The sequence below is a fragment of the Nilaparvata lugens genome, chromosome 1 (genome assembly GCF_014356525.2).
Source record: "Nilaparvata lugens isolate BPH chromosome 1, ASM1435652v1, whole genome shotgun sequence".
NCBI classification, from domain to species: domain Eukaryota; kingdom Metazoa; phylum Arthropoda; class Insecta; order Hemiptera; family Delphacidae; genus Nilaparvata; species Nilaparvata lugens.
The window spans coordinates 73,693,130-73,754,077 of NC_052504.1; the positions used below are offsets into that span (position 1 = coordinate 73,693,130).

Consider the following 60,948-nt stretch of genomic DNA (forward strand, 5'->3'; position numbering starts at 1 on the left):
TACAAGATTCTCACACGGATTATAATATGTGATCGTAATTTACATCACAATCAGCCAGTGTGGCAGCAGATATTTGCGCAGAGGGGTAGTAAAAATGGCATGGCAAGTTGCAAGGAGAACCTTATTGCAGATAGGTGCATCATGCAGGATGTTGACCAATACAAGCGGAACCTGTCTATGGCCTGGATAGATTATAACAAGGCATTTGATAGCATTTGATATCAACTCATAGTGCACTTACTTCAATGCCTTGCTCTACCACCAGATAGTGTGAGGTGCCTTCAAGATCTACTCCCACTCTGGAAGACCCGTTTTTTGATCACAGCACAGCGGAGAACGGTGTCAACTGGTTTGGTTGCATGTAGGAGAGGTGTTTTTCAAGGTCAATCATTGAGCCCTCACCTGTTCTGAATCATCGTAACCTACTGCTTAGGCAGATTTCCTTAATGTTATTAGTTGAAAGGAATGAACTTTCATCAAGACCAGTTATTGCAGTTGAATCACCATTCAAATTTACGCTCCTTGACAATCTTGATTTGACAGCTTGTAGCCATTTTTCAAAATTAAAAAAATAATAATAATACTGAGGGTGATGCCCACATAAGCTCTTTGGCTTGTGCGTGGGTAATGAGTGAGAGAGATGATGATGAGAGATGAATACTACTATTTAGGTAGTCGGGACCGACGACTTATCGTCTCTTCCGAAGGACAGGGTGGCCGTATCTATGTGATTGTGCTGTGGTTGAAAACCTTTTGCCCCGGTCGAGATTCGAACTCTGGTTCTCTTGACCGGCGCATTATCACTTACTCCAACGAGCCACCCAATAGAATGAAACACCCTACATGAAATAATTTAAAATCTCCAAATATTATATCGTATATCATCTTAAAAAACATTTACAAAAAGGTGGATCATAAATTCTTATTGGAAAATTGTGACTATTAATAAGAGCCTTAAATTTTCTAGAACAAGAACCATTTCATACATATACAGTATCTCATGAGAATAAAAAAAAGGTAAAGGCTAGAATATGATCAGAGCATGAGAAGAGGTACAAGAGTCGGGATAATCTCTTGCAATATTGTTGGTTCTGTTATCAAATTATTTTGGTACTACTCACTTAACCATTTGTCTCTTTTTCGCCTGGCCATCCTCCCTTTCCATTTCTATCTTCCTTTTTTCTAAAAAAGAAACACTTTTTTGCTATTAAAAAGAACGACTAGCAAAGAAGTTTATTAAAAACTTATTGATAGCAAAAAAGTTATTATTTGATAATAAGCAGTTCGTGATGGAAACAACATTGAAGAAAAGAAAAACATTCAGTCTATTATCTTATGACCTGAATTTTTAAATTTGTCAAGAAACATACCTTCCACTGACTAAGATTCTCTAGTTGGTCACAGATTCATCTCTGTTTTTGGTTTTACAAGATAATACAAAATATATGTAGCTATTTCATTGACCTCAAATCTTGAAAAAAAATATTTTCACAATTATTTAAATAAAACTGAATATTGGAACTCATGCTGTTTGCATAAAGACTTGCCTAATATGGTTTAGTTATTGTAGTAAAAAAAGCTTAGAATTGTTAAAAAGGTACCTCATTTTCAAATAAAAATTTAGGATGGACCAAACAAAATTTAGAAGAAAATTATTTCAAATATTTGAATAACATTCAAAATGAATATATGTATTATTTGGTTGTAAGTTGTGGTGTACTTACGAGTAGGCCGTGGCGTTGGTGGAGGTGGAGGCGGCCGCGGTGGCAAGGGTGGTGGGAGCGGGGGTTGTGGTCTGCAGCACAAAATAAATAAATAAATCAATCAATATTTGCACAGTTGCTATTTAGGTAAATACATAATAGGTACAGACATGTATCTTGTCATAACATACTATAGATCTAGTGCTTCTGGACTCCCTACCCATAAAATTCTAGAGCATTGTTTCTGGGTAAGAAATATATATAAAATCCATTTTAAAACTCCGAGTCATTATAGTTACTCATACAACCGCCATTCTATTTTTTCACTTACTATTCTTTTTCAGAATACTGGCTAAACATGCAGAAGTGGAACTTTGCACAAACATTTACATCAACTAGACACAGCTAAAATAATTATGACAATTGCTCAAATTCATAAAACAAAATAGTGGCCGTTTAAAATGTAAAGATTGCAAATCTGAAGAATTTACCCCCAAAACTAAAGCTGCTATAAAAATTGGAGAAAGGCATTAAATAATACATAAAATTGAGGAGAATTAAATTCTCTAATAAGGTATATTATTAATTTTTGCGATGCATTGTTAGAGAGAGTTAATAGTTGGGTTAATCATTGAAAAGTTGATAGTTTCAAGAGCATATAACGCAAGAACTGTTGATCACAAAACTCTACTAGAAAAAACTTGTAGGAAATTCATACATGTTAGTCATGTCAGTTGAGCACATTGTTCCCAGGATACGAGTATAAGCGTGTAAGCAAAAATGAGGAAATTCAACTTTTAAAGCACCCTCATCTAGCACCAGATGTGAGGATAGGGACTCTACAATCACCTCCTGTAGTCCCAACAAAACTGCAAAGTCAACAAGTAAGGTAAAAATTACAGTTTCAAATCATACCCCAAATCCTACCTCGAAAATCGTGAGAAAATGACAATCCTCAATCATACCCCGAAAATAGAGTGAAAATGAGAGTTAAATCATAAACCCCCCCCCCCATGACGAAATCGTGAGTTCATTCTCAAAAAAGGATGAAAATCCTCCAATCAATCTCACTTGTGACAATGATGGTCGAAGCTAAACACTAACCTGGGTCAACCAGTAAAACATCTAGTTTATGCTAACGAATAACCCATGCGCTAACAGTTCTCAAATTCAGCACTGAAGCCATATGAATTACCCCCTGCATACATACCTTGATATACATAGTGTTTCTAAACTCCCTACCAGTATTCTTGTGCCAGTTTTCCTGGGTACGAAACGCATCTAGATATCATTTTCAAACTGTTCGAATGTCCTTAGTCACGCACACAGCTGCAATTTTGTTTTTTCACTTATTTTTTGGTAAATCCAATTACAAATCGATTGCCACCTCATTTTTTCAAACTGGACGAATAAATATGGTGAGATATGGCAGCTTTAGTGATAGGTGACCTACCTTCAAAGGTTTTATTTAATGGTATATTATTGTTTGAAATAATCTAAAATCGCTTACCAATAACATGCAATGCAAATGGAGATTGTTGCATTATTGAGGTTACTTCATCAGCATGCCTTGGTGTGTACTGCAACAAACCTTCAGTGGTCAACTATCACTTAAGCTGACATCTCACTTAATATTCACTCAATCTTGACAAATAAGGTGTCAATCGATTTTTAATCAAATTTACTTGATAAAGTTATTCTTGTATTTTTTCAAATCGAACGTTTTTTGTTTATTCAAGAAATAAATTTTCAAACTGCCACCATTTTGTTTTATGAATTTTAAAAATTGTCATAATTTTCTTGTCTAGTTGTCATAGCTCTGTCTAGTTGTATTTTCTTGTAGCTCTGTCTAGTTGTCATAGCTCTGTCTAGTTTTATAGTTTCACTCCCATGTTCAGCCATTATTTAGAAAAAAATTGTGAGTGAAAAAAATGGTAGTTTTGTGAGTAACTGAGGATTTTCGGATGGTTTAAAAATGATATTCATGTTTTTTCTTTCCAGGAACAATCCCAAGAATATTGATAAGGGAGCTTGGAAACACTGTTGTGTAAATGCTCTCTGTGTAAGTACTCCTCTCACCATATGACTGGAAGGTGCTGAGGGAGGGGTGATTGTCACCTTTTTTGAGGATGAGCTCATAATTTTTTGGAGGGTATGGGTTGAGGTATGATTGAAGGATTTACTCTTATTTCCAATCTTTTTTGGGGAGTATGATTTTTAAGATGAATTGTCATTTTCTCAAGATTTGAGGTGGAATTTGGGGTATGGTTTGAGGTATATAATTTGGGGTATGATCCGACGATTTACTGTCATTTTTAACCCTACTGTCAAAAATCAGGTTCTAAACATTCCCTCCAAATTTATTTATCAATTGTGAAGATTTAATAGAATTCAACAATAAAACTGCTGCATGTGGCGTGGAAAAATGCATGGAATAGAGAAAATATACATAAGTTAAAATTAAAGTGAATTTTTGCTCCATAATCTCAAAATCAGCATTTTTGAATCAATCATTGAAAAGGTATGAGGCCAAGAAGAGCAAAACATATTTTTTAAAAAACGCACAATTTAAGGCTCGGATACCGCGAAAACTATGAGAGCTATGAGGAAAGTTCAGAGATGAATGCTAGAAAATGTATGCTAGAAAAATATGTATGCTTTAATTTTGAAAAGAAAATTAATGTCTTGACGCATAGTTATCGAGATTATATGCAAAAATGGTACCTTTGAACCACCCCACCTCCTTAGCATAGGAGGTAGGGGTGAGTTCTTTTGATATATTTACCTCCTCACTACTCCAAATAGAACTGCGGGGTCAAAAATTGTTTTCCACTTTTCATTCTATACAACCACTTATTGACCGGACAAGTTGAATGAAAGTTAATGTTCATAGTGAGGTGATAGAAATGCGACTAATTCAACCAGTTTCTCTTTATTTGTACACAGACATGAATAATATGATATCCTAAGGCCCATTTCTCACCAAAGCTGGGCCGGGCCGAGCCGAGCGGAATCGGCCGGAGGCGTATCGGCCAAGCGGAATCTGCCTGCATTCGCACTGAAGCCGATTCACTCAGTAGGTTTTCTAGCCTTGTAGTGAGAACTCAATATGTGGGAAGATCGAACTAAACTGAAAAAAGGCAGAATCCGCTTGGCTGAAAACGATCGAGTTGGGCGTCAAGTCGACTGCACAAATCCGCTCGGCTCGGCCCAGCACCGCTCGGCTCAACCCAGAGTTGATTTGAATGCTCCCGACTAAATCCTGCATAGTTAGCACGCATGCAGGATCGGCTCGTCTCGGCTCGGCCCAGCTTTGGTGTGAAACCCCACTTAGATACTAATATTTTCATATTTCAAAATCGTCAGCTTGAAACTAAATTAAGAAAAACATAGAATTTCATTAGCTGCTCCTATTTACTTTCCAATAATACTCATGATGCCTTCTCATTAGGCCTTCACAAAACAAGCCTGAAATGATATCGATAATTCACAAGTAAATAATACTCAATTCAGATGAAAATTAAATTGAGTAAAGCCAGTTACATTAAAACAAATTTTTGTACGTACTACTTTTGTCGTTCTTGGATAAATTTTACCAGACTGAATGAAACTTGACAAATACTTGATCACTTCATACAGTATATGTTGTCAAGTTATGTTTAATCTTATTAAAATTATAGAATATTCTACAACAATGTGCCAATAATATCAGTATTTGTTAATTGTAAACATATTTTACAGGGTAAAAAGTAAAATTTTGTCCCCAAAAAATCATAAAGAGTTTTCAAGTTATATTACCATATTATATTTAATATAGTTATTCGACTATTTTTGACATTGGAAAAATAATTTCAATTATTTCTGAGAAACGTTTTATTCCACTGCCAACTTGTATTTAGGAACAAAAAAGTTTTTAACATATCAAAAATGTCATGTTTTCTGCTCGAAATGTCTCAATATTGACGAACATTATCATTTATAGAAAAATAATCATAGGTCGGATAAAAATGATCCAGACACCAATAGGAAGAAGACATTCTCTCCATTCTTTTGATATAAAATTCTTACGCATTACGACGCCCAATGATTTTGAGAGAAGTGATAGCCTATTCAAATTTTTGTTTCCAATTTCATCAAAAAAGGTGAATTTTCTTTTAATCCTTCAACCCTGAAACTTTTTTAGCACTACTAGGTTATTGCGGATGACATTCTACATCCAATTCTGACGTTAAATTAGTAATTTGAGAATGTTGCAATTTTCGATTCGGCAACCCTGTAATTTCTTTGAATGGAGGGCAAAGTCTCAACTTATTTTATACAGACTGTAATTTCTGGAGACCTTTTAAGGAAGGTAAGGTGAAGGAAAAGTCTATATTCTCACTTATAGTTTCAATGATTCAATAAAAGGAAATAAAAGGAATAGTCTGATCTGAAGTTTGCGCATACTCGTAGATTCCACCATCCACGATCAAACAGATCGTTAAGCAAGTCTGAAAGTTTAGAACCATAACTCGAACCGATTGCGCAATCATCAAACAGTCCTATCCATGATAAAACAATCTGCGCAAACTCCAAGTTGGAGCAAACTTTTTTGTTCGACTGTGGACGGCGGCCTTTAGGGTTCCTGATTATTATTTTAGAAAACTTGGAATAATGCCAATAGTACTCACCCATTCCGCCGCATCCTCTTTTTTGGGACATTGTTCTTGAAGAACAATGTCCTCTTACGCAAGTTCATGTCTGAAAATAGAAATACGTTAATCAGTATACTGAGGTCTTATTTGAATTGACAGTAAAGAAAGAATAGTTGAATAGGAAGAAAAGCTGATTATATCATATTCTATAGTGTAGGAATCTTATAGAGCCTTATTACCGCGTGAGCTTCAAGCTTGCAGCTGTGTTAACTTTGAGAACTTATAGATAGCTCACGGTCAGGTACCGTATGACTTTATCCTTTGATAAACTGATGTCAGATAAGTCATAGGTTACAATATATAGGCTACTAATATGATCAAATTCCTAAATCATATAGACTGTAATATCATCTATCATACCATATTTTTCAAGCACAATAGCCTCTTATAGAATATGCATGAGTGTGGGCATCTTCCGGCAAAAATAAACATTGAATCAAGCGTGAAAAACTAAATATACTTGCAATAAGAATTTATTCTGATCATTTAGTACCTATAAGACTATTATTTTCATTATCAGGCCTATTCGTCAGTAAAAAATACTATGAGAAAAAACTTAAATTTTTTTTTTCCAATCCAAAGCTTTTTCAATAACTTATCTCTTTTACAGATAAAAATTATATGAATATATTCAATAAATTTAATGAATCATACAAGCAGACTCGAACAACAATAGATATAGACGTACCCCTATATTATTTATAGGCTACCGTATCTTAAAATAAAAATCAAAGTACAATTTTTTGAAACTTTTATTCACTACATGTTGCGACATGTTAATGCAATTTTCGAGTGCTTTTTAAAGCATTCGAAAATGGAATTAATAGTCTATGTCGTAACATGTAGTAAAGTTTCAAAAAAGGTAGGCCTACGGTACTTAATTTTTCATATTCCAGATGAATAAGATCAGCATTCATCAAAATTAAATTATATAACATTTATAGCGTTTGTTTGTTTGAATCTGCTTGTATGTTTCGTCAAAGATGAGTTACGGTACCGGTACCCTTTTTCAAAAACCAATAACTATTGAATCATAATAAACACACATTAAAAATAAGTTACTGTTTGTACTTAGTAAGTTACGGAATAGTAAATAGTAATAAGCTAAATATCAGAATTAAACAACTACTTTATATGATACAGTATATATAATATTTTGAAAATATTTAGTTTTACTTACACATATCACCGTTTTCCATATTCTGAATCTGGAACACAACAAGATTTATTCAAGAATAATTGATCTTTGGTACTAAAATTTTTTATAGCCTATCATAGAGTAGGCCTACAAACTTTCTTCAAGATATAGGCTAATATTGTATCTTTCTGTAATAATGCTAGTAACGTTAATTGATTAACGAGATTTATTTGGAAATATGCAACATGCAGTAGGCCTATATTGAACTAGGCTACTACATTGAAGTAGGTAAGCTACCTACATTATACCTTCAAAAGTCACAGATTTGAGAGGTGAGTAGATTTTATGAAATGAAATAATAGTTCAGTAGAGAAGCGTGATAGATAAATCTTCACAAGCAACAAAATTATTGCACAATTTGAAATTATCAAGATATAATTTTATTCTAGCCTAAAATGCATAATAGCTGTACGGTACTGATATTTTTTACGAATAAAAATGAAATAGTGATAAGCCTCATCCATAATTATTTTTCAATTCCTTGAACCTTTTAAATATTTAAGAGAGAATTAATTTGTTAATTAGAAACATAACAGACCCCTCTGAGAGTTATAATTAACTGATACAGCCTACCATAATCATATCGGGCTAAGGTCCACGTAATGCCATTATATCTGACATCAAATTTTTGATTGGAAGTATGTTATTTTTATTACAAAAATTAAACCGCGGCCACTCATAAATTTGAAAAAAAATAGTTTTACTAAACTCACTTTGTTCAAGACTCTTCACACACCTCTGGACCTAGAATTACGTCGATTAGGGATCAGGTTGAGTTGTGTTTAAAAGGTTAGGTTAGGTTAGGGGGTTGGGTTTTGGTTAGGGATTACAATATGCTTGAAGGAGTTGGGGTCCAGGTTGATTATGTTTATTGATGTTTCAAAGGTTGGAAGTAGGTTAGGAGGTTAGATATATTTTTTAAATGACAAATAACAATAATATTCTGGAAGGATTTAGGGATCAAATCAGTACATCGATAAGTATCTACTGTATCGACCTACATGCAAACATGGCTGACACGGTATAGTATAGATTATACAAAATGACACTGTATACAAATTTGTGCTGCTTTAAATTTAAAAACAATTGTGACCGACGTTTAATTTGTGTAAATTTGATGACAGGTAGACTGGACCTAGAGTTACGCCTTTGATTAGGCCTACCTAGTGGAAATATAATGGAATGTGCTATTCAAGTTTGGGAAAATGTCTAGTCGGTGAGTGACTGCTGACATCAATTTTTTTTTCAATGAAGGATGATAAAAAATAATACGCGCTTGCCTATTTTAATAAAATTCAATTCAATTTTAATGTTAAAAATAGCTGTTTGAAAACTAACCTTATTTTGAAGAAACATATAAGCTAATGGTTTTAAATAATATCAATCTCAGTAAATCTTATTAGGTACCTATTATTACAATTTATGTTAAATTAATTAGTATTTTGATGTAAAAATACAAATAATTTTTATCCAATTGCAGTTTTAATGATCAAATTATGAATTTTAGTTCAGAAAATAATAGTATAATCACATACGGTAGTTATAGCTATCAAAACAACAATAATTGTTGGATCAGAGCTTTTTAGGATTTCTAGCTTAGGAAATTTCAAGTTGTAAAGTAAGATAATTGACTTTTCACTTGAGAAAGATTATTGCGGTATAGACCAATGCTGTATGCATTCAATATAAAAATGATTATTTGAAACTTGAAATTGTAATGAATTAGCTCATTTCCTATTATATGAAATTAATATGCAAAACGTGAAACTCACCTAATGCAGTAGAAGTCTGGAACAGAATGAAATAAAATAATTTTATATTTTATGTAGAATTCAAAGCATGCAGCTGATGAAATAATAAGAATATGAATAATTAAAGCAATAAGGTCAAACTTTGTAGTAAGTATAGATTGACCATTTTTTCAATATTTAAAGGCCTATACAATTTTAAATGTTAATAATATCAGGTTTGTAAAAACAAATTTTATAAAGGAAAAATACTAGCCTATACTATGTATTTAATAATTTATTGGTCGTTCAAAATGTTATGCACATCACAATAAAACTGATTATAAAAAGTGAGGTTTCTATATTTGGTGTGTGCCTGGTGCCGGTTGCACAAAAGCCGGTTAAATTTTAATCGTGATTAATCACTACTTTTTTCCGTGTTTGGAGGTAGTAGATTACCGCTAGGTTGCCGTTGACCAGTTGTCGCTGGATAGGCTGTGTCAATGTTGCTTAGGCCTTATTTTTAATCAGTGGATGACATCAGTCCCCTCGTCAAGGATGAACTCTTCCACAGAGTATAGTGGCTTGGATGCCAGCCTACATCTCATCCTTATGGAAGTTCTGTTGCCAATTTGTCGATTAGAATCAGTAGAGTCAGTGCTTGCAGAGAAGAAACTTCGTAATTTTAACATGAACGCTTTTTTCTTCGTTTCCTCACATTTTGCATGTACTAATTGAGAGAAAATGTTCAAATTTGGTACACAGGAGGTATAAAAATGTTTTATTAGGAGGGTCTTGAAATAGCGCTCAATTTCCATGGTTTTGAGCGTTTTCTACGCCTTCTCAAGAACTAATTGATAGATCATGTTCAGATTTGGTACAGAAGTTTAGCAAGGGTCTACAAATTTTGTTTTGAGAGGATCTCTCTAACGAGACCAATTTCGCTCTACTGAGACATTAGCTGACTGAATGGCGTTCACATTAAAAAAGGAAGTTTTGCTGCCGCATCCGGTATCATTGTGCGAAATCTCAATGTGATGACAATGGAGTTGATGATGATGATGATAATTGAAGCTAAGACTTGGGTGTTTTTCAAAATACAATGAGCATTGTTGACAGGTATACCTGGAAATGTATATGAGATAAAGCGCTCTACCTGGCAGTTGTGTAAATACAACATACATGATGAAAAGAAGTTTTGGACTGTAGTCTGTTTCTTTGTCCTTGAGTTGATTGTAAATGATGAATAAATAAATATTCAACAAATTTAACACTTTTAACAGAGATATTGTGGAACTTCTCCATATTAAGATAAAGAAAGGAAAAAAGATGTAGTGGAATTCGACAACATCTTTTTTCCTTTCTTTATCCTAAATATTCAACAGTTGAAACTACAATTTTGGCTTTTTTTGGTTGAAGTTGTATGGGCTTCAACAAAACCTAAAACTCTGAACTGACTACACCAAAGGTATTTTCGATTACCCTGCGTGCCCTGAACAATCTATAATTGAAAATTCGTTCAATTGAACCTGCATGTGGAGTTCCTCTAAATTATGTCATAGTGTATTCATTAAGTTCTAAAGCTTGATCCCCCAAGATGAAGTATTGAACTTCAATTCTGTAAGGAATTTGTAATGGTTTTGGACTGGGGATATTAAGTGTCCTATTTTCTAGTTTTCTATACAGCTTAGTATTTTTAAAAACACCACCATCTGAGAATCTTCCAGGACTGCCAACATTTACATACAGAAAATTTTAATTGGCATCAACCAAGGCAAATAGTACAATATTAAAAAAATGTTTGTATCCTAATTGTAGTATTCAGTGCCACTGTTCCATGGTGCTTGTAGCTGGACATGTTTCCCATCCATTGCCCCCAGTATATGGGGGAAATTCCATTTTTCTTCAAATTCCTTTGATATCGATCCCCATTCTTCACTTGAAGATGATATATATATATATATATATATATATATATATATATATATATATATATATATATATATATATTAATAAATTACTGTAATATTTTTTCTACAGGATGGCAATCCAGAAGAGGGAGCTGCATCTCAGCAACTGGGTGTGGAAGAGCCAGCTCCTGAAATTAGGCCTACTGAAGAGTCTCATTCTTTGGCTGAAGAACCAGCACAAAAAAGAGAAAGAAAACGTTCATCAGACCCACCAGAATGAAATGTTTTTGGTGGCATTTGAAATATTAGAAAAATCTAGCAGTAATGTTCCAATTGAAGATTCTTTCAATTCATTTGCGCTGCACGTTGCCAATGAGATTCTTCCTTATGTGAAAAGAGATATATTGGATGTGCTATTCAAAGCTGACACTGGGGGGTTCAACCATCTTATAAGCTCCTCACCTGCAATGCCCTCAACTTCCTCGGCAATCAATCATCCTTCAACATCCCACAATCCCTCTCCGTCAACTACAACCCTACATTACAATTACCGTAGAACATCTACGATGCCTGCTCCTCCTCCTCCCACAACACATCATACAATTACATTTAATCTTGATGAGGCAATGCACATGATCGACCACCAGGAGGAGTTGTAGCTGTAATAGGCTAGGATAGGTATGTTTTATTGTATCATAGTTATATATGTATAAGGTCTTTGAATATGTATATATTATTTTCATGTTTTATATTAATATTGTTGATTCAGTACCATTGTGCATTATGTCCACATGACTAAGTTTGCAGGTTTAATAATGAAAAATTCTCAATCTGATATCGCAATAGGATTATAATAATATAATGTTGTTTATCCAAGTCAATAAACAATATTTTGAAAAATATTTTGGGCTGTGACATGATGCAAACCTGAAAACAAACTATTCATTTTTTTAAATTTCTATGATATTATTATTACTGTATTTTCGTTTTGTTATTTCAATTAATTTTTATAATGAAACTTCTGAATGTTTTCAATTTTTTGTATTTCAGCAAATGATTGTAAATTTCACTACTTTATCAATTCATTAGAAGTTAATGATGACATTAGAGAATATAAACATTTTATCTGATTACATTTTTTTAAGAAAAAATGAATATTTATTATTCTAAATCTAATTTTATAACATTGACTTATTCTTGAAAATAAAATAAACATTTATTATGCTGAATAAGGTAATATTTTGTAGCTCATGATCTTGGTACCTGATCTGATTTCATAATAATAAAGCATTCCTAAACTCCTTTTCCAAATTACAGTTCCAAAATCTATTAAGTCCAAACTATTTTTCTATTTTCTCAAATAACTGCTGTCACTTGATCTACTATGTAAAAGTAACATGAATCTTTACAAATTTAGCATAGCCTTTATATTTTATTTTATTACAACAAACCTACTTTCTACTCTCCAAGAGTTGTGTTGTGATAGAATAAAATGTATATAGGTACTTGATATTTTTTTTGTTTTTCAATAATCAGTAACCATAGAATGAAAAGTGAATGTTGCAATGTATATTTAGGTTAACTTTTTTAATAACAGAGCACCTCTCAGAACATGCACTTTGCACTCTGTAGCGACTGCTCTACTACTGGAGCCCAGTCAATACTTATTATTATCAAGTATGGTACTCACCTTTATAAAGTCCTTTCTTTAGTGCTTTGATAAGAGCGTCACAAACTTCTGGGATTATATAAGAAATAATCAATTTTGAAATTAGGAATACATATTGCAAGCCAACAAATAAATCGCCCGATGCTAAGAACCTCAAAGTTAGGGCCAATCGCTCTTGTGAGTAATTGCTTCCCTCATTACGGTATCATTTTTTTCTATAACTGGTTGATTTTAATTCAGTAGATTATCAAAGTTGACATCCTAATAAAGTTTAGATCGTCGATTTCATATCTGATTTCACGTTGCAATTTATTTCCGTACTGAAAACGTACTGATAATGTCCAGGCAATGAATGCTCGAAAGAAGGTATAGAGGCAAAAGTTTATAAGACAATTTTCGACCCCGCAGCTCTGTTTAGGGTAGTAGGGAGGTAAACACATCCCAACGCCTACCACTTGTGCTAAGAAGGTGGGGTTGGTTCAAAGGTACCATTTTATGGTTTCTCGCATATAACTCGAAAACTATATATCTTACGGACATAACTGTTATATGCAAAATTGAAGCTTACATAATTTCCTACAATATTCATCTCACAACTTTTTCTTAATCTTCTCTAGCTTTCGAGATATCCGCTCTTAAAAGTGCGACTTTTTTTTAAACACGTTTACCTCCAATTTATTTATAATTTTGCTCTTATAACTTTTTAAAAATCCATGGGAAAAATCCATTTCCACACTTTTACGCATTTTCCTACAACTGTTGCAGCAGCTTTAGTGTTGAGTATGAAAACTCTAATTTTGCAACAATAGACCAATTGACAAAGGAATTTGGGGGGAATGTTTTGAACACAATTTTTGACTTTGCAGCTTTTTTGAGACTAGTTTGGAGGAGAACATATCGAAAGTCCCAATTCCTAACTCATGTGCTAAGGGGATAAGGGTGGTAAAAAAGTTGCATTTTTTAGCTTTTTGCTTCCACGCTCATATCTTGAGAACAATGCGTTGAACCCACATAACTAACTATTCCAAAATGAAGCCTAATAAATTCTCTACACGTTTTGTTTTGTGGAATTTTGTAATATTCCCAACAGTTCCTGAGATATTCGCTCTTGAACGTGTGTAATTGTTAAAATAACAGTTTTTTATCCCATTTTTTGCTCTTTCAGGGCTTATAATTCTCCAACAATGTATCATAATAACTGATGCTTATCGTAGGTTTGTAGAGCATTAAATTTTCTTTGAAATGATGTACTATTTCACTATTCAAAGTTTTCGATCCATTGTTATAGCAACTTTAATGTAGTGGGTGAAATTTTGAATTCTGCAACAATTGATCATTTGACAATGAAATTTGACAGGTGGTGTCTGTGACAAAATTTTTGACTTCGCTGCTTAATTTGGACTAGTTAGTAGGTAGATATAGCAAAAGTGAATATCTTTATCCTCTCTGTCGAAAGTGTGGAACCTTTCGAAGTTGCTATAGCAATTAAACGAGTACTCGGAATAGTGAAATAATACATTATTTCAAAGAGAATTTAATGCTATACAAACCTACAATAAGCATTGATTTATACGATACATTGTTGAAGAGTTATAAGCCCTGAAAGAGCAAAAAATGATTTAAAAAACTGTTATTTTAACAATTACACACCTTCAAGAGCGAATATCTTAGGAACTGTTGGGAATATCACAAAATTCCACAAAACAAAACGTGTAGAGAATTTATTATCCTCTTCAGTCCCACAACCTTACTTCTTGTTAAATTCCAATATTTATGGTCAGATATGAACTTATAGAGTATATTTACCATGAAATCTTTTTTTCCATTTTCAGTATTCCAGGAAAATGTGGTACACATATGTGTACCTTCGGTTACGACACCAAAACCTTTTGAGTCATATGCATCTCATACTGATCTATATAATTTGTCAACTAAAGAGTGAATAGCTGAACTGCAAATTCTAGACTGATGAAAAAGATAGAAATATAGGATTTAATAATATTTAAATTATTCAATAACAAATAATCCAAATTAAATATTAATTTTATTACTTGAATCAATAGTTTTTTGAACAAACTTATACGCTAGTTCTATTCTAAAATCAGATAAAATAACTTAATTCTAGAGTTGGAAAAATGATTATAATTATTATACAAAATCAAAGCAATAAATGAGAATTAGAATAATGGAAAATTTTATTTCGTGTGATATTTCTTGAAGCAATTGTTCCCCATGATACACAAATACAATTTGCATTTTACACACTGTACCCTGCACCTTGATTTGCAACCAGTAAATTTTTGCTTTCGCTTTCTTAGACCATCTTTTGCAGGTGGTAGCTGGTTCAGATCCAACACAAGTGGAAAGAAATGTTACAGCTTTGTTGTCTTTCCAAGACACTACACCTACTTTGCCATCTTCCCTAGCCAGCTCACACCACTCTCCTCTTTTAAGAGATTTATCCTCTTTTAATTTTATTTGAGCTCCAGCTAATCTGTTTCTCATGACTGTACCAGTTATGGAAATATTTTTTGGAGCATGCATTCTGCGAGTTTTACACTGGTAAAAAATCGGTTTGTGTACAGGACATGTGAACCAGTATTTGGTATGGTTTCTGCTAGCATTTTGACCACTGATGCACCCAAGCCTAATTCTTTGAGGTCAGCATCACATACAGTACAGTCCCTTCCCAACATAAATTACAAAATCCAAAAGCAACCCATCTGGCTGGAGCTGCTAAGACAAAGTTTTTAAGCCCTAGAGGGTTTGGCTTTGATGGGACATATTGTCTAAAAGGACATATTCTTTCAAAGGGGATCATTTGTTCATCGACAGCCAGATAATAAGGTAATTCTAAGCACTTTTTTTTACTGACTCAATAAGGGGTCTCACTTTCCAGAGCTTATCATCTGGTTTTGGAAAGGTATTGTCAGCAAAATGGATATTCTGCCTCGATTGAAAATACCTGTCTCGGGGTAGAGCATCTGCAATAACATCTATTTTCCCATCCCTACTCCAATACATTCTAGCCTGAGCCTAGCTTGAAAGTACCCATGATTATTTCAATTCCAGTATATTTTAACAATTCAGCGACAGAAGTATTTACAGAATTATGATTGTTTTGTTGCACAGAGTAAAGATTTGTTTGCTCAGCAAAAAAAGTCAAAATTGATTTATTAAAAAAATCTTTCAAAGTCTATTTGGCTCCTCTGAGCTCGCTGGTAAATCTGTGATTTCTGGCTCCTTGTTATCCATCCTGCAAAGTTATTACCTATTACCGCTAGGTTGCCGTTGACCAGTTGTCGCTGGATAGGCTGTGTCAATGTTGCTTAGGCCTTATTTTTAATCAGTGGACAGCCTCAGTCCCCTCGTCATGTATGAACTCTTCCACAGAGTACAGTGGCTTGGATGTCAGCCTCCATCTCATCCTTCTCTTGAAGTCAGAAGACCCCAGCCTTCTTATCTCCTCAGGCAGAAGATTGAAGAGCTTCAGCGCCAACATTGGAAATGATCCCTGAGTCCTTGAAAGTCTACATCTCGGGATGTCAAGGTTCCTTGCTGATCTGGTGTGGTGATGGTGAGTCGCACATCTTTGTTCGTATCGTCCAATGTTATCCTTCACATGCAAAAGGGAGTAATATAAGTGTTGTGTGATTGAAATGTGCATGCATTGAATCAGACAACACTAAAAAAGGAATTGGACAACTACTTACAATGCCACCTTTCATTTCATAGGCCGAGTTTGTTGTTGTGGTTGTAGTTGGTTGCCTCCATCATCTACAGCAGTATCATTCTCATTATCACGTTCCAGGTCCGAAGCCTCAACCTCATCTAGAATCTCATTCTGAAGTCACTATCATCTAGAATCCGCAGCAACTCTTCATCTGTCAGGGCTGTGGAAAAACCAGTTCACTATGTAATAGAAGTGAAAAAAAACATATTACATTGTAATACATTTCAATCTGTATTGAATAACACTAATAAAATAGGTTCATTAGCAAAATAATATGCCTCTTAATAAGTTTTTGGTAATCCTGTAGGCTAATGTTTGTAATAGCCTACTGTACCGTACAAGTTGAGTAAAAAAGGCTAATTTCTAAAGTATTGAAGCCTATTATGTGTAATTTGTGTAAATAAATAGGTCCATATAATATATTTATGTCCTCAATATATTATCAAATATCTCCCCTAGTGAGTCCACAGACTGCATTTTAGGTGTTTTCAAATTATCATATTCAATGGTCGAATTTAAATTCTTTTATAAAATTTGGGCTTTCCAGCTTCAACTTTTTGTCCTCTTTCAAGTAAAAAAAATTGTGTCGATATCTCCAAAAATAGCTGAGATACAGAGTTCGCTCGCGCGGTCAAATGTAGCCGACAGATGAATGACTTACTAAACATTTCGTAGAAATGACGATTGAATGCAAAGTTTTATGAAAAAAAGCAATCCTAACCTATAATAGAATGATTTACTATTGCAGCCTGAAGTACACACATGTGTATCAAACCGTCAAAAGAGCGAAAAAATGAAATTGTATACAGTATTGTAAACATTTTGCTGTAGTTCACTTACTTGATCTATTTTACAGATAATAATCATGAAATGACTGTGAAAATCACGAAATGACAATTATTACAAGCACTTACCTTGATCCATGTCTGTTATTTTGTAGCATTCGGTCACAGTATGATTCGGTTAACCAGTAACCTCTGCAGTCTGCACTCTGCAGTCTGCACCGATGTTTACATAGTACTACAATACGAACTCGAGTTGCAACGGAATTTGAACGGAATAACAAACTTGACAGTGTAGAGTTGTAGAGGGACTCAAGAGTGTGAAATGTGCAGCAACGGCGCATGTGCTTTGTATTCAGCAACGGCGCAGGCGCTTTGAATTCAATCGTATATATAGTGAGGTCCACGTTATAATGGCAGAGTGGAAGATATAGTAAGGTCCACGTTATAATGGTAGTGGATAAAGATAAGAGAATAGCGATGCCGATTCTTTGCATTAATTAATTATATTTCTACACTGGCAAAAGCATAATTGGCATCGTTGTGAACCTAGAAAAGGATAGTACCACCGGCTTTGTCGAATGATAGATAAGGATAGCAAAACCAAAGTCGATCAAATACTGTCATTATAACATGGACCTCACTATAGGAGAAAAACGTTGCCAAGTCTTTATAGTGGTCCATGTTATAATGGCAGTGGATAAAGATAGAAGAATAGCGATGCCGATTCTCTGCATTAATTAATTATATTTCTACACTGTCAAAAACACAATTGTCATCGTTGTGGACCAAGAAAAGGATAGTACCACCGGCTTTGTCGAATGATAGAAAAGGATAGCAAAACCAAAGTTGATCAAATACTGTCATTATAACGTGGACCTCACTATATCCATTTTGCCACTGACAAAGCTTGTTGTACACAGCTATTACTCAATTCATCCCATTAAATTTAATCTAATAATAATTATCATTCCCTTGATAAAATAATCAATTTATTGTCAAATTAATCAATGAAATATATTTTTTCATAATTTAATTCAAAAATTTGCTTTCATAACTGAGATAAGATTTTTATTTCTAAACAAATCTGAAATGGCGGCTAATTTAAAAAGCTGTGATACACCAATCTGAACTTCAAAACAACAGAAATTAAGTTATTTGGTAGATATTCTACTCAAATTTCTTTTTAAAATAATAGAAAAATAGGAATCCTATTCAAAAATAAGTAATTTCAATGGATTAATTCTGAAATAACTTTTCAATATTATTTATACCGGTACGAGTAGGTCTAACCTATACGGGTAGGCTAACTGAAGCATGGATGAAGACTAGGATTATTAGTTAACAACTTTTAAAATGTCATTTCAGGTATTTTAATTTGTGTTTCTCATACGGTAATGTTTAAAAATAATTTCATTCTTTCAAAAATACATTTTAAATCAATTACACGACTTGTGTACTCAAGTATTTGGATAGAATGAAGAAAAAAATGGTGGCTGAGAATTGTTTAGTCAGTTTTGTACAGTCACTGTCAAAAGTGAATGTAAAATATTTCTGGCAAATAGACAACATTGCAAAGCGAGAGAGAGATAGTGCTATCTGTTTTGTTGTATGATAGAAAAGGACAGCAACAATATTGTCAATCGTACACTGCCATTATAATGTGGACCTCACTATAGTACAATGCGCTATAGTGAGGTCCACGTTATAATGGCAGTTTTTGATCAACTTTGGTTTTGCTATCATTCGACAAAGCCGGTGGTACTATCTTTTTCTAGGTCCACAACGATGCCAATTATTTTTTTGACAGTGTTGAAATATAATTAATTGATGCAGAGAATCGGCATCGCTATTCTCCTATCTTTATTCACTGCCATTATAACGTCTACCTCACCATACATACTTCATCCACTCTTTCATGAGCTGTCTCATGGTTTCATAGATACAGTGTGAATTCAAGCGTGACTACTACACCTCAGAATTTTGAATCATTCGTTCATTCTGCATTCATAAACTGATGCTCTAATGTGTGTATATTGCATTCCTATTGCTTTCTCTCTTAAATAAATGAGTCTTACACAATTTGAATAGGCTAATAATTATTATTGTACCTGATAAACTGAAAATTCAGTCAAAAAATAACTAAAATAATAACTGATGATTCAGAATAAAAGAACAGTCTTTAGTCTACATTTAAAAATAGTTGTTGATTCATTTTTATGATGATAGATATTGTCTCAACTATAATAGTTGAGTTACCGTTACCAGTATGTGTAACATGGGAAGTAATTTTTTTTAGTATTCTTTTTTGAGGCGTGTACACGCCTCGGTGTACACAAGGAGGATCGGGTGTACAGCGTATTGACGGGCGAACGCACGACCACGGCCGCATGCCTCGGACTAGGCAAATGCTCGTGACGTAAGTACATCTTTTATTTCATTCTATGGCATAACCATCACTCGAGTTCATGGGAGGCTGCGGTGCATGTACGGCTTCGAGTAAGTGCAGTAACCAGAAACCACGTGACTGGTGCACCACTACTTGCTCCCACGGGAACGCCCCAACTAGTCTCCCCGACAGTAAATCTCCTTTTAAAACCACATTCGAGGGGATTTACTGATGGCATCAACTGAGCTCCTGAGAGGGGAGACTGACGGGGAGACTAGTTGCTGTCAGCGTCCGAGGAGCTTAGTGGTCCCGACAACTAGACCCCTCTGAACCAGTAGGGGATTTACTGTCTGGGAGAGTAGTTGACGCTAGTGTGCAAGGAGCTTGATTGTTGTCACCAAACCCGACAACCAAGCTCCTCGCACGAAACTATTTTGTGAAAAATCACTATAAGGAAATTATGATTGATGTTAAAAATTAGAAATTGATTTCCTGAAAAATTCACATTGGACTTAGTGGATTCTCCTTGTATGCCCATAATCATATGATTCCACTTGCCAGCTGATTGATTATGAATAATTCGATAGCAATGGTTCACAAAACATCCCATGGCATGGGTTGCTTTTTGTGGATAAGCGTGGGTCTACTTTGTGGCAGGCCTTAGGACTCGCTGCCACACAACCCTTTACATTTTGGTTTGTCATGTCAGCCCGTTGTCTTGTTGCAAGACCAAATTTGTATTTTGTAATGTATTTCGATCGGAAATTTCTTGTAAATGATTGTTTAAGTGTCGTGTGTGTGAATTATGAATATAACAGCGTAAATAATGTTGAATTGAATTAATTTGAATCGGATTTGAATTTATAAAGAATCAATTTGAGCTTTGTTCGAACATTGACCTGCAATTGGAACACAGAATCAACGCGAAAAGGCAGCCCGGAAGCAAACCTTTCTTTTCCCAGATTTCTTCCCACCTTGAATCTGACCAAAACACCTAATAAAGGCTTCGAAGGGCAAGTAGACAAAATTGGATTAAATCTGGTGAGTTTTTGCTCTTTTTTATTGTTCATTAATGCAGAGTTTAACTGTACAAATAACCTGGCTCAAATTGAAGATTAAATTTTGCTCCTTGTTTGTATTTGATTATATAAATAGTAAATTACAGTCCTCTAGTAGCTCTAGCCTGAGCTTTGTTCAGAACATTTCTGGGCCTCCGAACCGTGATGAATTTAAATTTGTAATTTGTTGATTAATTCACACACATTGGATTTAAGCAGTTTCGTATTTGTCCAATGTTGGCATGTTGAGAATGGTCTGATCTATGCTCAACTTAGTTTGTTGTAGCCTTGTTCTAAGAGCAAGGTTTCTTGTCAATTTGTATTTGTCTGAAATTAAATTTATTCCAGTTAAAATTGTAATTTTCCTGAAACTAGGCTCATTGTGCTCTTTTTCGGGAATTTGTTTGTTGGAATTTTGTATTGTCCATTTTGTTATACATGTTAGTGAAGGTTAATCACAGCATGATTTTGTTTGTTCAATTCAACAAGTTATCGTTTGTTTGTGAGTTGTTGGAAGAACATTATCTAATCATATAGTTTTGTTCTCAGCAGTAACTTATCTTGTGAATTGATAATCAAAGTTTAACTTTGATAACTTACTAGTCGTGATTCTTCCTTTCATCTAGTTTTTGAACTCATTCTTGTTTTATTGTCTGTTGTTTTGTATTGTCGGGGCTGAATTGTTTTGTGTATGAGTTCAAGATGGAGAAAATTACAGAAACAATCAGGGTGCATCGCGCTAAACTGGAACAATTGTATGCCCAATTGCAAAGAATTTATGAACTGTCTAAAAATGTCTCTGATCTAATAGTTGCTGAGCAATTTTTAGTCTTGTATCCTCGGGTGTCTCAGACCATTTCAGATTATGAAAAGACAGAATTAGTGGTTAATGAGTTGGAACTTGAGTTGAATATAGACTATGTTGTAGCATTCAACGACTCACATCTAGATCTGTTTCAGTATATTGAAGTAGCGGCTAACACTCTCAAACAGAGAGAGGCGACTGATGCTATTGCTCAATCTTCGGCAGCTTCAGCAGCTAGTGCACAGCTGGTCGTGTCCGAGTCGGTGTTGCCTAAAATCCACCTTCCAAAATTTGATGGGAACCAGACTCAATGGTCGGTGTTTTATGAACTATTTAAGGCATTGGTACATGACAACAAGAGTTTGAACGATCAGCAGAAGGTCCAATATCTTGTAAGTAGACTTACTGGACAAGCAGCAAATATTTGTCGTCATTTGCCACCATTGACTAACAATTATCAAATGATTTGGCAGGCATTATTGACCCGCTATAACGATCCACGGGCGCAAGTTGATGCCTATTTTAAACAAATTTTTGAATTTCGTCCAATAAAATCAGAATCAAGGGCAGGTTGTATTGCGATTTTGGATGGGTTTTGCAGTTCAATCAATGCAGTGAAGAGATTGCAACACACTGATTCGTCAGACTCGATATTCCTCTATCATGGCTTGAGATTGCTGGATCCAAGTTCTCGTAGAAATTTTGAATCAGCCGTCTGTGACAAGGCTATGCCAACCTATACCGATTATGTCAAATTCATTGAAAAGCAAATTAAGACTCTTCCTTCTGATGAGAAACAGACTGAATCGTTTAATATGAGGCACAAAAAGGATAATAAATCATAGGTGTTCGTGGTTCAATCTAATGATCAATCTAATGATTCATCTAACGATGCATCTAGTAAAAAGCCCATTGTCTGAAGTGCTCAAAACTGGGTCATCGGTTAGTAGATTGTGCTAGTTTCTTGAAAATGACTCCTTGGGATCGTTATTGTTTGATTAAGGAAAGTTTCGTTGTTTTCGTTGTCTTGATGTGGATCATTTGAGTAGAGATTGTTGTAGTAAAACTCAGTGTGCTCAATGTCGAGAATCTCATCATTCGTTATTGCACTTTTCCAGATCAAGTTCCAATGAAGGTGTTGCGTCCTCGTCGAACTCCAAGGCAGGTGGCACATCACCTATTAGTTGTTGTTCTACATCCAACGATGTAGAAAATTCGACCGTTGTGTTGTCGACCGTCACTGCACATGTTCGAGACTGTAATGATCAGCTTTGTGATGTTCGTTTCTTGATTGACACCGGGAGTCAGTGTCATTTTGTTACAGCCAAATTGTGTCGGCGTTTGAGACTACCATTCCAGCCCATGAAAACCGTTGTTCGTGGATTCGGTGGTGGTACTAGTGAAGTTCGAGGTCGTACTTGTGTGTCGATTCAGTCGAAGTTGGATCCTACCATCAAGTTTTCGATGGATGCCATAGTGGTAGATAGAATCATCGACAAGTTGCCTTCTTGTGAAATCGACAGATCCAAACTTCATCATCTTGAACATCTCACACTGGCTGACGACAAATTCTACCTTCCTAGTAGAATAGATGGCATCATTGGTGCAGAGTTAGTTCCTCACTTGCTACGTGGGAGTCCTAGTATAGGTGAATCGCACGAATTGATGACTGTTAATAGTGTCTTTGGTCACATTCTGATGGGGAGAGCGCCGATTCTCACTTCAACAACGAATGTGTCGAATTGTTTTACAGCCATCTGTAGTCCATTCGTTAGTAGTCCATCGTTGGATAGTTTTGTGGAACGTTTTTGGGAGTTGGAATCGTGCCCTGTACCAAGCTTGACTTACTTTGACTTAGTTCCTGTCGCTCCTTGAGGAGCATAGGGCTTCCGAGAATGTCCTCCATCCAACTCTGTCGCGTGCTAACGCCTTCACCTCCAACCACGATTTGCCGGCTTTCCCAATTTCTGTCTGGATGGTACGCTTCCACGTGATTTTTGGGCGTCCTCTTGCACGGTGTCCTTGAGGATTCCAGTCCAATGCGTCTTTTTCAATGGCACCTTCTTCCTTGCGCAACGTGTGCCAATTCATCTCCATTTCCTTCTTTTTATCTGCATTTGGATTGGATCCTGACAGGTAGACTCCCATAGTGCTTCGTTGCTGATAACCTCTGGCCATCTGATGCCCATTATGCGACGCAAACATCTATTTACAAATACTTGTAACATTTTTGAGGTCACTGTAGTCACCTTCCAGGTTTCACATCCATATAAGAGGACTGATTTTACATTGCTATTAAAGAGTCGAATCTTTGTGGCTTTGGATATATTTTTATTTGCCCAAATTGGCCTCAATTGTATAAAAGCTCCGTTTGCTTTCTTGATTCGACTCTTTACATCTTGATCAGCTCCTCCTTCTACAGTGACCATACTACCCAAGTATAAAAAGGACTCTACCAGCTCGATATTGGAGTCGCCCATTTTCAAAGGCATGTCTGTTCTTGCATTTACTCTCATTTCCTTTGTCTTTCTAGCATTTATCTGCAAGCCGGCCTTTATTGCCTCATTTGAAATATTTCTCAGCTTTTCTTGCATGTCAGTAAAGCGCTGTGCCAGTAGACATATATCATCAGCAAAGTCCAGATCCTCTAGCCGCCCTCTTAGGCCCCAAGGTATCCCTCTTCTCCTACCTCCACCAGCTCTTCTCATCACACTGTCCAAAACCAGCAAGAATAACGTGGGAGACAACACACATCCTTGACGGACTCCAGAAGTGACAGGTAGGGGTTCACTCAAACTTCCTGCATGGAGGACACGGCACTCACAATCCTCATACATATTTCTCAGAATGCTCACCATCTTCTGTGGGATGCCATAATTAATCAGTGTACTCCACATCACTCTTCTGTTAACTGAGTCAAAAGCTCTTTCGAAATCGATGAAAGCCAGGTAAACAGTGCTCTGCCATTCAACACTTTGCTCTAAAATTATCCTCAGTGTGTTTATTAAATCTACACAGCTACGGTGCTTCCTAAAACCAGCTTGTTCTCTCCGTATTTTCCTTTCAACAGAATCCTTTATCCTGTTTAGGATTACTCTTGCTAGCACTTTACTAGGCACTGAGAGCAGTGTTACCCCTCTCCAGTTTACACAATCTGTAGAGCAACCTTTCTTGGGTATCTTCATTATAGTACCTGTCTTCCATTCTGCAGGAACTCTTTCTTCTTCCCAAATTTTGGTGATTAGGGGATACAAGATATCAGCACTCGTCTCTACATCAACTTTTAAAACATCTGGTGAGATATTGTCTGAGCCAGGAGCTTTTCCATTTTTCATCTCACTTATAGCCTTCTTCACCTCATCTTTTGTTGGCACTTCCCATTCTATGTCTGTGACCACTGGCCCATCTCTGTGCTCTATTTCTTCATGATCCTCTATCTCATTTTGCCTATTGAAGATTTCCATGAAGTGTTCTCTCCATCTTTCAAGTTGCTCATCCTTACTAGTCAGCAATTGCCCTTCCTTACTCTTTACTGGGCCATCATTTCGATAGGATCTCTTGGATAAAGCTCTTGTGATTCTGTACAACTCTTTGCTGTCACCTATCCTTGCTGCTTGCTCTGCCCTAGCTGCCATATCATCTACATACTTTCGGTGATCCCTTCTGACACACTTTTTCACCTCCTTCTCTGTTCTTGAGTACTCATCCTGGGCCTGTTTTTTCTGCAACCTAGTTTTGCTCGTATTGATGTTGGCTTTCTTAACTTTTCTGAGCTGTATAAGATCCCATGTTTGTTCAGACATCCAGTCCTTCTTCTGGTGATCTCTCTTACCTAGAACAGATTTGCTTGTTTCTAGGTAAGCTTCTCTAACATTCATCCATAGACTGTCAACACTTCTCTCATCATTCTCCTGCATCAAAACATCAAAGCGGTTTTTGACTTCAAGAGCAAACTGGGTTTTCACATGCTCATTCCTCAGCTTTGCTTCATCAAATCGCATTCTGGGACTCACAAATTTCTCCCTGCAGCCATTATCTTCATAGCAAACGTAGCTACCATTAAATGATGATCACTATTTGCATCTGCCCCTCTCTTATTTCGTACATCAGTGAGACACCTTCTGAATTTTCTACTAACAGCAAAGTGGTCAATCTGATTTTCAGTGAGATGGTCTGGAGATACCCAGGATACTTTGTGGCATTTCTTATGAGGAAATAGAGTTCCGCCAATTACAAGATCACGGTCTGCACAAAAGTCAATAAACATTTCTCCAGCTGTACCAAGCTGTCAACTGAAACCGGAAGAGTTGGAGTGTGAGGTAAATTTTCGGAAGTCTGTACATCGTGTGAATTCTGGTCGTTTTGTTGTTGCCTTGTCATTTGCGGAGCCGCCCAGCAGCTTGGGAGATTCGTATGCTGTCGCCGAACGCAGACTGCTGACTTTGGAGGGACGACTAGAGCTTGACAGCAATACTCGTATTTCATATCATGAAATATTGATCGATTACCTACGTCAGGGTCACATGTCGTTTGTAGCAGATCAGACAGACCGAGGTGGCTACTACATACCGCATCACGCCATCGTGAAAGCAAGCAGCACTACCACGCCCATCCGAATTGTATTTGATGCCGGTTCCAGAACATCATCAGGTTTGTCATTGAACCAGGTTCTTCATGCTGGTCCCAAATTGCAGACTGACATTTTTGTTTTGTTAGTTAATTTTCATTTGTTCCCAATCGCACTAACTGCCGACATTAAACAAATGTATTGACAGATATTAGTGGAGGATTCCTGCTGTCGTTATCAGCGTGTATTGTGGAGATTTTCGCCGGAGGATCCGATCGAAATTTATCAGCTAAATTGTGTTGTTTTTGGTGTTTCAAGCTCTCCATATTTGGCGCTTTGCACCAAACAACAGCTTGTAGAGGAGGATGGAAATCGTTTTCCAGCAGCCAAGGCGAGAATACCAAGAGACATGTTCATGGACGACTCAGTCACATCTGTCACCACAGAGTCAGAGGCCGCGGAGCTGTATCGTCAGTCCAAGCAGCTGTTGAGGGAGGAGGTTTCTCGCTCACAAAGTGAACTTCAAATTCACCATCAATGTTGGAGAAATTCTCGGAGGAAGAGAAATCGTTTTCGTACAAGGATTTCGAAGCAGACAACTCCTTGGCTATCTTGGGATTGAATTGGCAACCTAGTACTGATCTGTTTCAGTTTTCTGTCAAGTGTGGTGAGGTCGTCGCTACTAAGCGTTCTATTCTGTCAGTGATGGCTCGTATCTATGATCCACTTGGTCTCTTGTCACCATTTACATTATTTCTAAAATGTCTTGTCCAGAAACTGTGGAAATTAGGAGTGGATTGGGACAAGAAGCCGCCTGAGTCTATCTGCACTCTTTGGGAGAATTGTCAAAAAGAGTTGCCTCTATTATTGAAATTTGCTGTTCCACGTCACATTGGTTTGTTTCAGGATTCTCACATCAGTTTGATTGGTTTTTGTGACGCATCATTGTCTGGTTATGGTGCAGTTATCTATGTGAAGTCGCAGAAGGAGAGCGAGGAGCCAAGAGTTGTATTATTGTGTTCAAAGTCCAAGGTAGCACCATCTAAAGTTGTTTCAATACCTCGTTTGGAGTTGTGTGTGGCACTCTTGTTGGCCTCTTGTTGAACTCATGAATTCAGTAGTCACTATTATTAGTGAACGTTGTCATGTGTCTCGTATTGTTGCACTCTCTGATTCGACAGTCACCTTGTGTTGGATTGATGCTCCATCTGCGAAATGGCAAACTTTTGTTGGTAATCGCGTCGCAAAAATACAGGATTCTTGTATACAGGAGTGGATGCATGTTGCCGGAATTGAAAATCCCGCGGACTGTTTGTCTAGAGGTTTATCACCAGTTGAGCTTGTGAACTTTCCGTTGTGACTCTCAGGTCCATCATGGATAGCAGAGGACGAATGCGATTGGCCCGTCTGAACTCAAATGGAAGAGATTGTGGATCCACCGGAGGCAAAAAAACCGTCAGTGTTGACAGTCACAAAATCTCCTGATTGTAACAGCAATGCAATATATTCATTGATTGGTCGTTGTTCGGATTATGGTCGTCTTTTGAGAATTGTAATTCTTGTTCTCAAATTCTTACGAATCTTACCCCAATCAGAAGAATCAGACTTCGATGTTGCTGAGAGGTATCTATGTAAAGTGGTACAGAAGATACATTTTTCATCTGAATTTGTGCAATTGGAGAAGGGAGAAGATTGTTCTATGCGCCTCGTCGCCTGTCTCCATTCATTGATAAAGGTGTGATTCGCGTCGGCGGTCGTTTGTCTCATGCTGGACTGGAATTTGAGACTTGTCATCAGATGATCTTACCAAAATCTGATGCTTTCGTATCGATGTTGATTGATTATCATCACAAGAAGAACTGTCATGCTGGACCTTCGTTATTGTTGTCCTTGATCAGACAGAAATTCTGGATACTGTCTGCTCGCTCTATTATTCGTATTTGTGTTTTTAAGTGTAATCGTTGTTTCCGTGTTCGACCTAGTAATAATCCAATTATAAAAATGGGTGACCTGCCTGCTTGTCGAGTGTCAAAATGCAAACCATTTGAAAATTGTGGTGTGGATTACGCTGGTCCTTTGCGTATTACTATGACGAGACGTCGTAATCCTTGTATTTTGAAAGCCTACATTTGTCTGTTTGTGTGTATGGCAACAAAGGCAGTACATATTGAGTTGGTATCGGATCTATCAACGCCCATGTTTTTAGCTGCGTTTTGTCGTTTTTTGTCACGTCGTGGACCCCGTCGAGGTGCCAAGGAACAGTTGCGAAAAATATCTCAACTTTTGAACTCGTCCGAGTTTCAAACCACATTGACTAGTCAACTCGCCGAACACAAAATTGAATGGAAATTCATTCCCCCTGGTTCACCGCATTTTGGAGGTCTGTGGGAGGCAAATGTCAAATCTGTAAAGTTGCATCTGTTCCGAGTAATTGGCAATCAACTTCTCACCTATGAGGAACTGAACACTGTATTGGTGCAGATTGAAGGTGTCCTGAATTCCCGCCCACTGTGTGTACTGAGTGAGGATCCGTGTGAACCGCTGGCTTTAACCCCAGCGCACTTTTTGACTCTAACACCATTGAAATCGTTTCCCATGCGGGATGAGGAAAGTGTCCCTGTGAATCGTCTCACCAGGTATGAATTGATTGGTCAACTTATTCAATCGTTCTGTAACCGATGGAGAAGAGAGTACCTGCACGAACTTCAAAGTCGTAAAAAATGGTTGAAATCACCCACTTCTATCAGTGTGGGAATGGTTGTGGTAGTAGACCAACCAAACACACCTCTCTTGCAGTGGCCACTGGGTGTCATTGAGCAAGTGTTTCCGGGAAGTGACAGCGAGGTTCGAGTGGCGAGTGTTCGCCTAAAAACTGGTATTTATAAAAGACCAGTAACAAAATTGTATCCACTCCCAACTCAATAGTTGTTGTGCTTGTTGCATTTTTCTTTGTGTTGTTTTTTGGTGTTGGTGTTTTTTGTTCTTTTTGGCATGTCTGGATTTTTTCCTTTCTTTGGTTTTTTCAGTTTTGTAACTTGGCTGAAAAATAGTTTTTCAGAGGCGGGGGTATGGTTTGGCCAGAGCATTCGAATTGTAGCGCCAAATCCCTGACTACAGTTCTGCCAATAGCAGGCTTGTTGGCACCAGTGTCGATCGTCCAGCTGTTTGCCTTGTCATCCTAACTTTCAGTTTTTTGTTTCGTCAGTCGTTCAGTTGTTCTTGTTTCGTCCATTTTGGTTTGTCTTGTCAGCCTGTTGTCTTGTTGCAAGACCGAATTTGTATTTTGAATGTAATTTCGATCGAAAATTTCTTGTAAATGATTGTTTAAGTGTCGTGTGTGTGAATTATGAATATAACAGCGTAAATAGTGTTGAATTGAATTAATTTGAATCGGATTTGAATTCATAAAGAATCAGTTTGAGCTTTGTTCGAACATTGACCTGCAAGTTGAACACAGAATCAACGCGAAAAGGCAGCCCGAAGCAAACCTTTCTTTTCCCAGATTTCTTCCCACCTTGAATCTGACCAAAACACCTAATAAAGGCTTCGAAGGGCAAGTAGACAAAATTGGATTAAATCTGGTGAGTTTTTGCTCTTTTTTATTGTTCATTAATGCAGAGTTTAACTGTACAAATAACCTGGCTCAAATTGAAGATTAAATTTTGCTCCTTGTTTGTATTTGATTATATAAATAGTAAATTACAGTCCTCTAGTAGCTCTAGCCTGAGCTTTGTTCAGAACATAGAATGTGTGAAACAGTAAGTTTATATATATATATATATATGATTGTACTAAGGTAGCTGTCGGGAAGCGAGTACGATCACGACAACCAAACCCCTCATAGGCCTATCGAGCAGGGGATTTACTGTCGGGGAGACTAGTTGTCCTGAGCGTGTGAGGAGCTTAGTTGTCGCCGACAGCTAGGCTCCTTCATTCTAGTAGGGGATTTACTGTCGGGGAGACTAGTTGACGGCAATGGTATATTTTGCCAGGGGATTTACTGATGCCTGTGATCAAAATTGCGAGGAGACTAGTTGTCGGGTAGACAGGTTGGCGGTGACCCGCTCCCATTGAATGAATATCGAATCTGGTTCACAGTTTTTGGCACACACTTTTGAAATAAATCGTTTACAGAGCGGTGTTAGAAAAATAATAAAGGTTTTATCAAAATTATTAATTCAGTTATTATTTATTATTATCGAATCAATAATAATTATTAATATTTATAATTTGAAAGAATTTATATTTTTGAATTCATATGGATAGATCCTAGCCTAGGAATAAAACAATAAACTATTATAGTACTCTGACCAATAGATTGCTTCATGAGTATAGATAGCATCTTAGTATAGTTGACTGAGCGAAGTGAGTTCTAAGATTCAAGTCAATGGTTTGGCATTTCTCTTAATGTTTATATGTTGCACATTTACGGTGAAACGCGGTAATAGATTCTCATGAAATTTGACAGGTATGTTCCTTTTTAAATTGCACATTGACGTATATACAAGGTTTTTGGAAATTTTGCAATTCAAGGATAATATAAAAGGAAAAAGGAGCCTCCTTCATATGCCAATATTGGAGTGAAAATCAGACTATAGAATTATTCATCATAAATCAGCTGTCAAGTGGATTATAAATTGCAATTGCATGCCATAACGCATGCAATTCAATATCTCAATGTAACTTGGTAAAAAATCAGCAGCTGCTGTGTGGACTATAAATTGCATTCCTCATTGAATGCAATTTTCATGCACTATCAAATAGGATGCAATAGTATATTTCGCACCTAGGGCCGAAAATGAGACTTTTCCGGCTCAAAATCGGTTTTCAAGTCCAAGGCCATAGGCCGAGGACTAGTAAAGATTGAGAGCTGGAAAAACATTTTTGCCTGTGGTGCGAACACTATTTTTCGCCACACAGAGAAATAAACAATATATATGAGAATAATTGTTTATTAAGCAGTTCTGAAAGCAAAAGTGGAAGGTCATAGCTCTAGCAAATCTAAGGTAATCTGAATATCAGGAAATTGTCGAAGTATTTTTATTTTTTATTCTGATTTGTTTAAAATAACCTAAAAGATTAAGTTCAATTATGTGGGAGGTTGAGTTTATACTTCTTTATTCTTTCAAATGACAATAAGATGATATTCTTATAAATGTTTTACAGTAATTATTGAATAATAAACACAAATGAAGAAAAGTTTTTTGATCAGCTGTTTTAGCACACTTGAAATTTGGCCAATCTGGATGTCAACGTCTATAGTGCGGTCCACGTTATAATGACAGTATTTGATCAACTTTGGTTTTGCTATCCTAGTTTATCATTTGACAAAGCCGGTGGTAGTATCCTTTTCTAGGTCCACAACGATGCCAATTACGTTTTTGACAGTGTAGAAATATAATGAATTAATGCAGAGAATCAGTATCGCTATTCTTCTATCTTTATCCACTGTCATTATAATGTGGACCTCACTATAGACCCTATATACAATGCTTGTTGTCATCAACTTTGGAAGTTTAGGTTAGAAGTTCTATCCTATTCTGAAAATCGAATTCGAATAGTTTATAATAAACTAGTAGGTAATCTGTGCTTCGCAAGGGTCTATTTTAAAACTGCAAAATGAAAACTTGATGTAATAAAAAATTGAAATTTGAAAATAGGCCTATAACCATCCTCGGTTTATGAAGAATCTATATGCAAAATTTCAAATTAATCAGTTGAGTATATTTCAGACGTGATGATGCGTCAAACATAATTCCCTATTCCTTACGTGTATAAGCCAGTTCTTTCCTTTATTAGAGTATAGAAAACTGAAGAATACATAATACTTGGAAACCTCACAGAATCATATTGATTTTTCCAATACATCAATAAATTTTAGTTCGATTAGGATCCTCCTCAATTTGAATCAGGCAGCCTTTTGTTTTCCCAATTCCAAACAAAATACCTAAAGTACTCTTTTCACTGGGAATTCGTGTCTGATAGTAAATTATAACTGAAGAATATAGATTATTACTTATTTTATTGTGATCTATTCATGTTTTTCTTATGAAATTCAATAAATTATAGGCCTACAGCATGAAGACTATGTCCAATTCATTTGTACTGGTGACAAAATTTTACATTATAAATAATTATTTGATAAAATCCAAGTTCAATAGTAATGAAAACAAATTCCTTCAAAAAATAATTGATAATAATACGCTTCAAGGGAGAAAATTAAGAACAAAAAAAATGGGAAGCATCAGGAATTTGAACCGAGGTACCATCGCTCCATAAGCAAGCGTTTTACCGCTGTGCTACATAGACGTTCGTAAATGGTAGTCTTATAACCTGCTCATAAAAAGACACACTTTGGGCTATGGAACTTCATGTAGCCTACGGTAGCATAGATGAATTTGAACATTAATATTCTGAAAAATCTAGAAGGAAAATTGAAATTTGGGCTTCCAGGTGCACGAGATTGATATTTTTAGAATCTATGTTCAAAATTTGGAGATCTAAATCATTCCCATTTTTCCGGTATGCAATCCACAAGTTGACATGTTTTTATGCGAACAAACGAACAAACACAACCCTACTCTCTCTTATTATATAGAAGAAGAAGATATCTTACCTCTATTTCATTCATCCAAATAAAATGATAGTATATTATTGCAGAATACTTTATTCAATTCTAGAAGCATAAACTGATTCTGTTTCATAAACTATTTGTAAAAACGTTCAGCATCATGGATATTGCCCAAGTAGTTCCAAAACTATCCACCAGGTTTTGTGATAAATGCAGTACTATGAGGTTTGAGGTTAGATTCTATTATACTCTGAAAATTGAATTTGAGTAGTTTATAATATCTTATTTGTATTTCATTCATCCAAATAAAATTATAGTATCTTACTGCAAAATACTTTATTCAATTCTAGAAGCATGAACTGATTCTGTTTCATAAACTATTTTGTAAACCCGTTCATATCAAATCAGAATCAGCTGACCTCAAGGTTATTTTACAGCCCTAGGGCCGTAAAAATTTTACCGGCCTGGTCAGAAAACAATCACTTTCGGCCTCCATATGACGCACGAAAACCAGCTCATTACATCCAAGTGTGGTGAAAAAAAACTTATAACAGCTTTTCTGGGCGCCTAGATGTCTTCTCTTCTGGTTTTCTTGCACTAAATTCCAGAAAGCATTATATGATGATTAAATCTTGTGTAAACATGATCTGATCAAATAAATAGTTGGTGTATCAGTGTGGATGTGCATATGGTTTGAGACATCGTTCAGTTATAATAGTTATTTGTATATCTAGAGTGAAAAGTACGACTTTTTCTCCCTGTGGGAATAAGTTTGAAGCCCAAGGCAAAGCCGAGGGCAACAATTTTCCTGAGGGAGAAAAAGTATTTTTCGCTCATGAAGTACACAACATTTTTCCTCCATGTACATTTTTTTATAGAAACTGCAAATTAAATCATTTTAATAACTTACGTATTGGTGACAATGTTTCCTAACAACATAACCTAAAATCTAAAACCTAAAAACCGGTCGTCTGATTGGCACTGCCAATTGCGCTATCTATCGGCCAAAGTTGTAACAATTATATCAGCTGGGCAGGCTACCAAAAATGGCTGACTCCAGATCATGCGGTTCAGATTTGAATTGCAGATCAAAAATATTTGTTGGCTGGTATTTTGAATGGAATAAAATATTTTAAAAATTGTATAATTTTTTATTGTCTACTAATATTAAGAATATAATATCATACAAACATATATTTCATGAGTTGATCAAATTTCTGGTTGTGATATTGAATTCAGTTGACTCAATGACAAGTATTTTGAATCTTTGTATTTTTCATTTTCTAATTAGGTGGTATTTTTGTTGTTTGCATAAGTTCATATTATTTTTCTTTTTCATTTGTATCTGTACAATTTTTATTGTTAAGGAGACATATTTGGGGAAACCCGTTGTCTCCACTGTGAATAAATAAATAAATGAACTATTGATTGCATGCAATAAATAGCTAAAATAACATAGTATTGTCTCATTGTCTCTCGAACTTTCTCTGCTTTGAGCTTGGGCTGTCCTGTTGCCAGTTTGTCTTGAAGGAGATTAGCTTTTGTTGTTAGCATTTTTGATACACCAACCCCAACAGCCATTAGCCGTTTTCACACTGATATCTCGCCGACATGACATACAGACAGGATTTACTCTGATGGACAGTACAATAGGAGGCTGCGGTTTATAACTGCACGAGGTCTACTATTCACAGAACTACTAGTAGAATAGTTGATAAAGCTAAAAAATAATAAACTTACAAGCCAATAATGAGTGTATTTATTGATTTTTAACTATTTTGCATGTAATTCCATCAAAGGAGTACAATACTTCATAATATATGTCTCAATCATTTTCTGCCTATAGACCAGGATTTGAATTCAACTAACCTAACAGAACAGCAGACAATCAACGCTTTAACTCTCGACCAATAGGAACGCGTTGGACCTGGTTACTGGTTTGTGGAGCATACTTTTCCAGCGGTGCAAGTGAGCATGCAAGTGGTGCAAGAAGTGAGAATGCACCACTCCACTCTGATCCAAGATGGCGACCGGTTACTGAACTGTCAAAAGCTCCCACTGAGCGCATTCACAGGACGCATTCCACTGTCCTTGGTTGAAGTCGAACATGCACCCTTAGACCAGTTATAGAATAGACACGGCCCATTGTATATTCATACTGAAAGTCGATGAAGCCAACATTCACTGCCATATCACCATATCGTGACGTCAGCATCGGATAGAAAACTATGTAACAAACTCTGCAGAAAAGTGAAGAACTATAAAGACTGGGTACACGCAGTCGCCATTTTGAGTAATAGCATAGCATTCGTTTCAACGGCTTGTATTGCTTTGCTTTGACAGTGGTGATTATATTTTGATATTTTTAATAATTCTAATTCATTATGGTAGGGTGCTCGGCAATAAATTGTACCAATAAAACAGAGAAAGGGTTTCGCTTGTTCAGATTTCCTACAGATGAAAAAATAAAGGCAATTTGGCTTCAGATTTATTACTCTATGTTGAAAGCATTTTCTATTTTACCAATTGATTATCTAAAAACAATATTACATTTTATTTAATTGACAATTATAATTTGAACTCACAAACTGTAGGCTACCATACCTATTATAAGGTACCTAATATAGGTAAGTGTTGAAGCTGAGCAGTAGCTTGGTTTACAATATTATCACTGGTTTATAGGCTAACTTACAAATTCTCCTTGATATCATGGACTCTATAATGAATATTAATATTGTCTTCAAAAAATACCAATCCTAGTGGCTAAGAAGACTCATTATTACAATACTCTTGTAACGGTGAGTCTTCCAAGCTTCTGCAAGCTACAGTAGTATTATAACCTAGGCCTACATCTCTTTCTCATCCAAAATTGGACTGATATGAATAATTTACTGGCCTACTGTGGTATTGGTGATTTTTTACATCCAATAATAATTCATGCAGTAGTGAGTAGATTATAAATTATGATTGATGGAAACTTTTCCCTAAAGACTGCACCTTTCAAAAACTAATAATGTTGAGGCACAGAGTTGAAGGACTACAACTGGACTAGTTTTGTACGGTACTGGGTTTTGTTTAATTAAATACAAATCATTTCATTTTGTTTATTTTTTTATTACATTTCCAATGGTATAGACCAATTTCAAAAGAATACAATAGAAACAAGATAAACAAAAATAACAAGACAAATAAAAATATGAGATACATAACATAAAGACTGGGTATTGTTTGTTCTGAACAATACGTTCATTTTTCGAATGTATCCTTTTTGTAAAAATATTCTCATCAATGTATGAGCCACTTCAGTTCTTCAGTGATGTCAATGTAAATTCTGTCCAAAACCATACAACATAGCATATACGGATATAATTTAAATTGGCTCCTTCTTCTGTGACACAAAATGGCGACTGCGCGTACCTGGTATTTATAGTTCCCTACAGAAAAGTTTTCTATCCGATGATGAGGTCACGATTTGGTGATATGGCAGTAGATATGTTGGCTTCAGAGGCCAGACTTCCCAACGTGTCTATTCTATAACTGGTCTAAGCATGCACCACAACCTCCTTCCCATGAACACAATCAATGATTGTAAATTCATAATATAACCTTCAAAACTGTATAAACATAAATATTATTATTGTTTTTTCTTTAGAATGGAAGCAATCAAAGCTGAAATTGAGAGAAAAAAACGCGAATTGCTTGAAAGCAATGTTATGGTGAGTTTTTATACTTAAATTGTTAATTATTTGAGATACCTACATATCTTAATACAATATTTCAGGTTATTATAGGTTAGGTTTTTACTCTAGTTTCTCATCAATTGCCAAATGCTTTTCAAACGTGGAAAAAAATAATTCCTACTTGCGTTGAATGAACTAATATAAACAATTCAATTTTTCTTCTAATCAATAGTCACATCTTTATTATATATTTATGTGATATTTCTAGACAAGTAAGTTGGAGTGTTTTTATTTGTTATAGTGAGTTCCACGGTATAATGTCAGTGAAAAAGGATACGAGAACGGCGTTGCTGATTCTCTGCTTTGCCAGATTATATTTCTACATTGTTGAATGACGATCTGGTAGCGTTGTGGAGCTAGAAAAGGATAGCGTTATCAGCTTTATAGAATGATAGACAAGGATAGCAAGACCAATGTTAATCAAATACTGACATTATAACGTGGACCGCACTATAGTATGGTGTTAGTACCTCTATGACAATCTAGTTTTAATCAAAATCAATTACTCAAAAGTTGAGTTTTATACCATCTAGCCTATGTTGAGTGAATGCTACATTTTATTTCGCTATATTATAGTAGGCCTGATTTCTCTGAAATACGGTATAAAATATAATATAGCCTACGGTATATAATTTCTCTGAAGAAGGTAGGCCTATATAGGTAAGGTAATTATACACCAGAGTCTATAACATTAGTCACTCAGAAGTTTAAGTAAATAGCTAACAGGCTAGACTTTAGCTAATATTACTCTCAACTTTCATTTTGTCTTTAAATTGCAAGTAGGCCTACCTTTCGTCTTGAGAGAATGATGATTTTTCTAAACTTATTAAAATATGTTTTATTATGAAGCGTTATGATGTTTCAAGGAGCCGAATAAAAAGTTCTTTAAGAGAGGGCAACTAATTACAAAACAAGAAGAGGAGTACAAGAGCAAATATGGACTGAAGTCAAGTGAAGAGGAGGATGTCAACAAAAAAACTGGAAATGGTAAATATTCTTTAATTAGCCTAAAGTATTACAATTAGCAATAAGGAATTATAATCAAATACAACCGACACTAGAAAAAATTACAGTATATGATATACTAGACTAGATTACACTAGACAATATTTAAGTATAATAATAAAATTAAGTAGCCATGTTAATCATATTAAAACGTGTTTCATGAAATAGGCTTACTGAACTTGTGCTCTTTTCATATGCAAGAGCATGCTGGGCGACCATATAAAGTTTTGATGAGGGAGCCTGGGGGGGCTAGCATACAAGCCTAATTTCTTCTCAATGTCCACCATTAGAATCTAGCCAATTTCAAAGATCCTATGAATTTTTACAGCATATAGACTTAATAGTTTTTAGGCTGATATAGTTATGAGTGGCCCGTTCAGGGAAACCCTTTTTTGTTTTTAAGTAGCTTGTAGGTAAACGCATAGAATAAGGTTGCAGGCTGTCGAATCTCTGCAGCGGTGGAAGGGGGCAACGGATTTATCCCTTTCTCGGGAAATGTTATCACCTGGACACACAGTATTCAAAACGTCCATGAAAACTCTTCTAGTGTTGTAATGTTTTTATTGAGCAACAGGCCACACTGCTCCATCCCGAACTCTTGAATAAGAAACGTCCAGTCCAATGACAAAGATTTTGGTATAAATTTGATGGAATACCAGCCAATATGCTGTAAAATGTCATTGGAAACTTGAAAATTGCATAGATTCTAATGGAGGACATTTTTTTTTTGTTATATTAAGAATCATTTGTTCACTTATTGAACAATGAATGTTAACCTTCTTACTTCATATTTATGACCATTGACCATTAACTTACTTGGGGTTTTCTCATCTATCTCGAAAAAATGTATGTCTTACGGACATAACCATTTCATACAAAATTAAGTATTACCCAATCTCCCAAAAGTTAAATTTTAAAAATCATTTTTGTATCTTGTATAGTTTCCGAGATGTATATCCGTTCTTAAATGTGTGATATTTTCGAGAAAGAAATAGTTATTTGTATATCTAGAGTGAAAGTGCCATTTTTTCTCCCTGAGGGGAAAAGTTTGAAGCCCGAGGCGAAGCCGAGGACAAAAATTTCCCTGAGGGAGAAAAAACATTTTTCACTCATGATGCACACAATATTTTTCCTCCACATAATTTTTTTTATAGAAACTGCAAATCAAATAATTTTAATAACTCACGTTATTGTGGTGACAATGTTCTTCTACAACATAACCTAAAATCTAAAACCTAAAAACCGGTCGTCTGGTTAGCACTGCCGATTGCGCTATCTATCTGCAAAAGTTGTAATCGCAGTTGTAATCGCAAAAAATCGCATATGACAAATATTTGTTGGCTGGTATTTTGAATAGAATAAAATATTCAAAAATATGTATACATTTTTCTCGTATACCGGTAGGTACTTATATTAAGTATGTAATATCATAAAAACATATATTTCATGAGTTGATCACATTTCTGGTTGAGTTATTGAATTCAGTTGACTCAATGACAGACGCCTCTAATATGTTTCCTCATCTAAGCTTAAACCCTCTAACCTATCTCAAATGTAAGTTTTTTAAATTGAGATGCTTCCCATGCTATTTAAATGGACTTACTTTTACGCCCTAGGGAGTTTTTCTGTTTTTTCGTCCCGAGAGCAAACAAGTGGGACTTTAGTATTATGTTTCAGGGAGTAAAGTAAGCACTTTAGACAGTAGGTGGAGGAAAATGTTTTGTTTCCAGCTTTTAGCCCTTTTTGGCCCGCTCGTTGAACCTTCGAATTCCGTACTGACTATGAGCTTATAAAGTGAATAGAATTGACAATTTGTCATACATAAAATTCACATAATAATTATACACAACAGAACTCATAATAAAAATAAAAAGAACATCAATTTAAGGATTTTTCAGTCTTCAGATAGGCTGTGATGACTATATAAACCTCTCGCCAACAACCACTCCTCCACCCTAGTCCTAAATGACTCTAGGGACTGTGAATCCCTTATAGTCTCTGGCAAGGCGTTGAATATTTTCTCTCAATATTCAACGTCTAACATATCCAACGTTTTTTCTCAATATTCAAGAGATTCAGCTCATAGAAATTCGTCCTATACTGGTCAGTACGAATTTCATTTCTGTGCCTTGTATTATGCTGGTGGATAATACCCATGATAAGCAGTCATCACAGCATCCAGCAAAACTGGTCCCTTGAGATTCTTGTAAGGGAAAAGGCTGATGATCTTAAACGCTTTAGAAGAGAGTCAGCATGACATGACCATGATAGACTGCAGTCCATGGTAACTTCCAAGATATTGGTGACATATGAGGGAAGTAGGTCAGCAGGATTCACTTCAAAATCCAGTGGGTTGGCAATTATTGTGAATCTTTGTATCGTGAATTCAATGAATGTGGACTTTCCAATATCAACTTGTAGGTTTTTTTTCGACTTTGCAGCTTTGTTTCAACTAGTTGAAAGATAAACATATTTGAAGCCCCCAATTATTTTTTTTTTGTTCTTCAAGTGCTTATAAATCTAATGATGCATCGAAAAAAATCAATGATAATATTATTATTATATTACGCCACTCCAATATGCTAATAATAATACTGTAATAAAAATGCTTCTTATATTATAATACTTTCTCTGAATAAGAATGCTTCCTATATAATACTTGAAATTAATAAGAATACTTCTTATTACAGTATAAGAAATTTGTTAACTGATGAAAAAGCGCCCCGGCCCACCCAGAGCGCTGAAATTGCACGTTCTCGTTGAGGCAGACGCTCGTCCCGTGTCTACCAATTGCATCGCACACACAGATAGGCTACATAGCATACACTTCAACACATGGAGCACGGGCGCCGACTTATCGAACACTTTGCGTGGGCTCATCTGTTTCGGGGGGTCTGGAAGTTATGAAATACCCCCCAGAAAAAGTGGGGCCCGGGGGATCACCATTTTTTTTTTTTTGAAATTTCCAAAAGCTTGGAGCATTTCTACGACTGCAATCATGAACGTGAACTAGAAAGGCGTTTGAGAGGGAGGGAACAAAATCTCAAAACAAAATACAATAATTTGTTTGAATGCGGAGTAGGAAAATTCGTTTGGACTAAAATAAAATAAAACTTGCTTTCTATTAAACTTATCAAATTTGATTTGATTTAAAGGATTGTTCTTATGCACACCATCTCCTTTAGGAGGGAGATTTACTTCTCTCTTTCATGAAGAATCTTTATTAAAATTATTTGAAATGTCTCTTGATTTTCGAAAGTAGCCTCCTTTTGAAAATAGACTTACCTCATTAGCCGCGTTGATTCAATATCATGACGAAGATAACTTGATGTTCACATCTATGATGATAATATAGGCCTACATTGTACAATGATTTAAATGGTTCTTGTAGTTGGGATGAGTTTCTTTAGTGTCCACTTTAGCCGTCAATTGATACACTTTCAGATTAATTCATTCATTTCGACTAAAAATCTCGATCTTTTGTTACATTCTTTCCAATATTAATCTATAGAACTTTTCCAAAACGACTTTTTAATTTTATTTATTTCGTTATCTTCCCTTTTGGGAATCGATTTGTGATTGAAATACCAGATATATAAATTCCCCCGTCATGATTTATTTAATAATATCAATATTACAACACAGTCAATGTTTCTCCAAATTACCTTTCAAGTGACAGGTTTTTCATTTGATAATGCTTCTACTTTCAACATTGATTAATAACAGACCTGATAAGTTGAGGATCGCAATAATATTCTAAAGTAATTAAAATGCTACTTTCTGTTTCCATTAATAAAATTGGTAACAATTTTGGGTGGGCTGCGCCCCCCAAGGCCTTATTGAGTCGGCGCTAGTGCATAGGAGGCGAGTGAGCGTGCCTCACCCACCTCCCATCACATAGGGATAGGGAGCTTCCATCAATTATGCAATATGATCTTTATTAAACACTGATGATATAAAACAGTAGACCTATCTAAGTATGTTCAAACCAACTGCGAAACCAAAATGAATTCTTCCTGAGAGCCTGTTAAAACTGTTGAAACTTTCTGCTTTGATTATAAAAGTAGTTTTAAAAGTAAAAAGCAGTTACCCTGAAAAATGCATTTCCTTTCCGGAACCAATAGTCTGTCTATAAATAACGTCATTATGGCCCGGTTGCATAAAGGCCTGTTAAATATTAGAACCAATCATAGAAGCCTTCTTTTCGAAAAATCCTTTTCTGATTTGTTCTAGTGACATTATTTAATTATGATTAAAATTTAACAGGCTTTTGTGCAACCGGGCATCAGTGTTTCAAAAAGTTGATCTTATGGAACATGATTCAACATGGCCGACTGCTACTGCTCATTCTTAATATATCAAATACGATATCCTGCATAGAATTTATAAAATTGAATAAATCCAGTTATAAGGGCTTGCATAAAATATCATATTCTCGAACAATTCAGCAACACCAATATTTTGTATACAAGTTTCAATTTGTTTTATTCAGAGTAATTTTGTTTACCCCAATTTGTTTTACACCAGAGTTGTCAACACTAATGTTTTTCACAAATAGCTTTCTTCAAAAAGTTGTCATTTTTTCTGTAGAAAATATGTTGAATGTTGCTGTGCTTTTCAAGAGATTGGCAACAAATCGCCGAATTTTGTTGAAATCTCAGTTGACAACTCTTGTGTAAACGTGGCTTTACAGTCAAATGTGTACAACTTGATGAAGCATTCTCTTTACTTTAGTTTATTGTTTAAATTCATTCAATACATATCTCAATCTGATTCGTTAACTTTTTTCCGCAGCGAAGTTCACAAGTACATTTCAACAAGTCCACAAGTAAATTAGTTCATTGTTCTCCATTAAGAAATCAATCACATTTACGAAATACACGGATCACAAAATTTGTTTATATTCGACAAGCTCCACTCGCGTGAGGAATCTGCTCATAGCATTGATATACTTTCTCGTAAAGACGTTTAGCTTCAAACTTACAATAACGACTTGAATCATTCATTGGAGTCTAAGACAGTCGCAGGTAGGATTATTCTCACTGTCAACTTTGAAAACTCCACTTTCACGAAGTGATATATAAAAGTGACCATTGTGCTGTGGTTTGTTACCAGTATGGAGAAACCAGTGGTTTGTTACTATATGGAGAAAAATGTTTTTCAAGGAACCAAATTGGCGGCCGATGGTAATTCGGATAGTTCACAGCTGTCTCGCAGGGAGGTGATTAGGAGGTTGCGGGAGCGAGGGGAGCCGATACTCTTGTTTGCTGAGTCAGAATTGGATGCTTTCAGGAGACTCAGGCGCTGTGAAATTCTCGAACCTGAAGTCAACAAGGTAGGCTAACACTTCTATTATAATATGCTGTATCATTTATACTGTATTATCATTGCTATTATTTATATTGTGACGTATTACCTGAAGATAGTAAATATCGGTGGTTTACCAAATGAATTCAAATCATTAAATCATATATTAATATTAAATATTTGAATACGGTATCAGAAATCAAATCACATAATAATGCTTTATATTGATAACATCAACATATATAATTATTATTAAACGAAAATCCAAAGTTAATAATTTATCGATTGAATTTATCGATAAATTCAGTTTTTTCATTTATTTATTACCTATTTTTACAAGAAAACAATTTTCTCATCAATTTCCATCAGCATATGAGTTATTAAAGAACAGGGGTCTTTCCATCTATGTTTCATTTCAATGATTATTCAAAAATATCAAGAAATGATTTGAAAAGCCAAATTACACGAATAGATTTCCCTAATATCAATCTAATGTGTCTGATTTTTATTTTTATTCTACAATTTTCAGATTGCCAGTCTCCAAACTTATATTTGAAACTTCGCATGGCAATTGAAAATTATAAAAAGACGAAATTGCATTATTGTCGGGTGTTGAATGGCTCAGTCAGTAGGCCTAGCGTCAGTGATTCTTAATCAGAATTTTGTGGCTCAAATCTTGTCAGGCTGATAGTTTGTTACAACGATTTCTAACTTCAATAATTTCATTAACTAATTATGGAGGTGATGTACATAATATAATATGTTATTATAATAATTATTATTATGATAATTTGTTTTTATAAAAAACCTTGATATGGCGGAAGGTGTGGCTCGTTCATCAATTGGGCTAGTCAGTCGGGTCGAGCGAGGGGTTTGTTACCACTGTCTGAAAAAATGGCTTTTGGTGGCCCTGAAAAGGGACCAAGATTGTTGCTGGTGGCCCTAAAAGGGGACCAAGGCAGGCTAGATGTTTAGTAGTCGTCGACTGGCGCGATACCATGCCGCGCGAGGGTCCCGGGCAGGTCCGTCTGGTGCGAGAGCAGGCCGGCAGGGGCTCAAGTCAATGTTCGCAGTCTCCACTCTGGTTTACCCGGCTACGGAGAGGGCTGACCGGGTGATCTACTAGCCAGAGGTCGTGCCGAATCTCCGCCGGAGGACCTCCTCGACCACTTCCTCGTTTAAAAGGGGCCTTCGGTCAAACCCCGGCAGGCAGGGTCGTAGGCTTCCGCTGCACACACTCCGATGTCGGTTCGGCACCCAACCCGCGCATCCAGAACCGCGCGCCAGTTTTTAGGCTGGGGCGCTAAGTCTTGGGGCGCAGCTGGCGCGGCGGTGTACAGCCTCAGCCTCTCCTCCACCTGGCGAAGCCGACGTAGGGCCCTCCTCTTCTGGATTCGGCGGCCGGCTCGGTTCCTCCTAGGCATCGGCTGGGTAGTAGACAAGGAAGACACCTCAGGTTGCGGTTAGTCTCGCCGTGGTTCCCTCATTGGCCTGCTCGCTGCTCTGCTCCTGGTCTCGGTAGTGGTCTCTGGTAGTGGTCTCGGCTGGTGGTCTCTTCTGGCTCTTCAGTGGAAGGCTGCTAGTGAGCAAGTGCTCTCGAGGGTAGCTGAGTAGCCCCCTTTTATTCACAGTTCCCGAGTTCACCTGCGCTGCTATTGGCCGGCGGTGCTCGGCCAATAGAAACGCAGGAACGGGTGGCGGCGACTGAGGCGCACCCTGGTGGCGGGTGGGTCAACCACTCATTTGGTTGATGCGTGGCGTGGGGAGCAGAGCAGAGCGGCAGGCTGAAAGGTAGCGAACGCGAGGGAGGTATCAACCTTTTACATGAAGAATTATGAAACATGATACAGGTCTTCAAAAATGAAGTCTTATGAGAGTGTAGAACAATAGAAAATTTCAATCCATTTACAATCACTGTGTCTCAAGATATGACATGTAAACAAAGCCATAATATTTTTGTCATTATGTTGTTAAATATAGCATTATCCAGTCGAATTAGCAAAGAAATACGATATAATTATTAGTCATCTACTATTTACATATGTGAACCATATACAATTCAGACTCAATGAACCATATCACAATTCATATTGAAGTGACACATAACCTCTAGCTACTTTGGACTGTTGTAAAAATTAGAATTGGAACCGTTTTGGGCGTAAGTTAGCCTGTGGTACTTTTCTGTAAGTTGTGTAATTCTGAATGATTGAATAAATAAACATATCAAGAACTGAACTTGTGAGCACAGAAATAGGAAAACGGACGACATAAGACGGATGCGTGTGGACGCAATTTTACATCAGTCTTTTGCTTGACCCAAACGATCCGTCTTTTGCTTGAGCAAAAGACTGATGGCAAACTTGAGCGTCTGGACCCGGCTTAAGACAGTCGCAGGGAGTATTATTTATTCAATTATTCCCATTGTCAACGTTGAAAACCCTACTTTCACAGTGATATATAAAAATAACCATTGTGCTGTAATTTACCAGTGGTTTGTTACTGTATGGAGAATAATGTTTTTCAAGGAACCAAATTGGCAGCCGATGGTAATTCGGATAGTTCACAGCTGTCTCGCAGGGAGGTGATTAGGAGGTTGCGGGAGCGAGGGGAGCCGATACTCTTGTTTGCTGAGTCAGAATTGGATGCTTTCAGGAGACTCAGGCGCTGTGAAATTCTCGAACCTGAAGTCAACAAGGTAGACTAACACTTCTATTATAATATGCTGTATCATTTATACTGTATTATCATTGCTATTATTTATATTGTGATGTATTTCCTGAAGATAGTTAATATCGGTGGTTATCCAAATGAATTCAAATCATTAAATCATATATTAATATTAAATATTTGAAAATATTATCAGAAATCAAATCACATAATAATGTTTATATTGATAACATCAACATATAATTATTATTAAACGAAAATCCAAAGTTAATAATTATTTATCGATTAGCATTTGAATAAATGCAGTTTTTTATTTATTTATTATTTTTACAAGAAAACATTTTTCTCATCAATTTCCATCAGCATATGAGTTATTAAAGAACAGGGGTCTTTCCATCTATGTTTCATTTCAAGAATATCAAGAAATGATTTGAAAAGCCAAACTACACGAATAGATTTCCCTCATATCAATCTAATGTGTCTGATTTTTATTTTTATTCTACAATCTTCAGATTGCCAGTCTCCAAACTTATATTTGAAACTCGATTTCAAATCGAGCGATTTCATGGCGATTGAAAATTGAAAAAAGACGAAATTGCATTATTGTCGGGTGTTGAATGGTTCAGTCAGTAGGCCTAGCGTCAGTGCTTCTTTGCGTCCGTGTACCGTGTTATCGGATGGGCACGTTAAACTGTCGGTCCCGGCTGAAGTATGACAGTCGTAAGGCCCATTGACGGCTTAAATTATATATTCAGGCAGTGGGACCTTCCCGCAAGGGACTCCCCACCAACAAAAGCCATACGAATTTACTTTTTTAGTGCTTCTTAATCAGAATTTTGTGGCTCAAATCTTGTCAGGCTGATAGTTTGTTACAACGATTTCTATCTTCAATAATTTCATTAACTAATTATGGAGGCGATGTACATAATATAATATGATGATTTGTTTTTATAAAAAACCTTTTACATGAAGAATTATGAAACATGGTACAGGTTTTTAAAAATGCAGTCCTATTGCAGTCCTAAAAATGCAGTGTAGAACAATAGAAAATTAATATTGAAAACATAAAATATATAAAAAACTATTATACAACATTTCCTTCTTCATAAGACTCATAATATTGAACTATTGAACCAGAAAAAGGTAACTGCTATCTATTCTAATAGAGGTTGATTGCAAAGCACAGGCTTTTCACAGCATATTATAAATTCTTCCAAGTAGCCAATTACTTATCAGTCAGAAATCATTGAAGGATTTGCAGTTTTCTAGTTGCTGCAAATTCAATCAAGATTGAAGTAAATCGACACCAGAAAGAGGTGCATAACTGGGGTATATTCAAGATAATAATTCCCCATGGCAAATGTCCCACAATTGTAAGTGAATAAATTGTACATAGACATGATGTAACGCATATATGCTACTCTGTTTATAGTACTTTTTAAATATTTCCATTGACAAATGTTTCAAAACGATCTTTACTTGAGAGATACTTCTTGGAAAGTTATTGTCAGTATTCAGGTATTAGAAAGAGTCTTCCCAACAAGATGTAGTAGTTCAAGAAGTATTTTCAAGAAGCTACTCTGTTTATTTCAATCTTTAAATATTTCCACTGACAAATTTTTCATCTTTGATGATACATTCCTGAAATGTATTGTTAGTATTCAAATATTAGAAGGAGTCTTCCCAACAAGATGTATTGGTTCAAGAAGAATTTTATTTCATATATTTTATACCACATATAAATATGTTAACTCAATGAAAATAAATTATTTTTCATTTTTTGTTGAAGTGAGTATGAATAGGCCTAATTTTATATTATATTTATTGTTACTTGTTGATTGATTCATTAACTGAACATAGTTTACATTTCAATCCTACTGACTGACTGATGTTAATAATGACGTGCTCTCCTCTCCATCAGTAAAACTAGATGGTACACTCAATTGGGGTTAAACATAGTGGAACGGTCATTGTAGTAACTTCAAGCATGTATGACATGTAGGAATTTATTTGGATGGTGGCGCACATAGTGGAGCAATATATTTTTGATCCACTCAAATACATGCATTACATTCAACAATGAAGCTTGAAGCTAACTTGGCCGCTCCACCATGTTTTCACTCGCGTTTTAACACGCTAAATATCGGATATTCTTTGCTCAAAAATATGCATTTTTCAATTATTATTCATCCATCCTTGGCGTTGGACAAGGCTCAACAAAAATGAATATTAGTTCAAATTCCAATGAAGAATTTACTGCTTAATTGATAGAATTCAAGATGTTGTGTCTTAATATTGTCTTATCGTTTTATGGTTGGTATTTTCTGGCAATGAATTCAAATTCAAAACTTTCAACAGGGATTTAGAAATGATTTCCAAGAAGCCATGGAAAAGGTGGAAGAAGACTATCTCGATGAAATTCTGGCCTCGACTACAACTGACAGTTCGAACGATGGTAGTAAGTCCGAAGATTTGAAACTTGTGGACAATCAGCTGACATATGATCACATTCAACAGATGGCGGCCAATTTGGGGAAGGGTGACAGAATCCTTGATATGGAAGTCACTATGCAGCTCCTCCAGGTATTATCCCATGCTTCTATCTATCCAAATTAATAGGTATCAGGAACTCGTGAATAGGAAATCTTGCAGTGACATATTATTACTCAGAACATCTGAAGAGTGGGATAGCTAATTGAGCTGAATGCCAAAATTGAAAAAAAAAGTTTTTCTTCCAAAATGATCTATATATAGAGCCCGTTTCCCTGCAAACTGTGCCAAGTTCCAATTCTACAGTTTGTGTAAAATAAGTTGAGACTTGGCCCTCCATCCGAAGAAATTACAAGGTTGCCAAATCGTGTAAAATTGCAACTTTTTCAAATTTCCAATTCAACGTCAGAATTGGATGTAGAATATCATCCCCTATATCCTAGCAGTACTAAAAAAGCTTCAGGGTTGAAGGATTAAAAGAAAATTTAACTTTTATGATAAAATTTGAAACATCGCGAAGATTTGTTTTTCTTTTGAATATCACTTCTCTCAGAATCATGGGGCTCCGTAATGCGTAATCATTTTATATCAAATTAACGGGGAGAATCTTTTCTATTGGTTTCTGAATCATTTTTATCCGACTTAAAGTTATTTTTCCAATTAATGATCATGTTCGTCAATGTCGAGACATTTCAAGCAGAAAACATGAAATTTTCGACTTGCTAGAAACTTTTTTGATTCAAAAGATAAGTAGGTGGTGAAAGCGAGAAAGTTTCTCACAAATAATTGACATTATTTTTCCAATTGGCAAAAGTAGTCGGAAGACCGTATTAAGTATTACGTATTACGACGCCCCATGATTCTGAGAGAAGTGATATTCAAAAGAAAAACAAATCTTCGCGATGTTTCAAATTTTATCATAAAAGTTAAATTTCCTTTTAATCCTTCAACCCTGAAGCTTTTTTAGTACTGCTAGGATATAGGGGATGATATTCTACATCCAATTCTGACGTTGAATTGGAAATTTGAGAAAGTTGCAATTTTACACGATTTGACAACCCTGTAATTTCTTCGGATGGAGGGCCAAGTCTCAACTTATTTTCACAAACTATAATTAATTCAGCTGCTATGAGCTCCGCAAGATGACGCGGTCTGTATCTCCGAATATGATGGTCATGCTAGTTTTTTGTGTTTACCGAAAATTTCGTTTTTCGCACTTAGACCAATTAGCTATTCCACTCTTCATTTGTTCATAGAGCTCACAGTTTCTATAAATAAATTTAGTGATTCTATAGTCTCTGTAATAGAGCTATCATAAAAACGCTATCTGCTGTTGAATATAGCAATTATGTCGTTTCTTTAAAAAGTTTCTAAGTTTCCGCTACAAGAATGTGGTTTAAGACCCGTTTTCCCAGCTGCGATTCTCGGCTGCCGTATTCGGCATCGACTCAACATACATGACTGGATACAGTCGTTTTCCCAGCAGCGACACAGTTGCCGCAGTCAACATGAAGCATCGTGCACCACAGCGATTCACATGACGGCGATGACAGCGCCACAATTCTTAACCTGCGGTCAAATAGTTGATATCTTTATTTTTGGTCTACATTGGCGGCCATAAATGTGAATTGGTCTTGTTCTTGAAGGCTCTCACTTCCATTCAACCTTTCCATAGACAGAGTGCAAATACCCTGCTATTGTATAAAACTTTTTACAACTATATCAACTTTTATGCTTTTATTTAATAATCAATCATTTAACATTAAACAACTATTGATTTAGACTAAGTAATAATAGATGCACCCTTTCATGAATGAACACGATTTTTGTTTGAGTTTAGGTTATACCGAAATCAAATTTATTTCGTCAAAAAAATATTAGTATTCAAATTTTACATTAACAATTTTATAACTCAATTTCACTTAATATCAAACTCATAGTATATAATAGATAGTCTAATGCTAGGCTTATCAATTAAATAATGAAGGGAAAATCTTATAAAAGCAGCATATTGTCTGTGCGTAAGCTCGAGTTGAGTTATATTAATGAATGCTATTGAAAAAAATAAAAATTTGATTGGAGGTTTTGAATCTTAAGTATTACTTTAATTGAAGGAAATGATAAGAAAAGAAGATAAATAAACATATATCTAATAGAATAAGCAATAATTTAAAAATTTATAATTTTTAAATAATTTTTTTTTTTATTAAAACTAAAAAAGTAATATCAAATTTTTTGAAGTTGAAAAAGATAATCACAAAATGAAAGAGTGTATAGCAAGTAGCCTATAGCACGATAAGTGAGACGAAAAACTCTTCGTCAACCTCAAATAGTCAATTTCTTGGATGGTTTTCCATAATTGAAGGTGAAGCAACAATGAACAGATTACTCTCGTTGGAATAAAGTAGAAGTAGAAATCGAAAATAGTAAACCATGCAGTACAGAATAGTTGAATTATTTTCAGACTATGTTAAGAGTTTTTTTTTATTAATCAAAATAGTGTGTAGCTCTAACTTCTGACAAAGCTTTGTGTTTCCATTACTGTGAGTAGTTTTGGTCAGATAGATTGAGTTTTTCTTCATTGGTACATTGTGTTGTATTTTGTATCCATGAATGGATTTTACTATTTATCAGCTAGAATTTCCAACAGACCCATGATTCAATCCAAGTGTTTTCATATTGAATTCCCATATAATTTTATCTATATTTTTCTTTTGTTTTTAGTTTCTACTGAAGATGTGGGGAAATCAATTGAACTGCAGGTCATCCGCTGAGAAGATGGGAACTCGAGGGAAGATGACGTTGGCAACATTTACACAGACACAAATCTACCTGAAGCCCCTTCTCAGAAAGCTCAGAAGCAAAAGTTTGCCCGAAGATATTTCTGATAGTCTCACCGAAATAACACGACATCTGCTTGATCGAAACTATATTATGGTTAGTTGTCTGATTCGTTTTTATTCGAAATTCCTCAACTTTTTATCAAATAGTTAGTTTACATTGCATGCAGTTATACACTCTACCATTTGACATTCAAAGTTGATAATATTGTTCAGTGACTAATATAGGCCTAATACTTATCCAGAGACCTACTAAATGTTTACTGCCGGGCTCTGGAATTTCCAAAAAATTTAGTTCTGCAATGGGGCTGTGTGTAGTAGTATAGAAAAAATATAGCATAATTATTATTATATTTTCTGTACTGTAATAATCTCTGGCATTGACCAGTTATCAAATATTAAATTATATGACACAGCTATATAAAAGTTACGCTATGCTAATAAATTACAAATCACTAATACGGATTATTCATTATTAAAAGAATAAATTAATATAATATATTTAGAAGTCTTTGAAAACTTCTATGTTCTTCTATGATTCTACATGAGGTTTGGCCCTACAACCGAGTCATATCTAGTAACATAAGCTTTCCAACCTATTACATTCAGTTGATCCATCTGGTTATTAGCTATTTTTGATTTCAAGGGGGCTCAGTGATTGATCAAGTGCAATACTTTCCCTCTTTCAGCGTCAAATCCAATTTTCCTCTATTATTTTTGACTATTCAGTTGCATTGGAATTTATTTTGTGGTGGTTTCCCATACTAAATACAATAATTTAAAGAATGTTCAATTTATATTACAGTAATGTAATATTTGTGTTTTCAAAATTTAATTTATATCAATATCAATTCATCTCACACTTTCCAATCTAAAATCTACTTACATATTCATATTAAATTTCAGTTCCACATTCTTAAAGCTCTTTTGTACAAACGTTTTGTTAATATTCTGGCCAAGTAGAAGTAATAGTTATAAATATTGAAATAGTAATAGATGTACTACTCCTTAGATCTCGATGGATTGTTCCACATATGAGTTGGAACCTATTCATCTTGTTGCCTGCATTATTCATCTTGTTGTCATGATTATACGAGATATCATAGCAAAGATATTTGAAATGGGAGACTTGCTCTTAAATTTGATTGTTAATAGATAGTGGTTTGCATTCTTCAAGATCTATTATTCAAATATTTTGTTATGGTTCTGACAAAAGGAGGGTTTCTAATGAATTTTTGGACGGATGCGCCTAGATACTATTATAAGACTACTTGTAATATAAATAGAAATAAAAATCTCAGTATCCTTTTTTTTAATCATTTTATCACTATAATAAAATAAAATAATTCAAAAAAGGATACTGAAATTTTTATTTCTATTTATACTATAATAAGAGTATTTTAAGGTAGGAGATACTATCGGAATAGATAAGAAAATGCTTTAGTTTATCAATCTAGGTTTCTACAGATGGCAAATGAAGTAAACTTTGATTTAAGATGTAAAAATATAATGAATTATATGAAATATTATTTGATTGTTTGTGTTGCAGGCGAGTGATTCATACCTGCAGATGGCGATAGGTAATGCACCCTGGCCGATCGGAGTCACCATGGTTGGAATCCACGCTCGAACCGGACGCGAGAAGATCTTCTCAAAGAATGTGGCCCATGTACTCAACGACGAAACTCAACGAAAGTACATACAGGCCTTGAAGAGACTCATGACCAAATGTCAGGAATTCTTCCCAACTGATCCTTCAAGATGTGTCGAGTATTGTCCGCAGTCAACCGGCTGAAAAATCTTTCTTTTTCAATGATTGCTGGTCTACATATATGAAAGATATCAAGGATTGATTTTAAGAACCGCATGTTGTATAGTTCTTGAGATGTTTGATTGCTGGCAGTTGCATCCTTGGACACACTACATCACTGTCGTCGCAGCTGATATTTTTCAATGAGTATTTTATCTTTATGATGTATTCGACAGACAAAAAATCGTAAGTATAATTCACTGAGAATTCATATTTTACAACACTCATTTTCAAATTCTCAAGTTTGCGTTACTTATTGTGTAAGTTATATTTTAGTGATAATGTACAGTTCAATTTTCTTATTTAAATTATATTTAAAATTATTAAATAATGTACCAATTTTGACTTTCATTTACTTATTGGCTCTTATATATTCTATTATTTTCTCTTTCAACGTTCCTCCTAGTAAATTAAGCCCAGTCCACACACTTATCGTCATTCTTGCAGATCATGCCATACTGTAGTTTTGGCAAATTGGATGGCTGCGTCCACACGATCTAGTAAGTTTGAATAAAACATCTTTTCAGATTAGTGTTTCATATTTCACAGTAGAATAGTTCATCAAACTTTTCCTGGATTGTCAAAGCTGATCGAACTCATTCCAAACGTCAAATCTTCTGCCCACATGCTCAATCTTATCTGTCAAATGTAGAATGATCAAGCAAGACTGACGATAAGTTTGAGTGTGTGGAGCGAGCTTTAGTGAGATTCATTGAACGAGCGTCAGCGAGATCTCACTTTTGACTTACTGAAGGCCAAAGTCGTTGTCCGTCTCAGTGGCGTAGCCAGAAAAATATTTCGTGGGGGGGGGGGAACTTAACATTGGAGTAGAAAGCACCTAAACTTTGAGGTGGACACCGGGGGGTGTGGGGGGGGGGGTAAGGAATACCTCCGAAAAAAGGGGTCCGGGGGTTCTCCTCCGGAAAATTTTGGAAATATACCTTCACTTTGGTGCGATTTTACGCAATTTCCACTTGAAAACAAACATTCCATTCAAGTTTTTTTGGTGATCAGTAGGCCACTTATTATTTCGATTTTCACTTGAAAATGTCATAGGCTTATGGGTTTTTGATTAAATAACAAATAGAATGGAATGGGGTAGAATTTTATTAGTCATTCAATTGTTAAAAACGTGATTTTGTAGAAGCCTACTCATTATTACAAGCTACAATGCTTAAATTTTGACTCCAATAAAGCACTATTTCAACCAACTTTATAGGTTTGATTTTAACTTGATTAACAATTTTTTTTCAATTTACATGATTTTTAGCCTACTTGAGTGTTCAAACTTACATTGTTTTTTTTTGGAAGGTGGGATAAAACATTTTTGTTTCAAATATTGAGGGATGTGTCCCTCCTGTCCACGGTAGAAATTAAGCCCGTTCATCATAACTGTGAAATTTTTGGGGGTACTCTCTAGAAGAGGATGCTGGAGCTTTGTTTAAGGATATGCATGAAACTGAATAAACTATAATCATAGAGAAACAATAGCGTAAGTAGATATCCCATGGTATAGGGCGTTTATGTCGCAACTTTTACTGTTATCTCAAGCCGATTACTATTGATTATTGTCGAATTTTACTGTTTTGTTGGAGTGAGAGTGTATGAACGGCACAATATGAGAGACTACCAGTGTCACACAGCTTCACGGGAAAGAATTACATGAACTATCGGCTTGAGATAACAGTAAAAGTTGCGACATAAGCATCCTATACCATGGGGTATCTACTTGTTTCTCTATGCTATATGTGTATATATATGCTATGTGTATCTAAGCTATATTGAATTTCTTCATAATAATAGATGGTAAATTGAACTAACTTTGAATTGCCATCTGTAGTTTCTCTATCCCCTGCTATCTAGTCCCTTTTGCAGTAAACCACTCACTGTCTATGAAAAAATAGCTCATTATTATTATCATTGCTATTGCAGGGCTATTCTCTCATCCCTTATAATATATTTCTCGATTTACATAGTACAATATAAAGAAAATATGGCATTAGATGCTAATTTTTGTGAGGCAGCCACAAAAAAATTCAGGTTTCATTTCGGGGGGGGGGATACATCCCCATATCCCCCCTGGATACGCCTCTGGTCCATATGTTTGTATCTTCTACAATATCTTTAGAAAGAATTGATCAATCAGCTTCAAATTTTAAACTCGTATTCTTCGAACCTTTTTACAGGTCAAGTTCGTTGAACAACAAAATTTACTCACTTCTTCGTCCTTTTTCAGGATATGAAAATGCATTAGAAAAAAAATTGTTGTGATTTAGTCAGCTTTATTAAATAAATAAAAATAAAATGAATAAAATTTTATCGTCGAAAAACCTTTACAGCATAGACAACGTCAATATAAGATAACAACAATAACAACAATAAGTTCAAGCCACACATTTCTACAGCATAGACAACGTCAATATATAAGATAACAACAAGTTCAAGTCACATACTTCTACAGTAGTATATACACAATGCTCATGTAATGATGGTTAATAATAACAAATAGAATAACATCAACTACTACAATAAATACATTTAAGTTGGACATTTCTACTATAGTATCACAGTTAATGAAAAGAAGTTGAATTTAGATAACAAGATAATCAAACAGATACATACTTGAAAATTCATACTCATAATGCCTACAGGGATATACATAGGGACTAACAGAGTGGACAATGAACCTTTCGCCACATTTTAATGTTCCAACCTGGCTTCGCTAATTGGGTTAGCCTATATGGAAACTGAAACTTATTTTCAAGATATTAATTGATATTACATTCAAAGTAACTTGGATAATCTTCATCAGAGTTGAAAACTCTCAGCAAAAAAAAGTTAGATTGGTCATGAAACTTGACAAATTGAAAACTTGAACTGAAAATTTTTGACTTACTGAAAACCTGACGAATTGAGTATTTGACCAACTCAAAAATTTGACTGAAATCTTGAAGAACTGAAAATAGGCCTATAACCATTCTCGGTAAATTAAGAATCTCTTTGCAAAAATTCAAGTTAATCGGCTCAGTAGTTCAGACGTGATGATGGGTCATTCGTGTATTTCCTATCCCGTACATGTATGAGCCAAATCCTTCCTTTATAATATCATAAATTAAAATTTAATATAGATGGATAGCTAGATGACCACTCAAGCAAAGTATCACACACTAGAAACTTGACGTAGGCTACTAAAAACCTGACGAATTGTGAATTTGACAAATTGAAAACTTAACGTACTGAAATCGTGAAGAACTGAAAGTAGGTCTATAATCATCCTCGAATAATTAAGAATCTCTATGCGAAATTTCAAGTTAGTCAGTTCATTAGTTCATAAGTGATAATGCATCAAACGTATATATGCGTCAAAGTGATAATGCATAGTGTCTTTCCTACCCCGTACATTTGTAAGCCAATACTTCCCTTTATAATATTAGCATTCATTATATAGTCCAGGCAATGAATGCTCAAAAAAGGGTATAGAGGGAAATGTTTGGAAGACACTTTTCCACCCCGCAGTTCTGTTTAGGGTAGTAAGGAGGTAAACATATCAAAAGTCCCCACCCCTACCCACGGTGGGGGTGGGGGTGGTTCAAAGGTACCATTTTTTTGTTTCTCGCATATAACTCGAGAACTATGTATCTATGGAAGGAAAACTTGGACTAGTGAAATAATACATCATTTCAAAGAGAATTCAATGCTCTACAAATCTACGATAAGCATCACTTTTTATGATGCATTGTTGGAGAGTTATAAGCCCTGAAAGAGCAAAACATTGAATAAAAACCTGTTATTTCAGCAATTACACACCTTCAAGAGCGAATATCTCGGGAACTGTTGGGAATATCACAAAATTCCACTGTACAAAAAGTGTAGAGAATCTATCAAGCTTCATTTTTGAATGGTTAGTTGTGTCGGTTGAACGCATTGTTCTCAAGATATGAGCGTGGATGCAAAACGCTTAATAATGCAACTTTTAAACCACCCTCATCCCCTTAGCACATGAGTTAGGAATGGGGACTTTCGATATGTTCTACTCCTAACTAGTCTTTACGAAGCTTCAAAGTCAAAAATTGTGTTTAAAACATTCCCTCCAAATTCCTTTGTCAATTATTGGTCCATTTTTGCAAAAATTGAGATTTCACACTCATCACTAAAGCTGCTGCAAAAGGTGAAGGGGAATTCATAAAAGTGTGAAATTATACATCAAATTGAAGGAATTCAATGCTCTATAAGCTCATAATCATCATGTATTTTTCCCATTGATTTCTAAAAAGTTATAAGAGCAATACCTAAAAAAATTGGAGGCAAACGTGTTTTTTCATAAAATGCCACACCTTCAAGAGCGGATATATCGAAAACTAGAGAAGATATAGAGAAAGTTGTGAGTTGAATATTGTAGGAAATTATGCAAGCTTTAATTTTGTATAAAACAGTTATGTCCGTAAGATACATATTTTTCGAGTTATATGCGAGAAACAAAAAAATGGTATCTGTGAACCACTCCCACCCACCAGGGGGTAGGGGTGGGGACTTTTGATATGTTTACCTCCTTACTACCCTAAACAGAACTGCAGGGTCAAAAATTGTCTTCCAAACATTTCCCTCTATAACCTTTCTTTGACTGGACTAATTATTTTCTACACTGGACTTCTTGACTGGACTAGTTATTTCTACATTGAAATACTTAATTGATTAGAAAAATTGCTCTAAAATACTCCAATTTGGTTTATGAATGGGATTGATCAGGAAATAATCTTAGGGAGAAGATTCAAATCTGGAAACAATATGGTCGCGAAAGCCAATGGAAAACAAGACTTGTGTCGTCCTCACTGTGGCCTTATAGTCACTGTAATCACAACCATTGAGATAGAGAAAAATAGATGTTAGGATCATAAGCTATCTCAGTGATCACGACCAGTCAAGAATGTGTGTTTAGGGCGCATCTGGCTTTTACAATCTCCAATGAACTAAAATTCTTTAAAGTTTGAATTTTTAACCACCAAACCCTTCATTACTAGGAGTAAAATATTTGTTTCCATCAGAATGATTAATTGGTTGATAGTTTTATTTCCAATTTGAATAAAAAATAATACTAATTAGGGAAATTGATAAATGCAACTTCTTCGATATGTTTATTTCAAGAGAACACGCTATTTGGGTGGTGTCTGAGCAATATTAATTGCACACTTAAATTATTGAATTATTGAAAAGAATTTCCCTCATATGTCAGCAAGGCCTATACAGCAGATAAGTCCCAGCAAGGCTACATTATCACCAGAATGAAAAAATATAAATTTTGTATACTATAAAAAAGCAGTATTATTATTACTCGTATTTGTGCCAACAAGAAAAATAAGGACTTCTAAATTATTTCTTTACATTTCTTTTCATTATTTTTGCAAACGCGAAATTGTGGCTCCCCTCCTCCAATAGTCTCTCATTATGATATATTTTACACCCGCCATTCCCTCTCAAAGAAGGCGTATTATTAGTGGGGAGACCGTACAATAAAAATCTGCCTAGAAGCCCACTATCTCCAATCTGGCCCTGTTCAGATCTAATAATGCAGCATTTCTGCATTTATTTCTCTACATGCTGTCAGGAAGTAGGATACACTGTACAGTACTAACCGTAAGATTCTTACAATCGCTATTTTATTAAATCAATCGTTCTATTCTTGTATTGATTGATCAAGTGAAATAACAGCATAATTTCCTGTGCTTCTATAACATAAAACAACGATATTCAGTACATTCCTGATTATCTCATCAACAAGTTGATTACACCCGAATTGTATTTATGTATTCCCTAGAAGCATTACAGAATAAATTATTAGAAAAAAACTGCTCTTCAGATAGGCTATTACGAGATACTAAGTCGTAAAGTCTCGATAGTTTGTACATAGACTCGACTAGCCCAATCACAAAAGTAGCTAGAGGGGTGGTTGCTAGGCAGAATGGTACATAGATATATTTCCCGAGAATAGGTATACGCTGCTCGGTGCTGGTTGTTAGGTAGACAGCGGAAGGCTTGCTGCTGGTTACCTCAGCAACAGGTATATAAATGCAAGCGCAAGCATCCCATCCTACTCCAGACATCGACAAAGTCTGCAGGTTGATTTGAGGGGGGGGGGTAGCGAGAAGAAAGAGGTTGACGGGGGAAGAAATGCAACTCCTTGCAAGCGCGGAAGGCGCCAGACATTGCTTGCTCCTCCTCACCCCACTTCTGTTCAAGTTGAGGGTGGTGGGGAGGCAATTTTAAACCGCCCTTTCGGCGGTGGTACTGCTCTCGAGTAGTTTGGGTCGTTGTTAGGGGCTGGGGGAAGGGGTGACCCATTTTCGAATCTGGGTTATAGACGTAAGTCGCGGCGGCGGCGTCTCCTTCGACGACCCTTACCCCTCCATCCCCCCGGGGCACGTCACCCCTCTTTCCCAAACCCTTAACCTCAACCAACTACAACATCCCTCTTGGAGTTTTTTGAGCGTCTGGAGACGTTGTGTGTGCCTGTTCTGTGCTCTGAAACAGATCGATACCACTAGACTACTGTGCTGGCGAATCTAGGAGACCCCTTCGCATACCCCCGTCGGTGGTGGGGAGGGGAGGCAACCTCTTGCAGCAGCAACTCTACAGAGAGTGGGTAGATCTACCTTGACTACTCTACTGACGAAGACGACGTCCGCCCGCCCGCCAGCCCGACCCTCTTAGCCAAAAGAGCACGACCCTTTCAACTCCCTACCCCTACATTGTCTAGCTCTGTTATAGCTTCCGTCTTATAGTTTCCTTCGTCTCCATTCTCTTCCTTCCTATTTATTCTTTTGCCTTCTTCTTCAATCTTATTTATCTTCTTTTTCTTCTTCAATTTGCTCCTTTTTCTCATCTGTTCTTATAATATACTCTCCGCTATACTTTTTCCACCTCCGCTCTTAAGCTTTATTAATCCTCCTCTCTTCCTCCTCATCATCCTCTCCCTCATCCTCTTCCTCCTTCTCCTCCACCTCCTCCTCCTTCTCTTCATACTTCGTTCTTTGTTCTTCTACTTCTTTTTCAACGCTAACCTATGAACTTCAACTATACAATACTAACAGCAGCTCTAGATTTCTAGACCTTGTCTCTGGGTGCTTTTTCTCTTCTATAATGCTGCATGCTGAAAAATTCAATATCATCATTCTATTCAAATTTGACATTGCTGTATAAAAAACGCATTCCCAGTTTGAACTTAATTTTGGGATGCGAATTTTATTGGAAACAAGATGGAGCAAAATATTTTTAAGTATTGGCTTTGGATTATCACTTTACACTATGTATAGTAAAGGAAATCAAATACTGACTAAACATGAGCTATCAAGTTCACTATTATAGCTATGTATTTGAAAAGGACGTGAATATCTTCCAGTTGTGGGGAGTCTGGGGAGTTTGATCTTATCAGTAGTCAAATCTGCAAAACCAGTATGAAAAAGATAAAACTAATAGACATAGTTTATTTTCACCAGTCATTGATGACTGGTCAACCTAGTTTATTGAAAAATTAATTGAGGTGCGATGCTTATCGATATTTATGTTTAATATTTCTCATTGTACTGTTTTAATGAACTACTATTGAATGATAATCAAGACCTTTCACAAAATATATTACAAATCTGCCAATCTTAGTTTCATTGCTGGTTTTCATTTGTCAAGAGCAAGTTTAGAGCAAGAGGAAAGTGATGTTTTCCAGGAAACCTTCCAAATGTAATTTTCATGGATATTTATTACTGTGATATATTTAAAAAAATCTAAATCGTATTTGATTGTTGATTCACTGGAGTTTCATTCCGTGTAAGCTATAACTGTTGCACTCACGTCATTTTTGGACTCTTGCCTGTCATTTTTTGACAATCATCCTTCCCCAATTTCATTTTTTTCAATCAGCAATTTTTTCTGCATAAACATAAAAAAGAGATGTCGGTTACGTCGATGGGGAGTTCATGACTCAATGACTTGTTTGCATAGACTGTTTGATTTCTGTGAACATGAGTTTCCCCAAAAATAATTTTTCCAGAATATAGAAGCTAAATGTTGAAAATATAAAAAATGCTGAAAACAAATCTTTGCCTGCAGCAGAATTTTACAGAAGTATGTCAGACAAGATCCGTCACATATCATGAAGTGAAATGTGTTCGAAATTTTATTCAAACAGAGCGACTCTAAAGTCGTATTAAATATTCTAGACAGTGATGTGATGCTGCCAAGCTTTTTTCCTGTTGAATTTATGTTCGGGATCATCCCAATGTATCTCCATTGGAA

The 60,948-nt window shown here is 35.7% G+C and overlaps 2 protein-coding genes and 1 long non-coding RNA gene across 4 annotated transcripts; 2 read left to right on the forward strand and 1 right to left on the reverse strand.

Annotated features, from left to right (window-relative positions):
• Positions 1–8,584: 8,584 nt before the first annotated feature.
• Positions 8,585–12,503, forward strand: LOC120354811. The gene is made up of 2 exons (XM_039442615.1): positions 8,585–8,811; positions 11,363–12,503. Exons 1-2 carry the CDS (start codon positions 8,801–8,803, stop codon positions 11,889–11,891), a joined length of 540 nt encoding a protein of 179 aa, XP_039298549.1. The 5' UTR covers positions 8,585–8,800; the 3' UTR covers positions 11,892–12,503.
• A 2,420-nt stretch (positions 12,504–14,923) lies between these two features.
• LOC111052730 lies at positions 14,924–17,687 on the reverse strand. The gene is made up of 3 exons (XR_002606187.2): positions 17,549–17,687; positions 16,615–16,794; positions 14,924–16,517 (listed from the first exon to the last, which is right to left on the reverse strand). It is a non-coding gene; the product is annotated as an uncharacterized LOC111052730 (long non-coding RNA).
• An 18,593-nt stretch (positions 17,688–36,280) lies between these two features.
• Positions 36,281–53,024, forward strand: LOC111059997 (pre-mRNA-splicing factor 18). Of its 2 annotated transcripts, none has more exons than XM_022347626.2 (6): positions 36,281–36,522; positions 37,413–37,533; positions 45,384–45,553; positions 47,884–48,108; positions 50,740–50,952; positions 52,405–53,024. In XM_022347626.2, exons 1-6 carry the CDS (start codon positions 36,460–36,462, stop codon positions 52,648–52,650), a joined length of 1,038 nt encoding a protein of 345 aa, XP_022203318.1. In that variant the 5' UTR covers positions 36,281–36,459; the 3' UTR covers positions 52,651–53,024. The 2 variants fall into 2 exon arrangements, with proteins under 2 accessions (XP_022203318.1, XP_039298577.1); XM_039442643.1 differs by lacking the exon at positions 45,384–45,553 and adding an exon at positions 42,717–42,886 and having other exon boundaries at positions 36,374–36,522; positions 52,405–53,010.
• Positions 53,025–60,948: the final 7,924 nt, after the last annotated feature.

Excerpts from the sequence above, each read along its gene's own strand:
- LOC111059997 (XM_022347626.2), top strand. The coding sequence starts at position 36,460 with ATGGAAGCAATCAAAGCTGAAATTGAGAGAAAAAAACGCGAATTGCTT. Across the intron at positions 37,534-45,383 it reads CAACAAAAAAACTGGAAATG|GAACCAAATTGGCAGCCGAT; the intron begins GTAAATATTCTT and ends ATGTTTTTCAAG. Across the intron at positions 45,554-47,883 it reads TCGAACCTGAAGTCAACAAG|GGATTTAGAAATGATTTCCA; the intron begins GTAGACTAACAC and ends AACTTTCAACAG.